The sequence below is a fragment of the Pinus tabuliformis genome, chromosome X (genome assembly GCF_031772625.1).
Source record: "Pinus tabuliformis cultivar Carrire ecotype Pingquan chromosome X, CPIR1, whole genome shotgun sequence".
Lineage (NCBI taxonomy): Eukaryota > Viridiplantae > Streptophyta > Pinopsida > Pinales > Pinaceae > Pinus > Pinus tabuliformis.
The window spans coordinates 464,025,584-464,097,672 of record NC_142308.1 but is presented as its reverse complement, the minus strand read 5'-3'; the positions used below and the strand labels follow the sequence as shown (position 1 = coordinate 464,097,672).

General features: G+C 34.3%; 1 protein-coding gene and 1 pseudogene across 1 annotated transcript; both read right to left on the bottom strand.

Moving 5' to 3' along the window:
* Positions 1-33,287: 33,287 nt before the first annotated feature.
* Positions 33,288-42,256, bottom strand: LOC149140650 (endoglucanase 1-like; annotated as a pseudogene).
* A 995-nt stretch (positions 42,257-43,251) lies between these two features.
* LOC149140649 (pectin acetylesterase 7-like) lies at positions 43,252-45,707 on the bottom strand. The gene is made up of 3 exons (XM_089449356.1): positions 45,385-45,707; positions 43,568-43,650; positions 43,252-43,425 (listed from the first exon to the last, which is right to left on the bottom strand). Exons 1-3 carry the CDS (start codon positions 45,515-45,517, stop codon positions 43,267-43,269), a joined length of 375 nt encoding a protein of 124 aa, XP_089305482.1. The 5' UTR covers positions 45,518-45,707; the 3' UTR covers positions 43,252-43,266.
* Between the last annotated feature and the right edge of the window lie 26,382 nt (positions 45,708-72,089).

Below are 72,089 nucleotides of genomic sequence, written 5' to 3'. Positions count from 1 at the left end.
AGTTGGTGATGAAGAAGAGAGACAATCTTGTCAATAATTTGCAAGAGGATTGATACTACACATTTACTTCATTTAATTTTAGATATCAAAATTTTGACAATTAATAATTCTTAATAGTGTCCCTTTGGTATTACTAAATATATCTATAATAATAGTTTTAATAATTTACTACATCTTGAAATCATTTGTTTCAATGCTAATGTTTGAAATAATTTATTTTCTTCAAAATATTTTGATGATTTTTTTTATCTATAGTTTGTTTTGCAAAAGTCAAGAAATAATGTAATTTTGAATTTTTTTTAATGAGTGGTCAGATTTACAAAATATTTACATTATTTGTTAGTTTTTCCATCTTTTCATATCGATTATATGAAAAGGATAGTTGATATCATAAACCATTCAATTCTTTAACTTGAACTATTGTAGTAAGCATCATACATTGTCCCTCTTCCTCTCCAATATTATTAGGTTGAATTGCTATAATATAAAAATTAATGCATATTGTCAATAATTTTTTGTGCTTACACTAAAATCAATGCACATTGTTAATCCAATCGCTTTAATTTAATGCACCATCATACATTGAGTTACATTAAATTAGAAATCATCATCTACACTGAAATAAATGAATGTAAAGCAAGAAATAAAATAATATTAGAAATAAACATCTACACTAAAGTAAATGCATCTAGTGCAAGATATTAAATAAGATTAGAAATCAACATCTACACTGAAATCAGTGCATGCAATGGAAGAAATCAAATATGATTAGAAATCAACATCTACATTGAAATCAATGCATCTAGTGCAAGCAATCAAATAGGATTAGAAATCAACATCTACACTGAAATCAATGCATCTAGTGCAAGAAATCAAATAGGATTAGAAATCAACATCTACATTGAAATCAATGCATCTAGTGAAAGCAATCAAATAGAATAAGAAATCACCATTTACATTCAAATCAATGCATATAGTGTAAGAAATCAAATAGAATTAGAAATGAACATATATAGTGAAATCAATGTATTTAGTGCAAGAAATCAAATATAATTAAAAAACATCTACACTAAAATCAATGCATCTAGTGCAAGCAATCAAATAGGATTAGAAATCAACATCTATACTGAAATCAATGCATCTAGTGCAAGCAATCAAATATCATTAGAAATCAACATCTACAATGAAATCAAAGAATCTAGTGCAAGCAATCAAATAGAATTAGAAATCACCATCTATCATGAATTCAATGCATTTTGTGCAACAAATATTCTTCCCTGTCTCCCCCCTCCATCTATATCTATATCTCCCTCCATCTCTCATTCTTTGTTTCTCTATCTCACCCCCAAATGTACACACTCTCTCTCCATCTCTTCCTTTTCATCCCTCCCTCTCTCACTCACTCCACTTTTCTCTTTGTATGTCTTTCTTCTTCCCTCCCTTTCTCCCCTTCCAAATCCATCTCTCTCTCTCTCTCTCTCTCTCTCTCTCTCTCTCTCTCTCTCTCTCTCTATATATATATATATATATATATATATATATATATATATCCAACCTTGTCACTATCTCCATCTCTCTCTCCTTCTCTCCCCCATCCATATTTGTGTCTCCCTCTCTATCTCTTACCCTTCTCTCCCACTCTCACTCCTATCCTTATCTCTCTCTTCATTCCTACTCTTCTCTCCCCTTAATATTATCTCCTTCAATGCAAGTAATCAAATAGGATTAGAAATCACCATCTACATTGAAATTAATTTATCTAGTGCAATAATTCTTCTTCCCTCTCGCCGCCCTCCATCTATATCTATATTTCCCTCCATCTATTCTTCTTTGTCTCTCTATCTCATCCCCCCAAACAGACATGCTTTCTCCTTCCATATATATCTATCTATCCCTCTCTCTACCTCCCTTCTTCCCTCTCTTCACTTTCCATCTATATATCAATTTCTCTATGTCTCTATGTCACCCCTAAAACATACACACTCTTTCTCCATATTTATCTATTTATCCCTCCCTCTTCCTCACCCTCTCTCTCTCTCTCCCCCTTCTCTCCATCTCTCACCCCTTCTCTCTTCCCTCCTGCTCTCCTCTCTCCCTCTCTCTGCGTCTCCCTTATCACTCCCTCTCCCTCTCCACCTTTCTATCTCTGTTTATTTCTTCTTACCTGCCTCTTTATCTCCCTTTTCCTCTCCTTATCTCTCTCACATCCTCACTATCTTCCATCTTCACTCTCTTCCTTCCTCTCTCTCCCTTTCCCTCCCACCTCCCTTTGTATCTCCTCCTCATCTCTCTATCTCTATCTCTCTCTCTCTCCGTCATCCAACTTTTTCAATATCTCTCCTTCTCTCCCCCTTTTCTCTTTGTTTATTCTTCTTTATCTCTCCATCTCTCCCTTATCACTCCCCCTACTCTCTCTCTCCTTTTCTCTCTCTATGTGATCCTTCTTCCCTCTCTCTCTTTCATTATAACTCCATTTCTCTATCCCTCTCTCTTCTCTTGTCTCTAAAGTCCTCTCTCTTCCTTCCTCTCCCTCCCTTTCTCTCACTCCCTCTATCTCTCTGCCTGTACCACTCTATCTTTGTTCTTCCCTCCCATATATATCATGATATATTATAATATAACAAATTTAATAATATATTAAATTTAATATTGTATTGATCCTAAGTTATTAAATTTATAATATTAATAATATAATATATTAATATTAATATTGGATTTAACGATATTTTTTACATGGCATGATAACAAAATTTTCAAATATTATAACTTCCATGTAGAAATAGTTATGTCTTTAGAGATTTTAATATATCTATAAGATATGGTTTTCCTTTTAAAGATTGATTTTACAAATATTAATTAAAATAATATTAAAATATTTTTGATTCTTTGTGTTGAATTAACCTTTTTACTTTATTTTACAAGATGATATTGACTTTGGTAAAGAGTAAAGATGTTTAAAGTTTTACCTTATTTGGAATTTTAATATGGTAAATTTTTTTGTTGAAGGTAAATTTATGAGCTTATGTGCTTAATAGCTATTTTATCATATACCTTGAATTTGAATAACTATATAAAACATTTAAATTAATTATTTTTAAAAATATAGTGCACACAAATAAAAATACAACCATTATTCTAATAATAATATTTGAATCGTGAGAAGTTTATAACCGAGAGAAAAATAGTGTATTGGTAAAAACTATAATCTAAGTTACAGGGTTCAGAGTGTATGGAACTTACTTGTAAGTGGAGAGCATTGAGAACACAAAGGCCGTGACTCAAAGCCAAAACAAGTCCATCGAATGCAAATCTAGCGAATGCTAAGAATAATGATTGAACTTTGTTGGGTTAATGGATTTTTAATTGTTTATTTATACAATTATTTAAATTTTTTATGAGCCGACATTAAATTTTTAGATTTTTAAAAAATATTATTTTGATGACAGACAGAGAGGCTTACACATCATACTAGGCTGTAGTATGCGTCTCTCGGCACAATAATCTTAATCTAGGCACATTTCCTTCTGGACTGTTCCATATTATTTTGAGCAAATCGATATTTGATATAGGCCTCATTAATTGCCATTAACATTGGAATATAGTCCACTCTTGACATATGAACGAAACACCACATATAAAGATATGGAGGGGCACTAAAAGTGGAATACAATCCATTACGGAATTTGATTGAACAAAGAGAGATATAGGTAGCATGTTCAATGACTTTCGATTTAATTTGATGGTAGGTTTGGATTAGATACCCTGAACCTACACTGAAATAAGTTTGAAGTGACTGAACAAAGGCTATTTATTTTGTCTTTGACTTTGCTCCATAATCCTTTGTTGGATATTTAAATCATATAATTGAAATAATATTAGTGTTGTGTGAAATCATTCTTTCATCTCTGTATTTTTATCATGCAATTTTAGCCATGATACTCTTTTGTACACAGATTAGATTAATAGAGTGATTGATGTATTGTTTGTGTGAATATTTGATTTATGTGTCAATTGTAAATAGTTGCATGCAAAGGAGAATTGCAAAGATCCAGTATTGTCGTTGTGTGAAATTCCATTGTGGACAAATCTTTATAATACAAGTGGAGATCTTCTTGAGAAGAAGTTGGATCAACATAGATTTGGTTGGATCTAGTGTGGATCTACAATTGAGAGGAATGTCTACATGTTTTAGATGTTGGCTCTCGAATTTATCGGATGATGCAAGATGTACAGCTGCGGTATGCAGATGGAATGTTGGAATTTCTCATTCTAGATCTAAACTAATAAAATATTGTGGTATTGTTTATTCAGAGATCAAGATCCAAACATTGAAGATCTGATGGAAAATAACAATATGAAAAGTTATTATTAGTATATTTGATCTGCTCTGTGTAGATCAATAAAGGGGAGTCATTGATTTTGTCTCTGTACATTTTGGTGGTTGATGTTTGTGTTTTTATTGGTTTTAAAAAGGGTTGGTGGTTCTTAAACTAGAAGCCTCGGTGTTTGAAACATCAATTCTTGTGTGTTTTATTTAATTATAAAAAGGGTTGGAGGTTTTTAAACGGGAAGCCCTGGGGTTCGAAACGTCAATTCTTGTGTGTTAGTAGGGTCAAGTTGTGTAATCAACGTTTTAAAGACATTTAGTATCCAAACCTCCATCCTATCAACTAACGAATTACTAAATTTGAAATATCTAACAGATGGTGGTTGGTCCATAAGATGGTTCATTACTTGACGACTCTTATCACAGAAACCCCGACGAGACAAGGTGTCAATATTTTTTATCTTGCAAAGTTCATCAATGACGATCATAGGCAGTTATCTTTTAAATGGAAGTTAAGTGACAGCTCGAAGATGTGATGGTGAATGATTGGTGTTTGTGAGATTCCACAGTGGATGTGAATGTTGATGAAGACCAATTAGACAAAGATTATCCTTTTTGTTGTAATATGTGTTTTCAATATTTTCCATGTAATCATTAAGGGAGGCTATTGGAAGTAATGCTTCAATGCACTGTCATGAGTTGTCATTTAGAGTTCCCAAGCATCAATCTAGAATTTTTTGTTTCCTAGGTATGAGTTGTAGTTGTGATCTAGATGTGTCAAAGTCAGTGATTTATGTCTTATATATTTGTAACTCTTGTGATCAATAAAGATATCAAAGTGTGATTTGTGTGTGTGCAATATCTCTCTATTGTTATTTTTTGACAAATAAAAATGTATATCCAAAACTACTCTAATCACTTCACCTTAAACCAAGTATCACAATCTAGTTATGATATAAATTTAAATAATTTTTTAATTTTTTCAATCATTAAATATTAAAAATCATATTATTATACATGCCTCAATGCACATTAGCTTTTTCCTTAACTATTAAATATTCTATGTTTTCCCAAAAAGCTTTAAAGCCAATCCATAGTTTAACTTTCTGAATAAATTTTTATTAATATTTAATTACATTCAAATTTATTTTCTAAAATCCTATTTGTTACATTCTATAACATCTTATTTATTCATTTGTTACATTCTATAACATTTTATTTATTCATTGATTTCAATGGCTTCGTCGATGTGGTAGCATGCAAATTTCAATGAAAATTCCATGGTAGCATGCAAATTTATCGTTACTCCATCATTTTGTCAATATGATGTCAATGAAGTGAAATTAATTTTTATTAATGGTCCATCACGGTTTAAGTTTGAGTAGTGAATAAAAGTCGTAAATCCTCTCATTACCTAATTCGCCAACATAAAACATCACACAAGAGTATTCATAGTAATTATTTTCATGCTGATAGAGCTCACTTAAATAGAAAACCAAACTTCAAAACGTATTGAAAGGAGTGGAGATTCCAACATGTAGAGTACCAGGATAACCATGTAATTGGATTGCAATATATTTAGGTGTTGAGTGCACATAAGAGTGTTCGAATTGACAATATCGAAGCTACATTTAAAACAAGCATAGACCATTTGGTTCCATTATTAAACCAAGCATATCCAATTCCATGTCTGCGGTTAGCATTAATAAGTTTTTATTATCTGATAAATTAAAATCACTTCCATATAAATTAGTAAAATATAAAAATATAACATAGTTAATTAAAATATAATGATCCTATAACAATTATAACATAGTTAATTAAAATATAATAATCATAGGATTATTGACCATAATTATAAAATAAAAATAATTAAAGCATATAATTATGAAATTATTAACCACAATTCTCACATTCTCACATAATATTAAATAATGTTAAAGAAATTTAAAACACTTAAAACCATTAAAATCAATTTATTATAGCATAACGATGATGAGATCATTAACCATAATTACTAGGTCACTTTCCATAGTCATAATGAACATTTAAGAAGATTCATGCATATCAAATTACAGTATCTTAAAAGGCTTTCATGAGAGAGTCAAAGTGGAAGCATAAAGATCTAATGAGAGTTGTACTATCATAGTTAAGTTAACATTAGTAAGTTTTATAAAGACTACAAAACTTCAACATAAATATTAGTCAAATATGACAACCATAAAATACTTAATTAAAATATAATAATTCTAACATTATTAACCATAATTATAATATAAAAATAATTAAAACATATAATTATTGGATATTTTAATAGAAGGAAAATTGATGATTCATTTTATACCTATCATAAACTAGATATATAACTCTTTAAAAAGTAACATCCAACCATTAATACACAACATATTTATAAACTAGATATATAACACTTAAAAAAATAACATATAACCATTCGTACATAACGTATTTAACAGAGGGAAGTAAGTTTGAAAAAAAACAAATTCACAATGGTCCTCTATCCAAAATTATTAGGACTACATTTAATGATCGAATGGAAAAAGATAATAAATAATAAATGTATCAAAGAGTACAATATTTTAGGTAATCTTACCTAAATGCAATTATTTTGTTGTTTCATGATGGGATATATTTAATTTTAATTCTTTATTTTTTTTTTACTTCAATTTAATTTAATAGTGTTTAAACTAAGACACTCGCTACTATGTAACAATTGTTTATAAAGTTTTATGTAGCCGTGGTTTTTGAAGCTTTATAAACATTTGAAAACAAAATTGTGACATAATATATCATACATTATTAATATAAAAAAATATAAAATCTAATTAAATTATAGTTTAAATTATTATTAATAAAAATTAAAATAAAAATTAATATAAAAATTAAACATATATATACATTTAAAAACATATCGTATTATTATTGTAAAACATGTGATCACAGGCGTCACGTGTTTCCGAAATTTCGTAGCTCTGCTTCGATATATCACATGCTCTAAGATCCAACGATAGAGATGTTCATTCGAAAAGAGCTCACCGTTAATAAGTGGGCACTACAGAGATGCCGGAAAATGAGAGGCACAGTAGCTAGCTTGACCATACATAGATTGTAAAAACTTAATGCAAAAATAGTTGGTTCATTATTTGATATTATCGTTCGTTTATTATCTGTACCTTTTTAAAGATCAACTGATCCGTTAAAGAGCACTTTAAATAACGCAATACCTATTTAATTAATAATGCTAATTTCTAGCGAATAGATTATTTATTTAGAAAGTAATTAAAAGATTTACATGTTCAACTTTTACAAACAAACCAACTAAATTATAATTTTATTTTAAATTAAAATATATAATTTTATTTTATTTTAAATTGTATATATAAGATTTATGATTATGAAGATTTTCTTTTATTTTAACATAGAAATTTTAAATTTATAAATACATTTTGTTACAATATTATAGATTATTAATATCATATATCCAAAAAATCATAACTATGACTATATGATGTTTTTTTTTAATTAATCAAATTAATTAAAAGAGAAACATAACATAATTAATTTTGAAAAAATGTCAAATTTTATACTATTAAAAATGTTTTAAAATACTTTTTAAATGTTAAATATCTGCCTTCCACCTAATAATTACACTAAACTCTATTCTTATTATATAACAATTATTTAATTTTCAACACCAATACAAAAATTAAAAATATTTATTTATTTTTAATAACCCTCTTAATCAATAAATGAATTTTCTATTACACTTTATATATATATATATATACCAAGTGTAATAGAGAAATCTAGAGAGAGAGATTCAACCCCATTTTATCATGTAGATTGTTAACTTCTAAATACACTATGTTACAATACTATGAGCCAATATCATCCTTTACTAATACCACATATTCAAATAAGTTAAATTTGTATGACAATTTTATTAATTAATCAATTTAATTAAAAGAGCAGGGCATAACTACAGTTGAAACAAATCTCAAATTATGATCTCTATATACTACTAAGAATATTTGGATGTTAAATTCCTACCATCCACCTCATGAATCTTGATAATTAAATTAAAATTCTAGAAGCATTTTTTCAAGATAGAGGTGCCGATCTACATCATTATTTCACTACACTCTATTCTTATTATATAACAATTATTTATTTGTAACCCCAACACAATTAAATGTATATTTATTTTTTATAGCCATATTAATCAATAAATGAATTCTCTATGATATTTGGCATATTCATAAGTATTATAGATTTTGTGTTTACCAATGGCTCAGAGAATATATCATCCATATCCATATTTGTGCTATAATACATCAAATCCTTTTCTGTTTTTCACTGAATTTTTTCTTTGGCAAAATGATGTTGGGTTTGATTGCATGATAACTTAGATTGTTTCCAATTTCATTGAATCTTATCACTACATCTACATATCTTCAATAATGCCCCTTAGTCAAATTGCTTCACCCTACATAATACTTTCTAGTCAACTATAGTGGAGATAATTAAATAGTTGGTTGTTTATTACTACTCCAATGCACAATCTCAAATTCTATACTAAGTACATATTAAATTATTGATTTCTTGTAAATTATAATCTAAATAATCTATTATTTCAATATTGAAATGAGGGTAGGTGTAGGATAATGATGGTCACTCATGACGCTTTAGTGGCAATGCAAACATGGAAAAATAAGAGTACGTTCAATGTTAACTTGGAGGGATGGTTAGAGATAATTATCCAATAAATTTGAAAATGGTGAAGAATATGAAAAATATATAATGCATATGTCTCCCTTGCCGCAACCTTTTAGTACCTAAATGACGGTTTCTTGCTTTGAAAAATTGTAAAATTATAGACATGATATTGTTCATGTGCACAAATATTTTTTCAAAATTATAATAATAATTTAATATTATTTTTAAATTATCAAAGTCATTATTTCATTGAAAATACAATGCATTCACTTAGTAAAACCTAAAAAGGTCTTAACATTATAAACTAATCATTTTTTAAAAGGTTTAGGTCTAAATGTCCTCTAGTGCACCGTATAGTTGTTTTTCAAAAAGTGAAGAACTCCACTATATAATTTACACATATGACTCCGTACGTATCTATAGCTTCATTGAAAACAGATTTATCTAGCCCATAAAAGAATAATGTAAAAAAGAGAAAGGTATATACAATTTCTCAATAATTATTTTTTCCATGTTTTTGCATCCCAAAACACCAAATTTGTGATTATGAACCTGTATCCAAAGAAAAAAATCATCATTCATGTAAGCTTTCCACAAGTTAAACAATAAACTCAAAAACATTGCTTGTACATCCATAACAATAAAAATGCACACACATTTATAACGGTAAAAATGTGTGTGCATCTTATAACTAGGAATGCACATGTGTTATTGCTATTAAGAACATGCACACATTTCTCCATATAGGAGCTTTAGAGCATGGAAAATCGTTGAGGTGCAGTTCATTGGGACAAGAGAGAAGGAGGGATACAAGGGCCAAGGGAGATAAAGAGAGAGGAATAAAGAGAGAGAAGGGGGCGAGTTAGAATATGTGGGTGTTTGAGGATCAAAAAGGAGGAATGGGAAAGAGTGATTGAGAGTCAAAATGTGAGAGAGATATAGGAAAAGTGTTCGGAAGTGAGATACGGTGGAGATGTGGGTGGAGAGAGAGAGAAATTTTCCGAGATATAGGGAGGAAGATAGAGAAAGAGTTGGATGGGGGTTATTATGAAGGAGGTACTAAATGAGGGATTGAGGGAGGGATAGAGAGAGAGGGAGTTGAGAGAGTGTGTGATTGAGTTATGGTGGGGGTAGGGTAGAGAGTGACAAATAAAAAGATGACCAGGTGGAATGCGAAAATAATGCCAGAGGCGGAGGGAGTGATAGAGAGTAAAGAGTAGGATAGTGGGAGGGAGATAGATAAACAATTATAAGGAAGAAAGAATGGGTGAGGGAGACACGGAGAAAAATAGAGATATAAATTGAGGTGGAAGAGATAAGGAGAGGGAGGGGGAAATAATGAGAGAGAGAGAGAGACAGGGAGTGGGGTATAAAGAGAGGGAAGAAGGTAGAGATAGAGAGGGAATATATATATATATATATATATATATATATATATATATATATATATATATATATAGATATATATATATATATATAGATATATATATATATATATATATCCACACACACACACACACACATGCACAGAGGAATGGGGTCGAGATAGAGAAAGAGAGTGATGGATAGAGAGAAGGGGTGAAGAGAGAGATAAGGTTAAAAGGAGGTCATTATAAAGTAGGTATTGAAGGAGCAAAGGGGGTATGGAGAAATAGAGGAAGGTGAATAGAGAGGGAGGGAGTAGTTAAGGAGGGAGGGAGAGAAGGGGAGAGGGAGAGTGATGAATATAAAGCCTGAACAGGGAGAGAGGGAGAGACAAGGGGATGAAGAGAAAGATATAGAATTTTATAGCTATGATCGATCTTCATACTTTATATTTTTATGCCTTCAAATGCATAATGTAATTGTAAGACATGTTATTCATGTCATTCATTTATTAGCCCTTGAAAGAATTATTATAAGATGTGTTCTTTATGTCAGATTAAAAAGATAAAATTTTGAATTTTGAATTTTTGGCTCCAAAGTAGTCAAGTTGGCCCTCCCTCAAGTCATGTCATCCCTAGTGAAGAGACACGCCCACTTAGATAGTAATATCAGTATATAAAGAGAATTTTACCTCCTCCTCAAGGAATCATTCAACGTCACATAAGACAAGATAATTTATGGAAATCAAAGCAAAGAAGAAGTGGGATGAAGAAGGAAAAGAAGGATAAATTCATCTCTAGTATCTATATATTTGTCTATTGACCTCGCATGTGTGAATTTTTGGGAAATTTCTAGGCATCCTATTTGGGAAAGTGGAAATTCTAGACATTGGTTAAAAATTTTGGGGAGGCCCAGTTTATGTGCATATTCTGGGAGGTTGAAATTCAACCTAGGCATATAAGAGAGGGCCAAAGTTTGAAGGGAATAAGTTTGAATTGACTTGAATTAACTAGAATTTTACTTGACTAGGCTTAATCATAGCTTGTTGGTCATTTTGACCTCATAGTTGACTAGGTGCATTAGATCTATCTTTTGTTGAACTCAAGAATTTGTCCACGGAGAAGGTTGTTAGGTTTTTCCCATAGGTGGGTTTTCCTAGGGTAAATAATGTGTTTTCTTTGTTAATTTGTTGGGAACGGTTCCCCTAGGGTCAATTTTGGGGTTAAAAGCCCAAGTTTTGGGGTAGAAATACCAAATTTCATATAAAAAGTGTAAAGTCTTTGCATTTTGTGGTCGCAGAGTGAAAAGATGTAAAGAGTCATAAAGGGTTTCCTCCCTTTGTTTAATCTAAGTCATGTTGGCTTTAGGAGATCTACCCATGGTCAGAGGACCATGGGATTGTATAAAAGGAAGCCTTAGAAGAGTCTTTTAGTACTTCAGTTCAGATATGTTTTTGAAGAGTCGTTGATGCAATGGGTTTGTGAGAGATAAGAGCAACGAGTCTTCGCATAGGAAAGAGGCTCTGCAGCTATGTGCGCAGAGGCCTAGTGTAGAAGTCCGTATCTGAGTGCACAGACCCCTGCAGCTGTGTGCACAGACCCCTGCAGCTGTGTGCACAGACCCCTGCAGCTGTGTGCACAAGGTAGTTAGAGTCTGTAAAGGAGATCTGAACAAAAATATAGAGAATTATTATGGAAATACCTGCGTATGAGCTATTTTACTTCTATTATGAATGCATGCAATTATGTTGTGTTGAATACTGGATTTATGATTTAATGCTATATTAATATGTGAATCTATGAATTTTACTTTATTACATCAATGCAAGTAAGAATATTTGTTTACACAAAGATAATCATAATTCATGTTGAACTTATCCACTACTTAAGATAATCCGGATAAATAGAATAGTAAGATTAATTAGAGAGGTGCGTAAGTGCTTGAATCGACTATTTAGGGTACACAAAAGACAGTCATAGACCTTCATGGAGGTCTAAAGGATGACTAAGGGAAGTATATTGATAAGCCCTAAAAGGATTATCGATCTACACGAAGGAAGGGTTAGGTTATAAAGTGGCATCACTGCCATCTCACGGTGTGAAAGCTTCATCCTTGCATCCCCTCGTACTTCTTCGGGTGAGACTTTAGTCCACGCTTCGCAGATTGATGCCGAAAGGACCAATAGTGTAGGTATTTGCTTGGCTAATTAACGCTGAACCTGGGTTAGGGCCCATCAAGCCAAAAAATGGTTTCGTTGGGATCTACATAAAGAGATATGTGATGTCGCATCACTGGAATCCAATTAAGAAGGAGATTGAAGACTGGTTGGATATAAAGATCCATGAATTTGTGGCACAATAGAACAGGAATCCGTGATTGACAAAAGAACAGTGGTTGGAAAAATATATGTACACAGAGATACACAAGATCTTCTTATGTTCCTTCCTGGTCGAACTATACAAGTGGATCGCGAAATTGGCAGATGGCTAAGGAAGGTGGAGGCTTGATAGTCCAATAGGCTGGACCCTGGAGTTAGTGTGGAGATTAGAAGCCTCTAAAGATAAGATCGCACGTGTTGTCAATCATTGGATCGATCTTATCATAGGAGGGTTTGTGATGGAGTTCGTGGTCAATACCTCGGTCAGTTACAACGAAGCAAAGTACCACTTCTTCAAGGGGCCGTCAAGTAAGTCTTTAAGGTCTTTAAATACCTCGATTAAGATGCTCTTGTGTGAAAAGTGGATTATGAAGATACCTTGATGTTTGGAGCTACACGAAGTGGAAAGAACTTTAGGAACAGAGGGAAAACAGGCCCTGAATATAGTCCGTTAATTGAACCTCCTCTGAGTGACGTCAAGGAAGTAGCATAGGCTTCTCTGAAGAGCGTTGTTTAGTTGATAAAGAAAGGGTTCCCATGAATACCCCATCCACCCACACTACCTCCATCTTCACCTCCACCGCATACACCTTCGCCTACACCATCGCTACCTCCACCACCGTTCAGTATGGCAAAGTCAGTAAAGCTACCTGTGTTCAAGGGCTTGGGAAATGAGGATTTAGACTCATTTTGGTTCATCGTGAAGGTTGTATGGGAAGCTCATGGTATCAAAAATGATCAAATCAAGAAAGAAACATTGGTTAGTGCCTTGCAGGAACACATGCTAATGTGGTACATTAAGTACTTCATTGATAACCCGACATCTACATTAGCAGATATTCAGACTGTGTTGAATAAGGAATTCAATAGACCTAAGTTTGAAGTGAAATCAATTGTGTGATTCAAAGAGATCATGATGAAGCCTGGCAAGACACCATGGGATCTAGATGAGAGATTGAAGTGTATAATCCGTGAAGCTAACATGAATCTGATAGATGGGCAACACCGCAAATGGTTTGTGTCTTTACTCCTACCTCATCTAAGGGTTGCGCTATCACAACAAAATATTGGTACCTAGGCAAAATCTCTAGAAATTTCGAGGAGATTGCATGAGACACTGATGCAAGATGCTAATTTGGGAGTTCAACAGATTCATGCATAGTTGTGGAACCTTCGCCTAGAAATGTAGAGTCTGAAGAATGATAGAACAGTTTGGCCAGAGGTGTGCAAAGAAGTTTGGTGCCTAAAATGCCAAGGGCATGACAAAGATCACTACCCAGTCTTCGCAAATTATGTTGCAGCAGGAGGACCAATGCCTCTGAGGATGGAGGCTCAAGCAAGGCCAAGTGCAGGGCCCGCACTATGGTGTGTTTTCTATTAGGTAGCTGGAAAACACGTGAAAAATAATTTCCATTTACTATAGAAATTCCTACAGACAGTGCAACAAATTTTCTGCAACTTCTTTCAATCGGTGGGTCATGATGAGCACAATTGCCATAGTTATGAGTTAATGATGGATAGAATGCCTGCATATAGGGTGTAGGTAGAAACCCGGCCTTCGGACTAAAGTGTTGAGGGAGGGCGAGGTGAATATCAAGGGCGCGGATGAGGCTGAGGTGTAGGAGGACCTGGTAGAGATCAAGGACTGGTCATTTGTTACAAGTGTGGAGGACCAAGACACTACGCACGAGACTTCCTGAATCCAACGTGTCTATCATGCTGATATTGCACTTAGTTTGACCATGCAAGTGAAGATCTCTAGATATTGCTAGCTAAGATACATGAAAGGGGGGCACAACCTCCATAGCCGACTCAAAACCTACAGATGATGAGGGTTGAGCCTCGTGAAGAGGATCCCAAGGTAAATATTGTGTTGTGAAGTAGGATGATGACTAGGGAAGATAAGGGGAAGTAGCCTGAAGAAAGTGAATGGTCCATAAAGCTCCAAAAAACGAGGTCGAGTTTGATCTGAAGCATGCATGGGAAAAAATTATGGAAGCAAAGAAAAGCTTCATTGAGGCCTCTACCATAGGAGGTTAGGATAAGCCAGCTGAAGAGATGGACCCTTCCATGATTACTATTTTATTGGAGACCTATATGAAGCTGTTGTGTGACAACAAGGCTGTGAAAGGACTACAGGAGCTGATAAATAAGTGTGTCAGGAAAGAAAATTCTCCTGATGGACTGTGCGTAGTCAGGAATATTGGTAAGCATAAGAAAAGAGTGGGGCATGAGATGAGGCTCACTACGCAGATAGGAGAATATGAGATCGATCAAGTAATTCTGGATCTATGGTCGGACGCGAATGTTTTACCTAAACAGACATGGGAAAGGATGGGGAACCTGTGCTACAATGGTCTCTGATTCAGTTAAGTATGGCAAACCAGTAGAAAATTATCCCCATGGGAAGATTGCAGGGAGTGATAGTGGATATTGAGGGCATGAGTGCATTGGTTGACTTCAAAGTGATAGAAATTGTGGATGACAATAATCTCTACCCTGCACTCCTTGGGATCGATTGCGCCACTGACATGAATGGGGTAATCAATTTGAAGAAGCAGAAGATGATATTTGTGAAGAAATTGCTCCATGTAGTAGTGCCCCTCGACCCTACAGAGGGACCATGCTATACTGAACCCGTTCACGAATATGAAAGCGATGATGACTTGGACTATATTTATAAGATAATGGTGTGAGATGAGGATTGGGTGAATCTGGCAACAGATGGACGTAGTGCATGGGACTATGAAATCTCCTACACTTCAGATTCAGATGAGGAGTTGGAATACTGGCAGAACCGACTACATGAAGTATCTACACTGTGTTGTAATATGATGACCAAGTCACTGCACGGTGTACCTTTGGAGGTAAGGAATATGCCTTATTATGATGGTTTAAGTGACGTTGATAAATTTTTGGATACATTTGAGAGGGAAGTGCTAGAGAAGAATCGCTTCCAGGCCTTGGATTGGGCGTTGCACACTATGCCTACAAGATGGTGGGGTATGCACAAAGACAGTTTTGATGATTGGCACGTGTACAGAAAGATGATGAGATTGCAGTTTGGTCACCCACAAGTGCAGCTAACAGAGAAATATGATGGAAGCGATGATCCACGTGATCACCTGGCCAATGGACTAAGGTCTATGGAGTGGATCCTTAGCCTGAATTGGTGCATCTGTTTTGTCATACTTTGGATGTAATATCGATGAACTGGTACTTAGAAACGGAGCTCCGCCATGGCACAGAAGAATGGGACGTTTTGCAACAAGGGTTCTTGATGATGTTTAGTTTTGAGGATGGATTTGAATGTATTGACGAGGCATTGTAGGAAGTCAAGGCAACGATCTTCAGAATACCATAGGATCCCTTGGACTTAATTCAACCAGATTGGACTACCCAACTACGCCACGCGCTAGAGTGCTATAATGTGACTGTTGAGGAAGAGGATGAAGACCTGAGGAACATTAATATCCTAGAGACTGAAGGTCATCGTGAAGTTGAAGGACCTCAAATTGAGAATCCAGATATCACCACGCCGCTGAGAATAAGACAATTGAACATTGGGATAGAAGCGGAGCCAATATTTACAAAAATTGGGGATGACTAGGATGATTCAATAGTAGATAAGGTTGGTGAATTGCTATGTGAATATCAAGATTTGTTCCCTACGAAGTTGTTAGATTTGAAAGAGATAATAGGGGACCTGGAAGTCATGAAAATCACATTGAAACCAGACACGAAGCCGACTAAGAAAAGGCCTTATCGCTTCAACCCCAAGTATAAAGAGAAGGTCTGCTTAGAGTTGGATAAAATGTTTGCCACAGGTATTATTGAATGGTCGAAGAATCTGATTGGGTGATCCCAATAGTGGTTCAAGAAAAGAATCAAAAAGGATGAAATAAGGATATGTGTAGACCTCAGGAAGTTGAATGATACCTATGTACATGATCCCTTTCCGACTTCATTTACCTATGAAGTACTGGATAATGTTGGCAGTCAGGAAGCATATTCATTCATTGATGGGCTCTCTAGGTACCATCAGATCAAGATCGTACCAAAGGATAGAAGTAAGATGACTTTCACAATTGAATGGGGATGCTTTTATTATATTGTGATGCCATTTGGACTGAAGAATGCGCCGATGATCTTTTCAAATGTAGTCATTACGGCATTCAAGGACTTGATTCACAAGTTTTGGGAGGTATACTTCAATGATTGGACAGTGTTTGGGTTGGTAAAGTGCCATGTAGATAGTCTACGCTTGATGTCGGATACATGTTGGAGGTACCAGATCACGCTCAGTTTGAAGAAATTATTCTTTTGTGTCCCTTTTGGGATCTTGTTGTGTCACATGGTATGCATACAAGGCTTGATGGTAGACCTTGCTAATATCGTGGTTATAATTAATTTGGAGGCACCAAGAAGTGTGAAACATTTGTGTGCAACGTTGGGGCATACAAGATACTATAGAAAGTTCATCAAAAGCTATGCCTAGATTACCTTGCAGATGGAGAAGCTACAAAAGAAGGAGCTAGTGATGCGTGTGACAGATTTTTTGTCATTGCAGGGCATTTATATAAAATGGGCTTGGTTGAAATTCTATGACATTATGTACCTGAATTTGAATGAAACAACATCCTTGTTGAAGCTCATGGAGGAGCTGTGCGAGGAAATTATGCAGGAAAATCTATAGCACAGAAGATTTTATGTGTTGGGCTGTGGTGGTCAACACTTCATAAGGATTCCAAGGCTTATTGTAAGGAATGTGATGCATGTCAAAGGATGGACAAGCCATTGCGGGATGAATTGCCTCTGAATCCGTAGATGTCATTACAGCCGTTCAAAAAGTGGGTGATTGACTTTATAGGACCAATTCAGCCTCCAGGAAAGAAGATGGGTGCGCGGTACATCATCACTGTGACTGAATATTTGACCATATGGGTGAAGGTGCAGCCTATGAAGGACTGTAAAGGGGAAACAACAACAAAGTTCATCCTTGAGTATGTACTGACTAGATTTGGTTGCCCGAAGATTTTGATGAGCGATTACGATACGCATTTCCTTAATGAGATGATCAGTGTGCTGGCGGAGGAGTTCCAGGTTTATCATAAGAAGAGTACGCCATATCACCTGTAGGCCAATGGGACGATGGAGGCATTTAATTAGATATTGGAGAACAGATTGACGAAGGTTTACAATGCACAAATGAATGGATAGGATATGTGCATACCTGCGGTACTATGGGCTTACAAAATGATTTGCAAAAAGATGACTCGACAAATGCCTTTCAGGTTGGTTTATGGCATAGAAGCTATGATGCCAATGGAGTACATTGTACCTAGTCTGTGCATAATGACATTCATAGGTATTGCGGATCATGGAGCCCTAGAAGAAAGGATCGTGCAACTGGCAGAGTTGAAAGAGGATAGATTTTAGGCTCGATTCCATGAGCATGTTCAAAAGGAGCGTGAAAAGGCATGGCATGATCGACACATCAATTTGCACACATTTAAGGTAAATGGTTTAGTATTATTATATGATAGAAAGTTTGATAAATTTCTAGGAAAATATTGGATGCATTGGCTAGGGCCCTATGTCATCAAGGAGAATACCGATGATGGAGTAGTTCAGCTGGTGAAGTTGAATGCAGAGCCATTTCTAGGGAAGGTAAATGGCAGACGATTGAAGCCATACATTGGGGATCCAACTAGATGAATATATGATGGAGGAACAGTCTTAGCGCTCCATGCAGCTAGAAGGAAACGCGAGACTATAAACTACACTGCCCTAGTTGTAGGGTTGCGTGATTGGGGGACTGCATGGAAGGGAGGAATGTCACAGTATCAGCAGAAGCGTGAAGGGAGTTGCGCTATAGAAGGAGAAACTGCGCAAGGCACCCAGAAAGTGACCATTATGGTCATTGTTCATGAGTTGACAGTGGGAAAACAGCTAAGTGGAGCGAGGGAGAGACATTTAACTGAGAATTTAAGACCGAGATCTTTGAAAATCTACTGCCAATCTAGAATTTATGAGCAGATTTTTGGGGGAACGGTCGGATTCAAATTTGGATTCACCTATAAATTACAGATGGTCACCCAAGGAAAAACACTTTACATTCTGATAACTGATGTGTTGAGCTATCAGGCATGCATGAACCTTAAGAATTTCGAGGCTTTGGAGGCTAGTTTTGTATTTGACAAGTTGCCTAAAGCAACATGGGAGCTTATTACTAGATTCATGTCGGCGCTCGTGGAAACCGCAAGTGCTGGAGGATTGATGGCATCTGAGGGAGCTGCCCCTGAGATTGCAAGTGTAGAAGTGCCCGCAGAAGTGCCAAAATCGTAGAGGTCACCCAGGCCGAGGCCTACGCCACCCAAAGAGGGTCCCAAGACAAAGAAGGATAAGTAGAAAGCAACACAACCAGTGTACGAGTACCCAAGAAAGCACCAAAAGGAAAAGCCCACTGCGTAAGAGAAAGGAAAGGTAGTAGACTTAGAATCTGAGGAGGGCACTAAAGGTATGGATATGGGCACAGGGGACATTGACATTGAGGGTGTAGACCCTATCTCAGAGCTACCCGAGTACATCCCTCCACGCTAGGGTAAGGTGAAGGTCACAAAGGACCCAGATGAGGGGACATTTATGCTAAATACCCCATTGCTGCCACACCAGATCATGTTTGAAGGGTCGCTCTTGGCATGCATTCTTGCTCTCAAGCTAGAGGATTGGGACTTGGTAGAAAGAGCGATTCCCCCACTTGGTGACAGATTCCTTTATGACCTGTGTGTTTTATAAATATTTTGATGTCACCACGCTAGAGCCATGGAAGTGGATTCAAGGGGTGGACAATGCAGGACTGTTAAACCTACTATGGGTGCTACATTACCACCACACACCCATAACCTTGATGGTGATCAAATAGTTGCTATTCTCCATGTACACTGGATGCATGTGGTTAGGAGAACCGATACCCATCACAGATATGTTGATCCATAGGGTCACATTTTTACCACATTCAGGGTTGGATCCGGCCATGGCATTTCGCAAAAAGAGGGGCGAGCAAGACCTCACAGTGAGAATGAAGGAAAAATTCAAGGTCGCCAAGAAACCATGCGACTACTCAATTTCTAGTATAACCGACCCCACGGTAAAGGTTGCCACCCATATTTTCACTGGGAAAATAATGAGGAAGTGTCGCTCAGATGAAGTACCAACACTAGTTGTGTCATTAGAGGCTCAGTGTGTAGAGGGAGTACAATTTAATTGGGTGCACTATCTCTGTGGTGAGTTCCTTTTGAACTACAAAGAAGCGCAAGACTAAAGTAAAACCTTTCACTACTCTTGGTTACTGTTATCAATTGTGTTAGTTGCATGGGAATTACCAAAGGATAGCTAGTTTCCTCTGGTCGCATCAGATCTACTAGAATCAGCAAAGTTCACTTCGCTGTAGGCCACTAAGGATGCCGTGAGGGTCAAGGACGCTAAAATATTTTGGGTACTGATGAAGGAAAGCATCTACGCCATGATAAACAGCAAGTTGAGGTTATCCCCAACTCTCTTTGAGCAGTTGTCAGGATATGTGGAATTCAAAGTGAACTTCCATTTTTTTTCCATTCAGGCGTGGAAGGACCCCTAGAAAAAATGGTATGATCTTCCATAACTAGCAATGGATGATGCAATCGTAGTGGTCCTAGAGAGTTGGCCATCAGAGTGGCACATGACCTCATACTTGTCAGCTGGGTCTAGTAAGTCCACCGCAAAGCAGAAGAAGGAAGAGGCTCGGTTGAAGATGCAACAGTAGGCCGGTAAAAGGAAAAAGGAGGTCGAAGACAAAGCTGAAGCAGAGTGTGTTGCTAAGAATCAAGTGAAGGATGAAGAAGAAGAGGAAGAGCGTGACTCTGACAGAAGTCAAAAGTCTCCTTCATCTTAGACGGAGGAAGAAGAGCAGCAATCGAGACAGGGAGGCGCAGACCCAGAGACTACTCCATTCTGGGTTAAGTGCACTAGGGAGCAGGACAAAGTAGGGTCGCGAAAGAATTCCAAGGCCAGTAAATCATCACTTGATCCAATCACTTTGACTAAAGATTATTTGAATGATATCAGGGACATAGTGAGGGATGAAACCGAAGAACTGATGCAGCATAAGAAAGCCTTGGTTTCCATTCGTACGGGCCTGTGCGAGCTGTAGATCTAGGCCACTCAATTGCAGAGTAGTGTGGGACAACACTGCGTGACGTTAACTAGCTTGGCACCTTGGACCTCAGAAGCAACGAAGTTGGTCTGTTCCGTGGATCCCCGAGTTCTCATGCTGCCGAACGGAGCATTGGCTATAGAAGTGGAACATGACAAGGCCACCGTCAGTGCTGTCAAGAAGTTTGGGTTGAACTTGGTCATGCTGCTAAGTGAAGCCCTTCAAACCCTACAAGACTGTGTGATCGTGGAACTTCAGGCTAGAGAACAGTGTGAATTGAATGTGATCAATGAGCAGAAGTTCAACAATTACCAGGTGTTTGTAGAAAAGGCTTCCGTGATTAATCTCCTTAAGAAGATCACAAAGAAGAATGAGCACACCACAGCTTTGGTAGTTGAGGCATGTAGAGTTGTTCCAAAGCTGAATATCTCAGAAGATGCACCAGTCAACTCTAGAATTCGGATGCTCGCTATAGGAGTGCGTGATGCAAGGACAAAGCTGGCTAAGTTTTAGTTTGAGTTGAACCTTAATATCACAGAGCTCAAGTTGAGGGCCCACCCTTCGACTCCACCAAAAGTTAGAGGCAGTGCGAGACAACTGTCAAGGATGTAGTTGTTGCAGTGAAGGATTGCACTTCGCTCTTCGAGCAGTCGCTCGAAGTAGTTACCAGCCTGTAGGAAGATCCCAACGTGCAGCGACTAGAAACAAAGAGAAGGGAACTGTAGCAAAAGTATGACGAGGTCAAAGCGATAGCATGCACCGTTGCCATCATGCAGATGTTGGCGAAGCTGGAGGAAGCGAAGGCACTCAAGGAACATTTAGACGCAACACAGTGCAAGGAGGCAATACTGAAGGCCATATTAGGGCCTTGGCCAGATGAAGCCTATGTGTTCATGGCCACCGTTGAAGGAAAACTAGCTAGTCTGCAGGAAACACAGTAGAAAATAGAGGCAGATAGCGTGGGACCAACGACAAAGCAGTTGGTCGAGCAGGTTAAGTAGGCAACTATGCAATGTACCGCCAAGGTTATAGTAGTATAGGTGGAGCTGTGATGTCTTTGTGACAAGATCTCCACACTAGAAGAGTGACTCGATGGTGAGTCACCATATTTGGGTTGGGGGCCTGTTGGGAACGGGTCCCCTAGGGTCAATTTTGGGGTTAAAAGCCCATGTTTTGGGGCAGAAAGCCCAAGTTTTTTATAAGAAGTGTTCTCCACATGTTATGGTCTTGGAGTGCGAAAGTGTAAAGAGTCATAAAGGGTTTCCACTCTTTTCTTAATGTAAGTCATGTCGGCTTAGTAGATCCACCCATGGTCTGCAGACCATAAGATTGTATAAAAAGAAGTCTTAGAAGAGTCTTTTAGTAGTTCAATTCATTTATGTTTTCGAATAGTCATTGATGTAATAGGTCTGTGAGAGCTAAGAGAGAAGAGTCTTAGTGTAGGAAGGAGGCTCTACAGCTATGTGTGTAGAGGCCTAGGGTAAAAGTCCATAGCAGACCCCCGCAGCTGTGTGCACAGGGTATTTAGAGTCTCTAAAAGAGATCTGAGCATCAATAAAGAGAATTATTCTGGTATTACCTGCGTATGAGCTATTTTACTTCTGTTATGAATGCATGCGATTGTGTTATGTTGAATATTGGATTTATGATTTAATGTTGTATTGATGAGAAAATCTATGTGTCCTACTTTGTTATATGAACGCAAGTAAGAATATTTGTTTACACGAAGATAATCATAATGCATGTTGAATTTATCAACTACTTAAGCTAATCTGGATAAATACAACAATAATAGTAATTATAGAGGCGTGTAAGTGTCTGAATTGTCTATTTAGGGTATGCAAAAGATAGTCGTAGACCTTCGTAGAGGTCTAGAGGATGACTAAGGGAAGTATATCGTTAATCCCTAAAAGGCTTATTGATCCACATGAAGGAAGGCTTAGGGTATAAAGCAGAATCACTGCCATCTCAGGGTGTGGAAACTTGGTTCTTGCATCCCCCCATACTGTTTCAGGTGAGACTTCAGTCTGCACTTCGCTTATTGATGTCGAAAGAGACAGTAGTGTAGGGATTTGCTTGGCTAATTAACATTGAAGTTGGGTCAGGGCCCATCAAGCCAACAACATTATGATTTGTATTTTCCTTATGGTGTTGTGGTTGAATTTCTAAAGTGTAATTGCGTAATGATAAACTATAATTATTAAAAGAAGCTCTACATCATTACAATTAATTATTAATATTTCATAAATTTGTCCTTGTATCTATTTCTCTTCAACACTACTATATATTGAGCCAATTTTCTAAGTCTCTTTGTCTCTCTTGTGACAATCATTAGTAGCAATAATGAAAAAAAAGATATTTCATGAAATGTTGAACATTGTATAGTGGTATTTTCAACATCTCCTTGCTATTCAGAAGTTTAACAGAAATCGTCGTCACAATTCATGGCTTTGGAATTTAATTTAAAACTGTTGTCACATCTCATTTAAAGACAACATGTTTTGTGTTGTTGAAATTACGATGCATAGGACTGGAAATTGCAATGATTAGGCATCAAAATTGTGACATTTAGGCATTGAAATTACAACGTTCAAGTATCAAAATTGTAGTGTTTGGGCACAAAAATTGCAATGTCAGAGGGTTCATCAGAATTTTGGTGAACTTGAAGATTTCAAAAAAAATTAACAAGCTATGAGGATGGTCTAGGTCCATCCTTTTTTCATCCATCAATACTTAGAATATTCCTAGCTTTGACTAATTGTAGCTTTTACAACCTTATATATAACAAGTATATTGATTGGTAATGGCTTCATGATATAAAATCCCTAGATTTGTATAGATTTTCCATGTGGTTACTTCTCAATTCTAGCTAATGTCTCTTGTAAGAGAAATTGAAGCACTCGCTATTTCACCCATTCTATGAAATGAAATCAATTAATATCAGAAAAGGAAAAGAATAAAAAAGTATTCAAGAACATGAAATTGCATTGAAAGTAGGTTTTTTAGGCACCGAAAAAATCCCTTTATAGTGAGCATCCAAATGTGAACCTTCCATTAGATTTGAATATGCTAATCTAAAAAATGATGATGACTATGCAATATTTAAACAATAAGTATGACAAAGCATATAAGACTTCAAACCTTGACTAAGTATTGTGTTGTATTTTCATTTTTTCTTGATAGATTTATTGATAATTAGCTACTACTAAGTTGGGAAATCTCATTGGACAATCTTTTAATATACTTTAAAGTTTTGATCATTCAATATTTTGAGCTTTGATCAAATCATATATGATTTTCAATTTCAAACTTCCTTATGAGTTTATGTTGAATACAAATGATAAATGATAAAATATGAGATTGACTTTGATTCATTATTTCATTTAAATATTCATTGTCTATTTACATAAGTTTCATATATTTATAAGTTTATGTATATCCTAACGTCATTCATCCTTTTTTTTGAAAATATATCATCCCCGTCCTTTTCCATATAACCATATACCCTAACCCCACTAGACTAAGTTAAAGGAGATATCATTTCCCCTTATGATCTACCCATTCTTAAAATAAAGAAAATGGGAAATTTGAAAGGGAAAGTTATTACATGTTAACTTTCTTTAATTTAAAATTAAAAATATTTATTTTGTGTTATTCATTTTCTTTCATTCGAGATTATTTTGATCATAGACTTCAATTTTAATATTTTTATGTTTCGAATTTATAGATACTAAATTTAAAATAATTTATCCAACTACAAAGGGGAATGTTTGGAATGTTTAGAGTAAAACTTTAAACCAAGATTTCCACATTTATAGAACTCACATCTTTGTTATTCACTCAACAAATTGGCATGAAAATTCATTAATGCTAACCATTGTTTCTATATTTAAGTGCTAAACAAATACAAAGGCCTATGCAAAATTCTTATAATTTCCATGAACTCGTGATCCTACTATGCTTCGCTATAGAAATAGCTAATCTGAAAATAATGTGCCAAAACTACTTATAGTTCTACTAGCTTTTAGTGATCTAGATAGGTTTCACTGGATGAAGGAAATAAAAATATGTCCAAAGAACTTCTATGGATTAAAAAAGGAAGAAAAAAAAATGTCAAAATAACTTAGGTTGTTCCACCATTGAGAGGGATCTTCAGATCACTTGATTAAGAAAATGCATTTCCAGATCATGAACATGATGTATTTCATCTAATTAACTAATGAGAAGTACAACTCGACATTATACCTCATATTTATAAGCAAAAATATCCCTCACTAGAAGAGATAATGTTTTCCATTATATTCATCAATACTATTGTTGTCTTGTAGATTTTATGTTGGAGATGAGACAAATTTTCAAGCCAGTTCCTTGTAATGTCTTCAGATCTCAAAATATGCAGCTAGTTATAATGGCCCTTTACAAATGACATTATCAGTGATAGAAACATATGATTCCAACTTCACAAAGAATGGTGAATCCACGTAATGTTTACATCAAACAGTAAGAAATAAAGGAAAGGAAAAGCCAATACATTTGGCGTCATCCAACACATGTAGAAATGCAACAAAATCCCAAGGAGTTGGAACACAAAAGAGACATCCAATCTTGTAATTCTCAGCATACCAATAAAGAGTGCCCTAAGATGGAGGTATGAATAAACACCAAATAAAGAAAAAGACATCAAATAACATAAGACAATAATCTAATGAACATTACCATAATGTTACTCACTAATCTATGGAAAAATATATTTTGCATTCGCATCAACTTAAATTTCAGACATATTGAATATATGCATTGATCTGTTCAGGATAATTCAAAATAAAGGTTGGCGGAAAGAATTCCAAAAACAAGAATATGTGAAACCTAGGAATAAGAATATTATCTACATGATGGTATAACCCAATAACCTAATTACTTAAAAATTGGAAAAATATAAAAAAATATAATAAAAGATAGGACTGCAAATTTCTATATGTGTGTGTATCTGTGTGTGAGAGAGTGTGTGAAGAAATAAGGAACATTTTATAACATCGAGTAAATAAATAGATGAAAATTTTATAACATTCTCTCTTTTTGTGGTCATTTTATTCAGCGTCTTAACCTTAACCCACTCTCTGTGGAGATGATCAATTTTCCTATACTCTGATATGATATGTACATCACTCTATTCTTGATAATGAGAATGAACACACTTCTATGGAACTATTATATTTGAAGAGGGGAGAGAATATGGGAGTTGGATTTCTTATACTACATTCATTATATTGCTCGTGAAAGATGAATCAGTACAATTCTTGCAACTACGTAAATAGTTGAACCCAACACAATTAACTAATGTATTGGTTATCTTAACTTTTCTCTTAGCTCTCATTTTAGGGAATCAATAAGCACAACTCCAACAAATACTAATACTGAGTATGGTCCCAACTTTGATGTCTCTCTAAAGGTTTTCACCATCTATTATCTTGCATTGAATTATTCTTCAACCGATGCATAAGCTTTGAAACCACTTATAAGTAGTCTATGACTCCCTAAGTTGGAAAATTAATTGGGACTTGTTCTAAAAGCTCCAATGAGATATTCTCCTCCATTAAGTTGACCCCTCTAAATATCACATAGCTTTTAATATACACTTTCCTCCCTCCATTAAGAGATCATTTTCTGATTCATTAACAGGTTTTATGCACATGCAACATTCATGTGTGGGAAATTTTAAAATTAGCACTTTCCAAATCTATATTTTATTTCTCGTGTTTCAAAATGTTCAAAAATTATTTTTGAGGTTGTACAAGCACCTAATTTGTGAATATGCATCGGTGTGCAAGTCCCCAAGCAAGGGAAAGACCATTTGAAGGATGAATAACTAAAAATGTTTAAGCTCAAGTACATGTATCTATAAAGTGAGAAATTATATTAATGTCCACTTCAAGGAAACTAGATTCATTCCCAAGAAGAGATGCATTATTGTAATGATATACAAGAACAATGAATGGAGAACATGAAATTTTCGATGTTCAAGTAAATTTATCCAAAAATAAAAAAAAATTATACATATGACAAATTGAACATAATGAGAACCATTCCATGAAGAAATGCATTATTTATTTTCCAATAAAAACCTCAAGGGGAACTCTAAATGATGTTTCCCCACATTTGTGGATGGCAACCCTCAAAAACTTGTCAGATAAGGTTAGTTCACATTACACATAAAGATAAGAATAAAACACCTGGTGGAACAAAATAAGCTAAATGCCCAACAAAATTTGCGACAACCACTTGAGATAATCCTTTGGGCTATAAATGCATTATTGTGATGGTATATACTACACTGTTTAATTTTTAAGGCTAGGGTTTTGGCCGTAAAAATATGCACATGATGCCAATATTTACTATGTAGTAGATACTTGAATATACTTTTATCGCTATGTAACTTACCATAATAGGGTATAAAGGAATTTATTTCTAGCCAGGAGAATGAAGCCTGACTTAAAAAAACCTTAAATTTATTTTCTTTTAGAATTCACAAGTAGTGCTCTTGGATGATCGTGAATATGTTCCTTTGACATGAAATTCATCACATTTCTTGACAAATCCATCCTTGGTGAATGAAAGTTGTCATATTACCTAACTTTAACAATAACCTACATCTATTTTGCTTCAAGACTCAGTAGAGTGTTTCCCTTAAGATAATACTGGTTAAGGTCTTCCTTGGAAGATGAAATTCAACACATTACCTCACAAAAACTCTCACAATTTGGCCAAGTATGAACTAGAGAGGAAGAGCACTTACTGATGTTTGTTATAACATTAGTAAATGTAAATGTGAAATCTCTAGTTGCATAACCACAAAATAAGGCAATTTAGAAATCAATTTCTTTTGGCTAAGAAAAGAAATATATAATCCATAATGTTAAGTCAGCTAGCATATTATATAGGAATATTGTAGATTTTCACTTATGGTACAAAAACCTTATAGCTTCCTACTTGAGTATTTGGGCATCAGACAACCATAACTCCTTTCTCATTTAAAACAATCCCCTTTTATGAAGTAACTACAAATATTTGTTGAAGTCCTCCCATTACTCTTATTGTCACATTCTTTCTTGCTAAGCTAATTAGGTGATCTATATCAAGGCACACTACCAAAGGAGGAGGGGGGTTTCCCTTTGAATCTTGAATATGAATAATTTACCAGCACTACCCTGAGCTATTGATGATGAACAATTAGTGACAACATACTCACACTTACAAGGAAATATTCCAGAAAATGCACATATTAAAATATTATAGGGTATGTGGCCTAAAGAATATCAATATGCCACGACATAGAAAAATAGTATACTTCATAGCAGGTTGTAGGCCATCAACTTAATTGTGCATAGCATAGCCAATATTGTATAAGAATAATAGGCACCATTGTCAATCAATAACGACTTAGGTTTTGAACCATGCAAACAAAGGCACTACAAACTTTCTTCTAAGAAAATTAGGAAAATGCCTTTGGCTCAATAACATTTCATAAGGATATAGGACTGAACCATTTTGAAGTTAACATGGGCATATTTGTTAACAATACAAGTACAAAAAATGCATAGTGTTGACTTGCTTGGTATAATGATGTCATGAAAACATATAATCTATGGCTAGAATCTATGTTTCACAAGGTATATGAACACAAAAACTTTTCTATAGATATGAAGTTCCCTTTATCAAATAGTGAAATGTATCAAGGAATCATCATTCATTGGTCTAAATTTTTAGTAGCAATGTTGGAAATGGAAGAGAAACTAGAAAAAATAGTAACAATTAAAAACATGAGGTAATATTGTTGGCATTCTCACATTTCACTTTTGGTATATGTGCAATGGTTGCATGATTTATAGAAGTGTATAAGAAAACTATCTTTGGGCATGGCAGCTGTGGTTAATAGGAAAAATATAGTCTATTGGAATTAATAGAAAAATATTAGAATCATCACTTACTGAAAAAGGTCCACCCATTATCATATAGGTGAGAAAGTATAAAATGACTAGGAATTGTCAAATACATATGAAAACATTATTTGAATAAGAATTATTATTATAAGCTTCATGACTTGAAAAGTTTTGGTTTGAAATATATACACAAAGTGGCTCCTAGTTAACAGCCAGTTCATAGAAGCACAATCACCAAAGCTAATTCAAAGATGTAGTGATTTCCAAATATAATGCAAAAAATAATGAACTCATTCTTCATTACGTACAACAAAGAAAATCGTCAATGAATTCTTTCAAATTTGTACTCAAGTATAAAAATATTACATTCTAGGGAGTTCAGTGGCCCTCCCAACAATTTTAGATAACATACAGATAAATACTTGAACAAGATGGGATGATTTAACTCAACCCTAATTTATAATAATTACTTTGAGGAAACTATACCCCACAAACCAGTAAAGAATTTGATCTAGTGACTACTATATTTCCAAGAATACATTATAACACAAGTTGTGCTTTAACAGAATAAAAACTTCTTCTTCAAGTTTTCCAAACTTATGAGACCCTCACTGACATATGAACTAATTTTGGGGATGTGAACAAGAAAGAAGAAAAATAATCCCATAATGACAGACTTCCTAGAATCTCTTGTTATCACCTAAAAAATGTTCACCTAGCCATTTCAAACTAGCCGGATAGAAATACACCATGTAAGATTAATTTTACCCTAGTAAAATCGCTTTCACCATAGGAAATAATTTAGTAAATCTTTTTTATTAAATTATTTATGTTTAAAATAAAAAGTCCGATGAGAATAATTGAATAAATCATTATTTTTTTTAATTTTCTCTATAAATAATTATTAAATCATTATTTGATAATTGTTTCTTAACACATTTGACTAAATCACCTAGGAATAATTAAATAAATCATTATTTATTTATAATTCCTTAATTTTGTTTTTGTAATAATTTTTAAATCACTATTTAATAATTATTTTGAATTCACACTTTTCTTAATCCTTGAAAAGTGATTAATAAACTATTTTATTTGTTCATTACTTCAACCATTTTCTAAATAAATATATCTGACAATTTTAAATATCTTTTCCCTCTCCAAAAAATATAACAAAGTATTCCTAATGATTAAATCTTGATTTCGTCAATAATATCTTATTATTTTCCAATTTTTAATTTATCCCAATATTTTTTTATAAATAAGAGGGTTTTCCATTCATTCTTCACCATGATCACTATCATCGTCCCCACTAATGTCTTCTCACATTTGAGCTCCCACTTGAGTTCTACCTTGCTTTTGGGTTTTCTGCATTTTGAGAGAGAGAAATAGATCACTGAAGCACAAGGACATCAAAGGACCCATCCCACAGAAGGGGATTTGGAGATCCTTGTTATAAACCTCCTTCACCAGGTGTTTTCTAATAAAATATTATTTATTTAAAGTCTTCTTCAATTGGGTTATTGCATCATTTATTTCTTGTTGTTCTATGCTTTGGATTACATATGATATTTTCGCTGCAGGCTCTTTCTCTCTGATTTTTGCAAATATGAAGCGTAAAAAGTAATATTTTGTAATTAGGGTCATTTGTCACTGGTGACTTAAGTGAAGCATTTTTGGTACACCTTTCTGAAATCTTTACACTAACAAATGGTGACTCCACTCAGTCTTTAGCTTCATAGTCATCAACAAATGATGACTTCACTAGTGTAGTAATTCAAATCATTGGTGACTGTCATGAGCTTGGTTTACACCACCAAGCTAATACTTGAAACACTACACCTTAATAATTCAACATGCATAGATTAACCCCACTTGGGCATGAGGGCCAAACAATCTATGTAGTTATATGTAGGATCGGTGGGATAGGCTTCCAATAATACCCATCGATCGCTTACATTAAGACATAAAATTTGACATATTAGCTACATTGAAATCCTTTACCATCCTATGGTCCAAATCCAGAGTGCGTCAGAAACCTGATTCAGAGGGGGTTAGTCTAGGTTATCGTGTGATCGATTCTCCTTGGGGATACCCAACCCGTGGCAAGGAATCCCATGCAGTGGTTGATCACCAAGAAGCTAAAGATGTGACCATCCCTGTGGGATGAAGGTAACCGTACTGACCAATCATAGGAAATGGATTGGTTGTGGGCAACAGTTAGTTCTCTACCTCACCTTTATCTAGATAACTCTTCTTGCTGGGACCAAGTTCCGTCAACTATGAAGTCTTTTGGAAGGTCATCTGAAACAATAGATTTAGAACTTGGTTGAGGATTTAGATCACCTATAGGCTAGAGGTTATTTTTCTTTGATAGGATCCATTTTCTTGAATTAGAGTAACATATTAATATAGTTAGTTTACACTTGGCACCATTGCACTAGGTGTTTGCTTGTTGTTTGTTGATATTCTTCTCCTATCATCCATTTTAGTCTATTGAGTTATCTTTGTCTTGACATCATTGATCCCCTTAGGAATTTTTCATGGAGACTTCGTGGCATTTGCCCCCAATTTCCTTTAGGACATCTTACTCCTCCCCGTCGAGTTAGAGTTCATTCTCCTAGTCCTCCATTGAGTCCTCATTCTGACACTAGTTCTTCCTATTCTTCGAGTTCTTCTGATTCTTCCAATGTGGGTGTGGAAAACCAAAGTGGTAACCAAGGTAACCCCAGAAGCGGAACCTCTACCTGTAAGGTTTTTAATCATCAATTTCTTCCCTTTATGGTTGGTTTGAGCCTCCTTGATTTTAGCCAGCTCAATAACGATCCTCTTCTCCATGACCCTAGTTGGCCTCCTATGCCTACCAAACTTCCTTCTAACATCCCCAATTTCGAAGGAAATCTTGAAGAAGATCCCACAAATCATGTTCGATATTTTCATATGTGTTGTTCATCTAATTCCATCACTAAAGACGACATTCGTCTTCATCTATTCCAATTCACCTTTACAAGAGATGCTCCAAAGTGGTATGCGGACCAACTGCATGCCACCCATTCCACCTTTGCAGCTCTAGCCAAATATTTTTTGTCATACTTCTAGTTACCCCTATGATATCACACTGGTAATGAACTCATGACCCCTTTCCATCAATCTTCTGCCACATGCCTATCTAACCATGAATGGCGTAGAAGGAGGAGCATATGTAGGGCTCCTGAATTTGGAGATCATGTTTATATGGATTGGTTCTATAGATCACTTTTGGCCCACATATGTAAAGATGTTGCCTCCCACTTTCCCGAGTTTGAGGAAGAAGTGCTCAAGTAGCTTTGAAATGTGATTTGATCTATGCACAATAATGATATGTTTATATTGTCCCTCCAGGTCTGCCTTGGCGTGGTGCTACTAATGCATTGCGGGAATCCCATTCTTGGATCTATGTCACACCTTCAACCTCCACCATATCCTTAGCCTCATATGAGTGATAGTCAACCCAACAAGGACCAGTTCCACTTACACCTATCCCCTTCCTACTCCTTCCCATGGAAACCCTTACCGAGGTTCAAGCATGCCATATGCATATCCCCATCCGCATGAGTCCATGCGAGGGCCGGTTGTAGCTTCACCTAGTTATCCCGGTTATCCCAATGTTGTCACCAATTCCTTCTATCCTTATGCACTCCATGAACTCCAGCCTCTCAGAACCAGTACCCCAACCTCCCATGCCACAAAAACAACCACCTCTTCAAGGTCAATTGTATGCTAAGCCCAATGAAACCCATCCCCCAACCCAAAGCAAAAGAATAAGGGGAAGGGTAATTAACATTGCAAGAAGTAGAAATAACATCCCAAGAAGTTCAAGTTGATTTTATCAAATTTTCACTCTATTATATCCAATGGCTTTGTAGTGAGTGTAATGGCAGTGATGATCCTTCATATGAAGGCAATTTTTTTTTTATCTAAATGATGATGTATGTATATTTAGAAACCCTTTATAAATTCGAAGTTGCTGTAATTACGTGAGTCCTGTTTTGAAATGTACATAGCAAAGGAATTGAAAGAAATAGTGAAATCTCCACCATTTGGATATAATTAAACGTAAGTTCGTAGAAACTTTGCAAATATGACTCCAAATATAAGTGTGAGATGGAATTGAAAGAAATACTGAAATCTCCACCATGTGTATATAATTAAACGTAAGTTCATAGAAACTTTGCAAATATGACTGCAAATATAAGTGTGAGATTACATGAAAGTGACGGGCTGTAAATGGATCCACCGACTTGTAGGTCAAACCATTCTTTACTACAACTAATAGGTGAAGGTAAAGATGGAGATCACCTTCATCCTGCCAGAAGAAAGCAAAGAAAAAACAGATGCAAAGAGCGCAAAATTTTATATGTGCAGAAGCACATAGAGAAATTACGACCTTATAGGAGGATATTGTTACTGAGCAATGGAACAATATGGCAATATGACGGGAGTATAAAATTCTGTAGCTACTAAAACGAAGATCCGAACTGTGCCAAATAGGCGAGGCAACCGACGAATGGAGCATTGATATAAGTGGTGGGTTCAGAGTGCGCATAGTCGTTGCGCTCGTCGGAAAAGCGGTCATTGTTGTCGGGTCCTCCAACTACAGCACCAACAAGAATGTTTGGGTTGGGACCGTTGCTATACAACGACTAGAAGCCATCGTTGCAGGAAATCTTTTGGGGATGGTTGTATATGGAAGACAACGACGAACCCCTGTGATGTATACGTTCTGGAAACTTGGCGCCGTAGCCCACCATGTATGACATTCCCAGAGGGTTGTCTCCCAGTATATAGTCCACCTGTAGAGAAATATAATTTAGAAGATAACGATCACGAGTACGCCTAAAAGCACTGTCTACGCCCCAAAGGCATAAAAAAGCAGTAGTCAGTTTTTGTACCTGTCTTTTCGCAAGAGTACGTATCCGGGTTGGAGTAGCTATGATGTTCCCGCATCTCACCACTTGGTTGGAAATGCTTAAGTATTTTGCATAAGTAAAAAGAAGGAAAGTTGTGGACGTCACATATTGCAAATTACTATCACTCATGTCGAAGAGCAGCCCCCCTGCAACATCTCAAATCAAATAAGTAAGCCTAGACTTTAATCATCGGCCAAACAAAACAAATATAGTACGCTCAACCCCGGCTAGGTAAAACTATAAAATTTATAAAGTCGGTATTGTGGATTCTCATGAAGATTAACCTGGTGTGTACTGCGCCTGAGAGGATGGTGTTCCGGGCAAGAGAGAGAAAATGAAGTTGTCAGCATGGCCCTTGTATTCCTCAAAAGACTTGGAATTTTCTGACAGAACTTCCTGCACACCGAAGGCAACATTTGGGGTGAACAACAAAATTGTTGAAACAGATATAATGATGCGTGCTTAATCCAATATAGTTAGGAGCATGACTGTAGTTTGGTGCATAATTTAACCTTAGCCAAAAGAACTCTGGTTCCTGCATGCTTTTTGTCCCAGCTCAATAAATTGACGTTGTCGTCCGCGCCGAAAGTTTGGCCATTTGATTGGATGTAGGTGAGATATGATGCACTGCCTGACGCTTTTTGCAACCATGCTGCTCCCCACGGTGATTTGCCCTGCAAGCAAAAGATTACGATGTCGTGAGGATCATATTATTATTCTCTATTACTTCATATATATTGTCGATAGATAGAGGGAGCACTCACATGATATCCCGAGTAAGAGCAATAGAATGGGCACACTTCGGACTAGAGGGAGTCACTGTAAGCGCCTCTGTGTTTATCCGCGAAATCAAATACCTTGTCTCAACAAACAACAAAGACGGTGAGGTGAATGAAAAGATGAGAATTTGAGCTCTTTCAATCGTTGTTATTATACTTGCATTGCAGTTTGAAGGAGAAGCTGAGAATAAGTACAGTCCGTTGTGTTGAATACCAATGACGCAGCTGCAAGAGCTGCAGCCGTTTCTGCGGCAACGTCAGAGCCTGGATGTTCAGCATCTATTTTATAGACATTGCGGGGTGTGTCCATGTCTTCGGGCCTCTCCCAGCACTTGTGATCCATATTCGGATCAGCGACCTGTACTTGCACCATTCATCAAGTATCAATATGTGTATATCCATTATTCCATATTACATTCTGCAGTGTCAGTCAATATCTACCTGATTCCATAGTACCTGCTACAGTGTCTGTCAATATATTCCATAGTACATGCTACATGACTCCTCTCTTTGTACCGTAAAAAGAATATATGCATTACCTTGTTGGGGATTTTTCTGATAAAATCCCAAAAACAAAGAAAATAAACTCCACAGAGGCAATGCTCTGTTTCACCTCCATAGGATCTTTTTGCACAGGGAAGCTTAATTTTTTTTTACTGAGGAACTGAGTATTTCACCACCATAAAATGATTGATATTCATTTAAAATAAAAATGCCTAAAACAACATATTTCTTCCTCTTTTACTGAGAGGGATTTACCACAAAAAAAAAACTCTGCCTCTTTTACAAAATGATTTTTACACTGCTGTGTAAAATCTTCATTCACTGTTGTAAAACAAATTTTTTACATACACAGTAAAAATTTCATTACATTCACTTATATAAAAAAAACTCACACCATGCCTCTTTACTTCATACACTGGTCACAATAAAACCTTTCTGAAAACTTATGCGCTCCTCCCTCTATCTTTATGCACTGCTGTGCCATATTCGCCTTCACATTATACAATACTTGTCTCCATTTTTTTCATTCACGTATTGCACTGCTGTGCAAACGTCAAGTCTCATTACAAAAAGTCAACCAACAAAAATAATATACGAGCTCCCTTTTTTTGAATATTACATTGCGTAAAAAAAAACAAACTTACCATGCCTTTCTTTAAATGCACCATACCTTCGACATAAAAAAAACTTACGTGCTGTATATAAAAACTTCAATATTCACCTACTTTCATTAAATGTCTTCATTGAAAAAAGTCTGCAGTCAACCAAGCTTTTATTTTACTCCACGCAACATTTACTGCAGGCTCGTATGCATCTTCGGACAATCGACGGTGGAGAGCGATGGAAACAATCGAACGGTGGAGGAGAATATCGGGAGGCCTCACTTGACTGAACGATAGCACCCGAGAATGTCAGACTTGCTTATGTATGGGGAGAGCCACGCGTCTGCACCATATTGTATCGGGCTCAAATATACGGAAACCACTTTCATGCAAAAGCGGTCCGATATGCATAAAGGTGGTTTGTGGTTTCGTTCTGGCGGTTTTGGGCGTTGTACGTCTGCCCAGTTGAAATTAGATTTCAACACTCCCCTTTAATTTCAACTGCTGGGCATTCGGTCATACCGAGACACTTCCTCAAAAATTCAAAGCTTTTCTGATCCAAAGGCTTTGTCAAAATGTCTGCAACCTGTTCTTGAGTCCTGCAATGTTCTAGGACAATTTCTCCATTGTTCACCAATTCTCTGATGTAGTGAAACCTTGTATCAATGTGTTTCGTTCTCTTATGAAACACTGAATTCTTTGACAATGCAATAGCTGAGCTGTTGTCACAAAAAATCACTGTCGCTTTTGCCTGCTCTTGGCCTAAGCTCCTCAACATTCTTCTCATCCAAACTGCTTGACATGCTGCTGCTGTAGCTGCCACATATTCAGCCTCTGCTGTAGACAATGCTACAATGGACTGCTTCTTAGAAGCCCATGAAATGGCTCCTGAACCCATATGAAAAACATAACCAGAAGTGTTTTTCCGATCATCTACACTTCCAGCCCAATCACTATCAGTGTATCCAACCAAATCTGAATTTTCTGAGACATTATATAAAATTCCAAACCTTTTGGTACCTTTGACATACCTCAAAATTCTTTTTGCTGCCTGCCAATGTGCCTCCTTTGGCCTCTCCATGAATCTGGAAATTAAACTAACAGCAAACATAATGTCAGGCCTAGTAGCTGTTAAATACATAAGGCTGCCAACAATACTCTTGTACAAACTAGGATCAAAATCCTTGCTGCTGTCCTCTCTGTTGAGTTTTAATCCCATTACTGTGGGAGTGAATGCTGCTTTGCATTATTGCATGTTAAATCTGCTCAATACTTGATTTACATATCTTGCTTGTGAGATAAAAATTCCTTTTTCATTTTGATCTACTTCTATGCCTAAGAAGTATCTCAAGAAACCCATGTCAGTCATTTCAAATTCCTCTTTCATGACTGATTTAAAATTCTCAATGAGCAGATCATCATTACCTATGAAAATAACATCATCAACATATAAAACAACAATTAAAATTTTACCATCCTTTTCTTTGATGTAGACGGTGGGTTCTCCTTCACACTTGTCAAATTCATTATCCAATAGATAGGAATCTATCCTGCTGTACCATGCTCTTGGCGCTTGCTTCAGCCCATAAAGAGCTTTCTTCAATTTGCACACTTTGTGCTCTTCACCTTTCTTCTCATAGCCTAGAGGCTGTTCAATGTAAACCTCTTCCTTTAACACTCCGTTTAGGAATGCTGACTTCACGTCCATTTGGTAGACTTTCCATTTGTTTTGAGCTGCTATGGACAACACTGCTCTCACGGTTTCCATTCTTGCAACCAGGGCGAAAGTCTCCTCATAATCTCTCCCATACTGCTGCTTGTACCCTTTGACAACCAGCCTTGCCTTGTGCCTTTCTATCTTACCTTCAACATTGCTTTTGGTCTTGTAAACCCATTTCACTCCAATGACTTCTTTGCCTTTTGGTAGCTCAACCAAATCCCATGTTTTGTTTCTCTCTATGGCATTCATCTCCTCATCCATAGCTTCTACCCATTTCTTATCTTTAATTGCATCTTCGAAATGAATAGGATCATCAACATGACAATACAAGGCAAATAAGGAATTCATTCCTTCATCATAAATATCACTTAGATTTCTAAATTTCTTACCTCTTTCATTTGGTGTGCAAGTGCTTGAAGACGCACTTGAATTTCCTCCTTGTGGTGTGCTTGGAGAAGCACTCTCATTTATCCTCAATGGTGTCCCTTGTTGTCCTTGTGTTGGCGCTGCTGTTTGGGGATGCATTTCAGCCACTTCCTCATCATCTTCATCATGAGACAAACAGTTCTTGACATTCACTGTTTTCTCTATGCTTCCATCCCAAGCTTCCTCTTCAATGAATTGAACATCTCTGCTGACAAAAAACTTCTTGGTGCATGGGATATACAACCTGTAGGCTTTGGATTCCTCACTGTATCCAATGAAAAGATATTTCTCCCCTTTGCTGTCCAACTTCCTCCTTAGCTGATTTGGTATGTGTGCATAGGCCACACATCCAAAAACTCTCATGTGGGTGACTCCTTGCTTTCTCCCACTCCATGATTCTTCCGGCACTTTGTTCAAAATGTAAACTGCACAATTTACAGCTTCAGCCCAATAATCATTTGGCAAATGCTTTGCCTTCAACATGCTCCTCGCCATATCCATGATGGTCCTGTTCTTCCTTTCAACAACTCCATTTTGCTGTGGGGTGTACCTTGCTGTAAACTGTTTATGAATTCCATTTTCTCTACAAAACCTTAGGAATTCCTTGGAGATATACTCACCTCCTCTATCAGTTCTCAAAACTTTAATATGCAGCCCGCTTTGGTTTTCCACAAGTGCCTTGAAATTTCGGAATTTCTCAAACACTTCACTTTTGTTTTTAAGGAAATATACCCAAGTTTTTCTTGTAAAGTCATCAATGAATGTTAGGAAATATTGGCTGCCTGCTAATGATGGAGCTTGCATTGGTCCACATAAATCTGAGTGGATGATCTCTAAGGGTGCCTTTGCCCTTATGCTCTTCCCTGATGGAAAACTTTCTCTGTGTTGTTTTCCCAAAATGCAACCTTCACATAGGCTGTCCGGTTTCTCTATCAATGGTAATCCTCTTACCATTCCTTTTCTGCTTAACAAGTTTAGACCTCCAAAATTGAGATGTCCAAATCTCAAGTGCCACAACCAATTTTCATCCTTTGGCACGCTTTGGAAAGCCTCTTGGGTGACTGCAGCAATTTCATTTTTGTTTTTCAAATCTACCCTGATCCTGAGAGGGAACATCCTGTTCCTTGTCATTTTTACTTCAGCAATGCATCTTTTGCTGGGTGCTATATCCATGATGGTGCATACATCATTTTTAAAGAAAACATTGTACCCCTTATGGACAAGCTGTCCAATACTCAAGAGATTACATCTCATTCCAGGGACATAGTAGACATCTGCTATGGTTTTCCTTTCTCCTTGCTTTGTAAATATTTTTACCTCTCATTTTCCCATGACAGAAATTTTGCTATCAGTTCCTAGTGTGACTTCTGATTTCACATTTTTATCTAGGGCAGAAAAGAAGGCTATGTTTCCTGTCATATGGTTGCTGCAACCTGAGTCTAAAAACCATATGTCCTCACTGTTTGTTTCAACCATGTTACAAGCTAACAACACATTATTTTGGCTGATGTTTTCTCTAGTAACATTTGCATTTTGTCTATTATTTATATCATGCTCCTTCTTCCTACATTCACTGGCATAGTGCCCATATTTTTTACAATAATAGCATTGGACATTAGATTTTTCATACCTTTGTCCTTGAGCATGATGTTGTCCTCTTTGTTGGCTGCTGCCTTGGCCTTGGTTCTGATTTGGATTGCTGCCTCTTCCTTGAGCATTTGCTGGGCTGTTCCTTCCACCTCTGTTTTGACTTCTACCTCTTCCTCTCTTGTTTCCTCTGCCTTGACCTCTTCCTCTTCCAAAGGACATCTGGGTCTTGAAGGCTTGCTCTAGAGATGAGTTTTCATTTCTACTCAATCTCTGCTCATGTGTTATCAGTGATGCATGAAGCTCATCAACTGAAAAGTTTGAGAGATCTTTTGTCTCTTCAATGGTGGTGACAATTGCATCAAACTTTGAGGGTAAGACCCTCAATATTTTCTCCACAATCCTCCTTTCTTCAATGGTTTCTCCATGAGTCCTCATCTGTGTGACCAAACCAATCACATGTGTGAAGAATGAGTCAATATTATCTGACTCCTTCATGCTCAGATTCTCAAAATCTTTTCTCAGCAATTGTAGTTTTGCTGTCTTCACTCTCTCCATGCCTTGATAGGCTGTCTTGAGGGTTTGCCATGCTTCATTTGCTGTCTTAGCTGCTGCTAACCTTGGAAACACACTCTGGTCTACTGCTAGATACAACAACATACGGGCTTTTGAATCCTTCTTCCTATTGCTCTTCAGGAGATCTCTCTCTCCCTGAGTTAATGCATTGAACTCATCTTCATCTGCTGGTTCTTCAAAACCATCTTCAACTATTTCCCATAAATCTTGAGAGGAAAACAGGGCTCTCATAGTTATTGACCAGTAGTCATAGTTCTTCCCATTAAACTGTGAGAGCCGGGTATTAAACATACCCATACCAGTGCTTGTGCTGGCCATTCCTTGCATTCTTAGTTATGCTTCAATTTCTTGACTGTGTATTTTAAAACACTGACTGCTTCACAGTAACAAAAAGAAAACTTTGAGAAATACCTGAGTATTTTCTTGTCTGAGCCTTCACTTTGCTGGAGAAGATCTACTGCTGCAACAAAAGACTCCTCCTTTCAGCTTCTTTGTCACCTTCAAAGAGCCCAAGCCTGCTCTGATACCACTGTTGGGGATTTTTCTGATAAAATCCCAGAAACAAAGAAAATAAACTCCACAGAGGCAATGCTCTGTTTCACCTCCACAGGATCTTTTTGCACAGGGAAGCTTAAAAGAAATTTACTGAGGAACAGAGTATTTCACCACCATAAAATGATTGATATTCATTTAAAATAAAAATGCCTGAAACAACATATTTCTTCCTCTTTTACTGAGAGGGATTTACTACAAAAAAAACTCTGCCTCTTTTACAAAATGATTTTTACACTGCTGTGTAAAATCTTCATTCACTGCTGTAAAACAAATTTTTTACATACACAGTAAAAATTTCATTACATTCACTTATATAAAAAAAACTCACACCATGCCTCTTTACTTCATACACTGGTCACAATAAAACCTTTCTGAAAACTTATGCGCCCCTCCCTCTGTCTTTATGCACTGCTGTGCCATATTCGCCTTCGCATTATACAATACTTGTCTCCATTTTTTTCATTCACGTATTGCACTACTGTGCAAACCTCAAGTCTCATTACAAAAAGTCAACCAACAAAAATAATATACGAGCTCCCTTTTTTTGAATATTACATTGCGTAAAAAAAAACAAACTTACCATGCCTTTCTTTAAATGCACCATACCTTCGACATAAAAAAAACTTACGTGCTGTATATAAAAACTTCAATATTCACCTACTTTCATTAAATGTCTTCATTGAAAAAAGTCTGCAGTCAACCAAGCTTTTATTTTACTCCACACAACATTTACTGCAGGCTCGTATGCATCTTCGGACAATCGACGGTGGAGAGCGATGGAAACAATCGAACGGTGGAGGAGAATATCGAGAAGCCTCACTTGACTGAACGATAGCACCCGAGAATGTCAGACTTGCTTACGTATGGGGAGAGCCACGCGTCTGCACCATATTGTATCGGGCTCAAATATATGGAAACCACTTTCACGCAAAAGCGGTCCGATATGCATAAAGGTGGTTTGTGGTTTCGTTCTGGCTGTTTTGGGCGTTGTACGTCTGCCCAGTTGAAATTAGATTTCAACATACCTACACGTAAAGAACACCGGGATGTGCAGCGACTTTAAGTAGGTAATCTGCGGCCCAACGGATGGCAATTTTTGCATGGTCGAGGTCATCTCCCATGTACTCTCCGAATTCCAAAACGCTCCATGACAGCATGGTAGTCGTGAAAGCCATTGGCAAACCGAACTTCACATTGTCTCCTGCGTCGTAATATCCTCCCATCAAATCCACCTGCAATGCAATTTAATATGAAATCAAATGTGAAACGAGGAAACCATCAATACAGCTCATCCAGATGCCAATATTGAATCCAGATTAGAAAACTGTTTAATGCGTGCAGGTGAAGGGATGACTGAATATACGTTTACCGCAGATCCATCCGAACGGGCGGAATCTCCTCGCCATCTCATCCGCTGGTTGGGAGGAAGCTTGCCAGATCTCTGACCTTCGAAGAAAAGAATGGATTTGGTGAGAGCATCTTTATAGTTCTGAGACATAGAGGATGCACGTCCCCCATAATATGTATAATGTGCGGCGGCTTCTACTGGTGTCGCCATTGCCATCCATAGTAAACCTAAAATGAATGCTAGCAAAGAAGATGCGCAAGCTTCACTCGCCAGCTCCATTTCTCAAGTAACTACAACAGCCACAATGTCAAATGGGTTGCTCCTTTGCTACACATCGGCAGTTATGTAGCGGGAAGGAGGAGAAAGATGAATTTATAGAAATTTGAATCAATAAAGTTCAAGGATTGACGATAAAGTCACTCCGCATATCAAGGAGAAGCGGGAATGTAAATAGGGCCACCCAGGGGTTAAATTTGACGTGTGACCCTACCCGTCAAGGAATTTTTTTATGACGTTTTTATTTTTAAATTGCCCATCATATGACTTTTAAAATTTATTTGTACAAGTTTCCATAATTGTTTTTGTATATCAACACAATCAATATATGCATATGGAATTGCTACAAATCTTAATTCATGCTTGTAAACAAGCCCTTCCTTATCACAAATTTTTAAAAAACCAAATTTAGAGGCATCTATAAATTTAGATAAATAACATGTGCGTATACGGGTATACGGGGGTAATCGGTACATGATTCTACTGCTTTCTACTCAAGGTTATAATCTTTAAAAATCACTATATATTATCATAAGAATATACCAGTCGAAGGTTGTGGATTAGTCCTGGAAGTTTTGGGAAGACAATTATATTGGATAAATTATCCAACATCATGTACATGTCATATTATCAAAATGAAGTGGACAGAATGAAAAGATAAATTCATTGTTTCTGAGTTTACTTTACCAATCACAGCCAACGGCTAAGTGAATAACAATCAAAGGCTCTGGATCAGTGCTGAAAGTTTTGGGCCGATAATTATACGGGATAGGTTATCAAACATCATATACATATCATATTATCCAAATGAGGTGAATAGAATACAAAAGATAATTTCTTGGTTTCTGAATTTACTTTACAGGTCACAGCCAATCGGCCTGAAGAACTTACTGTAGAAAATATCACTCCTTGAGATATAGGAAACAGCCATTCAATAATAATTGATAATGAGGAAGTGTTTCAATAGATAACTCTTCTTTGCATTGATAAAGGGTTTCTAATAAGAATTTGAGTTAAAAACACAGGAATGAAGAATAAATACCTGGATTTTTTGCTTTGCTGTTACCTAAGAGGCCCGAGAACTGTACTTGTTTACTCATGTATTTAGATGAACCCAGGCGAGTTTTCGTCCGTGCAGAACATGTTGTAATGTTGTTGCACCATGATCCCCCCTGAATCCAAATAAAACATCATGCTCATATAATGTTACCTCCTTTTTTTCCCTTTCGAATAAAGCAAAATTACTGGCTATAAATAAACAGAAACATGATCAAATGCAGGGCATGCATATTAGTCACTGATGTAAAATCTTGCCTCAAAGTGAACAAGCCAGTTATTTACTCCAGATCCAAATCCCTTGCTCAAATGGTAGCCTGGTGGGCTTCCATCTAAACAAACTGCATGAAAAATATGGAACTTGAATAAGTTTATATATCTCATTTATAAGAAGATGCTCAGAAATTATGTAAAAAAAAACAGTTACAAACTTACAAGCTAAACCCATTTCTTTTACGATTCCATTGATTCACAATCACTGCGACATTCACAGATTAAAAATGTAGACACTAGTTCTATCACTCCCTAACTCAAATACACAAAAATTTTGAACATTGCAACAACAAAAGGAAAATTAAGGACATGCAAGTGCCTAGGAAAAGAAAATCTAATCTCATTTGCTCTTTTGTCTGAACTTTGAGGGGATTAAACTACAAATGTTTGGGTATAAGAAATTCAAACTAAGTTATAAATGAAGAATATAGTTTAGTAGAGTGAGGCGTGTCTGCTTGACGATGGATAATTGTAAGATGCAAGAATCCTGCCATATTGTGAAGAGATAGTGGTTACTGTGAGCCCTACTCTATATACTATCGAGTAATTGCTAATGAAAAAAGTGTACTGTCCCATGAAGAATGCATATAAAATCAATTTGCACATTAACAGCTCTGGACTAACCTATACCTTAAGGCTTGCATGAACTTGTATGAGTGCTTAACCTGTCAAGAGGGGGCACTTCATGGCAACGAGGTTAGTTCATGGCAAAGATAAGGGATGTGAGAGTACGCTCAAGCAAACGAAGGTCAAAATCATAGGGCTAATAGACTCGAGAATGCTTTAAGAAAAACATACTGGTTCCTTGCTTCTGTCAGATAAACAAAACATCGAATCGACCGGGAACTATCACTATGTAAACACTTATACAATTCAGAAACTATCAGTATGCAAACACTTGAAAAATCCTGATTAGAAGCTCAGTCTCTTCATATGATGTTTGGGGATTTGCTATCAAACGCAAAGCTTATCCACTAAAATGCAAAACAGAGTGCCTTTAAAAGGTTTCAACAACTCTTAACTTAACTGGAAAGAATAAGCAAAAACTCACATATATGATTACAGACAATGAGGGCATCAAGTAGTGAAGAATGAGATTAAACGATGTCTGATATCATCAGCTCCAATATGTCGATTCCTTTGAGGCCTAGTCTCATGATCATATAAGTGTCAGGGCAGGTACAGACATACAACATTGGCCATCAATGGCCTCCACAGATGCCTAAAGTCCACTACAATGTACTGCTGCTCAACTATATACAATGTTAGCCAAAGGAAGCAAACCTTTTAGGCTGTTTCTGATTTCTTTTACACTTGTTCATGCTGTTTGAATTAGAGAGTAGAGTCTGTCATTTCTTCAGATACACAACCACGGATTAAGAAGTTTTTGTTATAACTTTTTTGGATCTTTTTGAAGAAGGTGAGTGGAGATCGCAACTGTACAGATCATAATGATTGAAATTCATCTGTAACCGCTAGGAACTTTCAATGCCACATTAAAATTGTAGGTACTTATGCCACCATAAAATTGTCTGTACTCAATAGCATGAAGTTACTTTTGAACACTGAACTTTGCCAACCAGAATCAAAATTAGACTATTGCAGAGCCCTTTTTATGATGCTTGAACCCAAAAAAAATTGACACTTTCAATTTCAAAATGTGTGCCTCTTACAAAAATTTTCTAAGCTCGGAAATTTACTGAACCACTTTTCATGAAACCAAAACAAACACTGGCAGTGAAACAGGGGCTTAAATTTAAAATAAAAATATATACCCATAAACAAGAGAAAATGGTACTTACCAGCTCCTTTGGCCACGGCATCTTCCACCAAAGTCAGATCCACCAAAAATGCATTCGTTGACACAACCATCAGAACCAGTACTCCCATAGCAAACCAACAGTCGGCGAAATCTGACATGTTTTTGTCCACCATTTTGCCAATCTAAACAGAACCCAAGTTAGGACCAACAACAATCGTAGCCAAGCCCAGTTGGCATAAAGCCAAGAGGATACTTCTGGACGAAACCCAAATGGGAAAAATCCCCAAAGAAGCAGCAGTTATGACACCAAATCTATCACAGAGCGAAACTAGCAACTTAAAGCGCGAAACCGAATTCAGAACATGAATCACTTTAAGTTTTAACTTACGGGTGCCAGGTGGATTGGTTAAATATATATATATATATATATATATATATATAAATTTATAAAAAAAAAAATTTAAAACTTTTAATTTTTAAACCTGCCCGTCATATTGACGTTTTTAAAAATTAATGGCATGTTGCACATGACGTGGAGATTTGAAATTAAAACGTATTTTACGGATAAAAAGGCTAAATACGGGTATACGGGCGTCAAATTTAACCCCTGGGGCCACCCATTGACAAACAATTCCACCGTACGGTCTTTTTCTTTCGAAACGGCGGCGCGGGAACGTGAAAACAAAGAGTGTACGGTACACCACACTCGCGGAAAAAGCCGTAGCTGAGGAAATATAACCGTTTGGGACAATTGCACTAAGGCGAAGAACGTAGATTGTTCTTTGTTCTTTGGGAGCGGTCAAAGGAATTGAAGGTCAGATGATAAGCAGTAATTACGAAATTATAGCGTGAAAGTGGGAGACACCAATGACGTTTGTATCGCCCGTGCACATGGCTATATTGTTTCTTTGTCAAGCTCATGTTGTGATTTCTATACATAGCTAAATATCAGCTATATGCGGAGTAGGACGGCGCCATGCTTGTCTGGCGCACACATGAAACATGATGGATGCGGTGACGCACAAAGGATGAAAAATGAATTGAAGGCCAGATGATAAGCACCGGTTTAAAGGACACTTGAGCAGTAATTTAGGAAATTATAGCGTGAGAGTGGGAGACAGTAATGAAGATAATCAGAGAATTTTAGGGCAAAAGAAAGGATGGAGACATAAAAAAAAAAACTGAGACGTTCGTAGTTTGTATCGCCCCTGCATATGGCTATCAATTATATGCCAAGTAGGACTGCACCATGCTTGTCTTGTCTTTAGAGCTGGAATGGCGCACACAGATTTCCATACATGACAGGATCGTGATAGGTTCAAAGCATTTTCGCAAATCCAAAAGCAAAGATTTAATCAAACTTAATGAGAGGATATTGTAAAAACTTCGCAATAGATAGATTGTAAAAATTAATGCAAAAATAGTTGGTTCATTATTTGAAATTATTGTTGAAATAGCATTATAGATGTATCTTTACCTTTTTAAAGATCAACTGATCCGTTAAAGAGCAGTTTGGAATGACGGAATACTTATTTAATTAATAATGTTAATTTGAACCAAATAGATTAGTTGTTAGATATTTTTTTTTTTTTTGGGATTCAACTGCTTTAAGTAAGTCATCTATCTATGACCATTTCCATGAGAGATAGTCATAAGTGACTAATTTCTCATGATTTTTGAATAATCCACTTAGCACTCATTTGCATCGAGTGATGCTCACAGGGTGAAGAAGTGGGATTGAAACTAGTGAAATAAATCACATACCGTCAATCATCACTTTTGGGGCTTGCATTTCTCATCATTTTTCCAGTTAGCACTCATTTGCATCCGGTGATGCTCACATGGTGAGAAGTGGGATTGAAACTAGTGAAATAAATCACATAGGTCAATCATCACATGGTGAAGAAGTGGGATTGAAACTAGTGAAATAAATCACATAGGTCAATCATCACTTCTGGGGCTTGCACCCAATAACCAGGACTTCCCGGGAGGTCACCCATCCCAGATCCCCTCTGGCTCAAGCGCACTTAACTGTGGAGTTTTCCCCACAATCAAGCCCACTTAGCTTGCTACCCCATTTGCAAAACCTTAGCAAGTATTGTGCCTCATGGACGATTCAAGTAGAGTTCCCTTCACTCTTTTTGAATTAAAACACTTATATGGTCAACATTTAAAAGAAAAGAAACTAAAATATAATTAAATTATGATTTATTTTAAACTATAATATTTAATATATATGTATATTTTAAGATTTTTCACCATAAAGATTTTCCTCCATTTTATTATAGAATTTTTAAATAGACTTTGTTATAATACTATGGATAGATATTACTATAGATCAATATTATGGTTTACTAATATCATATATCCAAAAAATCATAACCCATATTTATATGATGTTTTTTTTAATTAATTTATTTAACTAAAGGAGAAGACATAACACAAATAATTTTAAAATATCTCAAATTTTATTTATGACTACTACTAAGAATGTTTTAAAATACATTTTGAAGATTAAATTTCTACCATCCACCTAATAATTATTGATAATTAAACTAAAATTATAAAATCCATATTTCAAAATATAAACACCCATCCACTTAATTATTACACCAAGCTCTATTCTTATTATATAAAAATTATTTATTTGTCAACCCCAATACAACAATTAAAAATATTTATCTATTTTTAATCCCCTTGTAATCAATAAATGATTTTTCTATTAGACTTGTTATATATATATATATAATCATGGACATTCACCCCCACTTTCTCATGTACATTGTTAACTTATAAATATGCTATGCTACAATACTATGCGTCAAATTGATTGAGTTAGAATGGGTGGGTGTCTGAGGAGAAAAGAGGAGGAATGAGAAAGAGTGATTGAGAGAGATTCAGAAGAGGGTTCAGAAGCGAGAGAGGGTGGAGATGGGGTTAGAGGTGGGTTAAAGAGAGAGAGAGAGAGAGTTGTGCGAGATATAGGGAGGAAGGTAGAGAAAGAGCTCGATGGGGGATATTGTGGAGGAGGTATTAAATAAGGGATGGAGGGAGGGATAGAGATAAAGGGAGTGGAGAGAGTGAGTGATTTAGTTGTTGTGGGGGTGGGAGAGAGAACGAGAGAGAGAGAGAGGAAGAGTGAGAGTTAAATAGGTGACAAGGTGGGATGCGAAAACAATGACAGAGGGATAGGGAGTGAGGGAGAGTAGAGAGTAGGATAGAGGGAGGGAGACAGAGATACAATTAGAAGGAAGAAATAATGGGTGAGGGAGACAGGGTGTAGGGGAGAAACAAAGGGATGAAAGGATATATATATATATATATATATATATATATATATATAGAGAGAGAGAGAGAGAGAGAGAGAGAGAGAGAGAGAGGGATGGAGAGAGATAAGGGGGGGAGAGAGACAAGGTTAAAAGAGGGTCATTATGAAGTAGGGATTGAAGGAGCAAAGGGGGTACAGAGAAAGAGAGGAAGGGAAATAGACAAGAAGGTGGTAGAGAAGGAGGGAGGTATAGAAGGAGAGAGGGTGAGTGATGGATACAAAGCTTGAGTAGGGAGAGAGGGGGAGATAGAGGGAGGAAGATAGAGATGTTGAATTTTATAGCTATGATCGATCTTCATAATTTATATTTTTATGCCTTGAAATGTATAATGTAATTGTAAGACTATTCTTCATGTCATTTTATTGATTAGCCCTTGAAACAATTATTATAAGATATGTTCCTCATGTCAAATTCAAAAGATAAAATTTTGTAATTTGAATTTTGAATTTTTTGTTCCAAACTAGTCAAGTTGGCCCTCCATGAAGTCATGTCAGAACTAGTGAAGAGACACACCCATTTAGATAGGCAGATCACTATATAAAGATAATTTTACGTCCTCCTCAATGAATCATTCGACCCCTCACAAGACAAGATAATTATTGTGAATACAAGAGAAGAAGAAGTAGGATAAAGAAGGAAAAGAAGGACAAATTCATCTCTAGTATCTATCTATTTCTTTATTGACCTCACCGGTGTCAATTTGTAGGAAATTTCTGGGAATCTTATTTGGGCACGTGAAAATTGTAGATAGGTCAAAATTTTTGGGAGGCCGAGTTTATGCGCATATTTTAAAAGGCTGAAATTCAACCTACGTAGATTAGTGAGGGCTGAAGTTTTAAGGGAATAATTTTGACTTGACTTGACTTGACTAGATTGTTGCTTGATTATGTTTGATCATAGCTTCTTGGTCAATTTAACCTAATAGTTGACTACGTGCATTAGATGTATCTTTTGTTGAACTGAAGAATTTCTCCAAGGAAACGGTTGTTTGGTTTTTCCCTCAAGTGGGTTTTCCCAGGGTAAATCGTGTGTTCTCTTTGTGCCTCTTTGTGCAATGTGATCTCTATTGTCCTTATGACTTTATGGTTGAATTTATTATGTGTAATTGCTTAATGATAACCTATAATTATTAAAATAAGCTCTACATCATTAAAAGTACTTATTAATATTTCAAAAAAATTTCCTTGTATCTATTGCAATTTAACACTACTAAATATTGAACCAATTTTTGAAGGCTCTTTGTCTCGCAACAATCATTCAGATCAATAACAACAAAAAAGAGATTTCGCGAAACTTCAAACATTTTACAGTCATATTTTCTACATCTCCTTGATATTCAGAAGTTTGACGGAAATCATCATCACAATTTGTGGCATTAGAATTTCAATGGAAACCATCATTTTGTCTCATTTAAAGACAACAATTTTTGTTTCATAGAAATCGTGATGCTTAGGAGTGGAAATTGTGATTGTTAGGCATGGAAATTGTGATGGTTGGGCATGAAAATTGTGACATTCATGCGTTGAAATTGCGACATTGAAGAATCGAAATTGTGGTGTTTGGGCATGGAAATTGTGATGCCAGAAGGCTTGCCAAAATTTGGACGAATGTGTGGATTTAAAAAAAATTAATAGTCTATGATGATGGTTTAGGTCCATCCTTTTTTCATCCATCAGTACCTAAAATATTCCTAGTTTTGACTAACTATAACTTTTAAAACCTTACATATAACAAGTATATTGATTGCTAATTGCTTCATCATATAAATTTGCTATAGTTCTATAGATTTTCCATGTGGTTACTTATCATTGGTAGCCAATGCCTCTTGTAAGAGAAGTTGAAGCACTTGTTATTTCATCCATTCTATGAAATGAAACCAATTAATATCATAAAAGGAAAAGAATAAAAACTTATTCAAGAACAAGAAATCCCATTGAAAGTAGGTCTTTTAGACACCAAGAAAAACCCTTTATAGTGAGCATATAAAGGTGAAGCTTCCATTAGATTTTAATATGTTATTCTAAACAATGATGATGACCATGTAATATTTAAATAATAATGATGATGATGCAGATAAGAATTCAAACATTGACTAGGTATTATGTTATATTTTCATTTTTTTTGATAGACTTATTGATAATTGGTTTCTACTATGTTGGGAAATATCATTGAACAATTTTTAATATACTTCAAAAATTTGATCATTAAATATTTTGACCTTTGAAACTTTGATCAAATCATATATAATTTTCAATTTCAAAATTCCTTATGATTTTATGTTGATCTCAAATGAAATGATCAAATATGAGATTGAGTTTGATTCATGATTTCAGTTAAATATTCAATGTTTATTTACATAATTTTTTTCTTGTAATATTTCATATACTTACAAGTTTATCATAATGTCATTCATCCTCTCCTTTGAAAATATATCATTCCCATCATTTTCCCTATAACCATGTACCAATAACCTAATAGAATAAGTGAAAAGAGATATCATTTACCCTTTTGCTCTGGCCATTCTTAAAATAAAGACAATGGACAATTTCAAATGGAAAGTTATTACATGTCAACTTTCTTTAATTTAAACTTCAAAATATTTATTGTATTTTATTCATTTTCTTTCATTCGAGATTATTTTGATCGTAGACTTGAATTTTAATATTTTTATGTTCTAAATTTATAGATACTAAATTTCAAATAATCTAGCCAACTACAAAGGGGAATGTGTAGAGAAAAAAGTTAAACCAAGTTTTCCACATTTATAGAACTCACATCTTTGCCATTCACTCAACAAATTTGCATGAAAAATGCTTAATGCTAACCATTGTTTCTTGTATTTAAGTTCTAAGAAAATACAAAGGCCCATGTAAACTTCTTATATTTTCCATGAACTTGTGATCCTACTATGCTTCCCTATAGAAATAGCTATTTTATAAATAATGTTCCAAAAAAACTTATAGTTCTACTACATTTTTGTGATCTAGATAGGTTTCATTGGATGAAGGAAATAAAAATATATCAAAAGAGATTCTATGGATTAAGAAAACAAAAAAAAAAATATTAAAAGAGATTAGGTTCTTCTACCATTGAGAGATATCTTACGGTCACTTGATTAAGAAAATGAATTTCCAAATCATGAAAATAATGTCTAACATCTCATTACCTAATGACAAGTACAACTCAAAATTATATCTCAAATTTATAAACACAAAAATCCCTCACCACAAGGGAACATGTTTTCCATTATATTCATCAATATTAATACTGCTAATGTCTTGTAGACTGTATTTTGGATATGCGAAATTTTTTCAAGCTCGTTCCTTGTAATGTCTTAAGATCTCAAAATATGTAGCGAGTTGGAATGTCCCTTTACAAATGACATTATCAGTTATAGAAACATCTGATTTGAACTTTAGAAAGAATGGTGAATCCACATTATGTTTAAATCAAAAAATATGAAATAAACAAAAGGCAAGGATAATACATTTGGGATCATCAAACCCATGTAGAAAGACAACAACATCCTAAGGAGATGGAACACAATAGAGACATCCAATCTTGTAATTCTCATCATACCAATAAAGAGTCCCCTAATATGGAGTTTTGAATAGCCACCAAATAAATCAAAATATTTAAAAGAACATAAGATAAGAATATAATGAACATTAGCATATTGTTACTCACTATTCTAAGGAAAAATAAGTTTTTCTTTCGCATCAACTTAAATTTTGGACATGTTGAATACATGTATTGATCTGTTCAAGAGAATTCAAAATAAAGGCGGGTGGAAAGAATGCCAAAAACAAAAATATGTGAAACCTAGGAATAATAATATTATCTACATGATGGTATAACTCAACATCTCAATTGCTTAAAAATTGGAAAAACATAAAAAAATTAATAAAATACAGGAGTGCAAATAATGAACAAATAAATAGTGAATAAATAATGAACATTTTATAACATTCTCCCTTTTTATGGTCAATCTTTAGTGTATTAACCTTAACCCACTCACTATGGAGATGATATATTTTTCTATATGCTGATATGATATGTACATCACTCTATTCTTAAGAATCAGGATGCATACATTGTTGTGGAACTATTGTATTTGAAGAGGGAAGAGAATATGGGAGTTGGCTTGCCTAGAATACATTCATTATATGGCTTATGAAACATGAATCAATGCAATTCTTTGAAACTGCCTGAATAGTTGAACCCAACTCAATTAACTAAGGTACAATTTATATTAAATTTTCTCTTCGATCTAGTTTTAGGGCATCAATAAGCACAACTCTAACAAATACAAATATTGAGGTTGAGCCTGACTTTCATGTCTCCCTACAAGGTTTCACCACCTATTATCTTGCATTGAGCTATTATTCAGCTGGTGCATAAGTTTTGAAACCACTTAGAGGTAATATGTGACTCCCTAAGTTGGCATATTAATTAGGAATTGTGCTAAAATCTCTAATGAGATATTCTCCTCCATCAAATTGAACCCTCTAGAAGTCACATAGCTTTGAATCCACACTTTCGTCCATCCATTTTAGGATAAAAATTTGTAGGAGATAATTTTCAGATTCATTAAGAGGATTTGTGCACATACAACATCCATGTCTCACTCCTGGATGATCATGAATATATAAAATCCTTTTTTTATATTCTTTTAAAATTCACAAGTGGTGCTCCTGGATGATTGTGAAAATGTTACTTTGACATGAAAGTCATCATATTGCTTGAAAAATCCATCCATGGGGAATGAAATTTTTCATATTACTTGAGTTTAACAATATCTTGCATTATTTTGCTTCAAAAATTAGTAGAGAATTTCTCTTAAGAGATTACTTGTTAATATCTTCCTTGGAAGATGAAAGTCAACACATTACCTTAGAAAACCTTTCACAATTTAGACAATTATGAACTAGAGAGGTAGACCACTTACTGATGTCTGATATAACATTAGTAAATTTAAATATGAAATCTCTAGCTGCATAACCACAAAATAAGGAAATTTAGAAATAAAGTTCTTTTTGATAAGCAAAGAAATATGTAATCCATAATGTTAAGTCTACTAACATATCATATAGGAATATTTTAGATTTTAACTTATGGTACAAAAGCCTTATAGCTTCTCACTTGATTATATTGGCATCAGGCAATGATAACTCCTTTCTCATTTAAAACGATCTTCTTTCATCTGAATGCAGCCATCAGAAGAATATTTTCCACAACATCAGTTATCTCAAACACATCTTTGATGAAGTCAATACAAATATTTTTTGAAGTCTTCCCATCTCTATTAATGACACATCCTTTCTTGCTAAGTTGATTAGGTGATCTATATCAAGGCACGCTGCATAAGGAGGAGGGAGGTTTCCCTTTGAAGGTTGAATATGAAGAATTTACTAGCACTACCCAAACCTAATGACAATGAACAATTAGTAACAACTTACTCACACTTGTAAGGAAATGTTCCAGAAAATGCAAATATTAAAATATTAGAGAATATGTGGCCTAAATAATATAAATATATTAAGGCATAACAAAATAGGCTATTTCATAGCAATTTGTAGGCCATAAACCTAATTGTGCATAGGATGGTCCATATTGTGTTTGAAAAATAGGTACTATTGTCAATTCATCGAGACATAGGTTTTGAACCATGCAAACAACGACACTATAAAATTTCTTCCAAGAAAATAAGAAAAATGCCTTTGGCTCAATAACATCGCATAAGGATATAGGACTATATCATTTTGACATTAACTTGGGCATCTCTCTTAACAATACAAGTATAAAAAGTGTAGAGTGTTGAATTACTTGACACAATAATGTCATGAAAACATATAATCTCTTGCGAGAATCCATGTTTCACAAAGTGTATGAACACAAAGAATTCTTTTCTAGAATCTAGATATGAAGTTGCCTTTATCAAATAGTGAAATGTTTCAATGAATCATCATTGATGGGTCTAAATTTTTAGTAGCAACATTGGAAATCGAAGCGAAACTCTAAGAAACATTAACACTTAAAGACAAGAGGTAATATTGTTGGTATTCTCACATTCCACTTTTGGTCTATGTGCAATGACTCCATGACTTATAGAAGTGTACAATAAAATTGTCCTTGGACATGGAAAGTGTGGTTGATAGGATAAAATATAGTCTACTGGAATTAATAGAAAAATATTAGAATCACCACTTACTGAAAAAGGTCTACATATTATCATATAGGTGAGAAAGGATAAAGTGACTAGGCATTGTGAGATACATATGAATACATTATTTGACTAAAAATTATTATTATAAGCTTCATGAATTGAAAAGTTTAGGTTTTAAATATATACACAAAATGGATCCTAGTTAACAGCAAGTTCATAGAATCATAATCACCAAAGTTAATTCAAAGTTGGAGTCATTTCCATATATAATGCAAAAAGTAATGAACTCATTCTTCATTATGTACATCAAAGAAAAGCGTCAATGCCTTATTTCAAATTTGTACTCAAGTATAGAAATATTACAATCTAGGGAGTCTAGTGGCCCCTCCCAACAATTTGAGATAACATACACATATATACTTGAATAACATACAATTCTCTAACTCAACCCTAATTTATAATAATTCCTTTGAGGAAAGTATAACCCACAAACTAGTAAATAATTTGATCTAGTGAATACTATATTTCCAAGAATACATTACAACATAATATATACCTTAGCAGAAACAAAACTTTTTCTTCAAGTTTGCCAAACTTATGAGACCCTCACTGAGATATGAACTAATTTTGGGGATGTGATCAAGACAGAAGAAAAATAATCCCATATATGAGACTTCTTAGAATGTTCCCACATAGAACACATAAAATAATGCATTCAGGGGAAAACTATTGTCAAAATGAAAATAATAAACCTAAGGAGAAATGAATCATATTTTCTTGAGAGAAAACAAAAAATTGGTTGTAACTACAAACTATCCATGGGTAGATTTAATGTATACTTTTTGAGCCAAAAGAACAACAAAAAATATACAAAAACAACCAATAGATGTACTTCAATGCAAAAGAATTTGATGACAATAATTTGAAAGGTAAAGGAATAATGATGCTAAGGAATATTGGAAGTTTTCCTCTAAAAAAATGTTATTCCACACTCATTAATAAGGCTTGAAAGTTGAATTCCAACGAATGAGAGGAGGTTCAATTTCTAAAAAATCAATCTAGATCATGGACTTCAATATATCATTGATAGAAAAAAGAATATTGCATCAAGAAAAATCACATTATGCGGTTAGGAAATAATATAAAAAGAGAAATTTCTATCCCATTCTAAGAATATTTGATTCATTTACAAAGTCTAATATTATTTGGTGGTTTGGGAGAAATTGAGTACAATGATACTTGTGTTGTTACTGGAGTCATCATCCAATAAGAAGGAAATGCTCAAAGCATTGTTAGAGTCTTCTATCATCAAGACTCTCATACTAGCGAGCATTAAATTATTTAAAACACATATTTACATGAAGGCAAGGATAGCTTGAATCAAAATTATATTCAAGAAAATAACCCTCTATGTATGAAAACTTATGACTTACATCTAGAGCCATGCTATGTCTGCCATATTTATTATCCCAATACATGTTGTTGATATGGTATAGCTGTTGTATACTCAAAACCTTAAAACAAAAAAACTAGATTATGAATATTTAGTTAATGAAGAAACTTGAAGAAAAGTTCCCTCACATATTGGAGTATATTATTATTAACATATATGATATATCACTCACCAGCACAAATTGTGTGTAATTTCAAACAAAGAATTCTTTGGATTTTGATGTATGACCTGCTCCATAAAAAAGAATGAGCTAGGATTAACATTTGATCCAGAAAGAGTTAGGATTAATATTTTTAGTTCTTGGAATTCTAAATAATTGATCTACCTTCAGAGTTTGAATGGGTCACTTTCACTTTCACCGAGGGTGTACTTCCATATTGATGTTGTACCTTAAATTTTTCTATACCAAATTTTATTTGAATATGTATTCAAATTTAAATCTTTCTACTATGTATAAAACACTAGTTGGTCTTCTCCAGACTAAGAAAAATAAGCCATGTGAGGATTTTTATTTTCTAGAACAAGGTAGAAGCCTTATTATGTATTTGAACTATTAGAGAATAAATACCAGTATGCGAACATAGAAGTGCACTCACTTTAGCCAAACATACAAAAAAAATTCTAAAGAAACCACTGATGTTTGCATACTATTTGGAGAAACCATTGGTGTTTGCATATTATTCAAAACCCCAAACTATGACGGATATGTGCATAATAAGACACTCTTCCTTAATACAAAGAAACAAGGTTGGACGATGAGCATTTCTTGTTTCCAACAAAAGAATATAGTAAACCCTTTCATTTTAACCAGTTGCAAATTCTGAATGACCAAAACCTAGTTTTCCTTTCTTTGGAAGGAAGCTTGTCCATAAGGACAAGAATAAACTAGAAGAGGGAGAAAAGGATGCAATAAGAACTTATTTTGATTTAAGCATCAACTTCATAAGAGGGTAAAAGCTTGGAGTGACCATTCTGTAGCCGTGCCCCTTTGTTAAAGAATATGCACTTGTGACATAACATGTAGATACAACAAGAAATCATTATGGTATTTCAACGAAGTTTCCAAAGTCATTGAGAAACATGCAACTTACTTTGTGTGTTTCTAAACGAATGTAACCAACGTGGTTACATAAAATTATTCCAATATTTTTGTGTTGAGCACCATGTGAACTTGATATCTATTCTTGGCACAAAGACGTTGAGTGAATGGATAGGATTTTGCGATATTGACTCAGAGGACAATGCATAAACGTTGATGGATGCTCTTGTGTTGATTGAGAAGGACTATGGCAAACAAATAGAGGCCAATGTCAGGGCATTAAACAGTCAAAATCACTCTTGGCATGTGTTTACTAATTCATGATTTTTATGAGAAGTTGTAGAGATGAATTTGATGTATGATGTTCATCACTCAGATAGGAAAGATGTATTACAAATAAATATTCTATTTGGTGATAATTTTAAACCCTTTTATTATTGACGGTTAACCAAAAGTATTGCAAGGTGAAACATCCCAATTTATCATTTTCTAGAAAGGATATGGATAAAATTTGATTGGAAATAAAATTGTTGTCATCCTTGTTTATTGTTGGCGAATAAAATCCATTTTTTAAGGTACTTTTGAGCAGAAGATAAACATGATAGAGCATATATAGGCGGAGGACTAGAGAAAAGGATCACTTTGAACACATCTGATAATCAATTGATATTTTACTTCATGTTTCGAGGAAACATTTAAGAATTTAAAGGATCATCACATCTGATAATCAATTGATATTTTACTTCATGTTTCGAGGAAACATTTAAGAATTTAAAGGATCATCTCCATAATTTCAATGATTCATAAACACCTTTGAGGTAGTATTTGGTATTAAAGGAAACATATAGCTCAGAGAAATTTCCAATCTAATATTTTTGGTAAAAAATAAGAAAGCTGCACAATTCAAGGTAGATGTTGAATATTTTTAGGCAAAATAATCAGTTGGGAAAATCTTGTTTCCAGAACATATGTCAACCAATCCTTAGTCCAATATTGAAGGGATTCAGGCCTAACAATCTCAATCCTTTTGCAATCAAACATATATGTTATAATTTGTAAGGAAAGAAGGAGGAAGTCTATGGAAAATGGTGACGTTAAGGATTCATATTTCAAAGGATATTTGACCAACAACCTTAACAACTCACATTTTTCAATCTGATCCATATTTGGTTTGTTTTTAGAATATTAATTAGTTTTAATTCCTAGAAGTTAGTTTTATGTTGCTAGAAGATGGTAAAAACTTGAGCATGTAATTTGTATTTAAGAAATTATTTGTAATTTGAAGAGGGTTCATAATTTGAGAGAAAAAACCATTTGTATGTATAGGAGATATTTTTAATATTGATTAGATTTTCTGAGGCAGAAGTACATGGAAAAATTTCTCAATGATTCCTGTGTTGGTGTTCTATAGTTTGTTTCTAAGTGAATGAATTTCCCTCTCTATAATTCGTGAACTGATTATTCTTCATATTTGAATGAAAGTAGATGAAATTATTCTTCATATTTGAATGAAAGTAGATGAAAATAGAACTCATATTTGATGCTCTATTTTGTTGCATACAAATATAATCACCCCATATTTCTAATGTTAAAGAAAAATTCATTCTTTCTTAATGCTCTTTTGTAATGGACTGTACTTCTTGATTCACCCACCATACTACAACTAATTAATGTCTAATATAAGGTTGTCTAACTTGCTTTTGAGAGTTATTTGTTCATAAACTATTTCTTAAAAGTCCTTTGATTGATACCGTATTATTTTGAATCCATGCCCAATGCATTTTCTCTCTATCCAACACTCTATAAAACCTTTACCCTACCAAAGATATGGCCACTGTGTTGATTATATCTCCATCTGTTGAAGTGACATTAAATAACTTATTCATAGAGAGATACCTCTCTCGATTGGAGGGCCCAATTCTTATCTCCAACACTGGTTCAATGTTACCTCAAAATTTTCCTTTCACAACTAGGGAAATTACAAAGTGATAAGATTTAGATGCCATTTTTGGGGAGGTGAAGGCTTTAAGTAAATTACTCCAGAGAACGACAATGTTTCATATCTGATCATTAATGGTGAATAAGGATCATGCATAATTAGGCTTTGCACCATTCACCTTTTCACTCCAATCAAGCTTCAAATCAAATTCAAAGACACCACTCAAGGATGAACCTTGTTGACAAAGACATTAAAGGACACGGGAAAAATTATTATCAAAGCTTTAGTTTTATCCGAGATGTAATATTTTTTTATCAATTAATTGGTTTCCTTTCGTGAACATATCAAAATAATAATTGCTTTCTCCATCTAAATAATGTTTGTAGATCTGCACTTCTATATCCTTCTTAAAATTTGTAGAAATACCCTCTTCTCGTATGACTGATCTTGACCAAGATTCTTCATTTGAGCCATATGATTTCCATGACCAGTCTAGTGAGCCTCATGTAATCAAGATTGATATTATACCTCATGTACATTATCTTATTCCCTTCAATATTCAAGAGAGATATAGACCCTTAATATTTCCAAATACCTTCCATGATTTACCTCTCACACATTAAAAATGCTTCCCTATCTTTGATGGATATAATCTTACAACTGAAAAACTTATTCAAGCCTTTGAGAATTTCATAGAACATTTTGAAGTTAAGCACGATGATGTTTACATGACAGAATTTTCTCGTTTGTTGCAAGGGGATACTAAGGAATGATTCAAAAATTTAGAGACTAAATCAGTTGGTCGATGGCAGGAATTGAGTGATCTGTTTCTAAAATTTTGAGGCGAGAGGAAATCTAGGAATGAACATATTTCACAGTTTCATGTCATAAAGGAACAAAGGGATGAAGCTGCCTCTATGTTCAATAGGAATTTTTTGAGTTTTTATCACAAGATGCCTAAACAAATAACCGAACGAATGCGAATAAAAAATCAGTAAACGTCTTATATCCTTTCTTAATATTATGTAAAAATGCATATTCTATATTGATAGTGTCAGATGAGCCACCTTATCAAGATGATGCTCTAATTCTAAAGGGGAAATATTTATAACACGTTAAGATTCCAAAAATAATGCATGCCATATATCAGATAAGGACATATGTAGAGATGTTAGGAAACCAACTCACAAAAAGATAGAAAAGATAGATCAACACCTTAGAATTCGGCCTCTTCAAGGGGGAAACCTCCTTTACATTACACAAATGAACAATTCTTGGATGATACAAATGACAAGATCTCCCTTCTATATATAGGAGTCTAAGGGGTCATAATATAATGAGAGCCGACATAACAATAATAATGTAAGGGAACAATAATAACAATAGTGGGATTCTATGGGGCACAATAATAAAATTATGGGGACTACATGGGCACAAAAATATAATAAGGGGGTTGTATGAATAACAATAAGGGGTTACACTAATAGTATAGGGACCTAACATGCCCCTCTCCTTCAAAAACTGTTTCCTCAACGCTTGAGCAGTTCTTGATGCTTTTGTATAAAATTCTTGTCCTCCCATGTGGAATATTCAGCGGGTAAGTTCTTCCACTTGATGAGATACTCTAAAATTGATCGATTTCGTAGGTGTCAAGTTCTTGTTTCTATGACTGCTCCAGGTTCCAATATGATTTTCCTTCCTCGTTAAGTTCTAGCAATATTGTTTGAACTGGGATCTTTCGCAACTTTTGAATGAGTGGTCACACTTCTTCGTCCTTCTTCCATTCATCCCTTACTTTGTCTAGCCAATCTAGTTGGATAATAGAAATATCACATAACAATGCTTCCACATCCTCATCCTTTCTTTAGAGTGCATCTGCAACAACATTTTGGTTCCCTTTTTTGTAGATGATTTCAAATTCATAACCCAACATATTTGTGACCCATTTTTTTTGTTCTTCTAAAGATAATCTTTGTTCTAAAAAGTATTTAAGACTGTCATGATCCATTTTTACCTTGAAGTGTCTTCGCATTAGGTAAGGTTGAAATTTATTAAATGCATGTAGTATTGCCAACATTTCCTTCTCATAAATAGCTTGCTTGAGATGTAGCCGTAAAAATACCCAATCCCCTATGTCAAAACTTATTTCACTTTGATGTTGATTTTCTTGTTGTTTCATTCGATTTTGCACCAAAGTGGTGTTATCCTTTAAAAGTTGGAGAAATTGTTGTTGATGCTCGATGCGATCTTTCACTGCTTGAATATTTTTCTTCTTGATATGTCCTTTTATCTTGAGAGTTTGAGGAGTGGCAATTTCTTCCAATGCATTACAAGATATGTTTAGATTCATTTCTTGATGCTCAATGTGATCTTTCACTTCTTGAACATTTTTCTTCTTGATATGTCCTTCTATCTTGATAGTTTGAGTGGTAATTCCTGCCAATGCATTACAATATATGGTTGGATTCATTTCTTCTTTCTCGATGTGATCCTTCACTTCTTGAACCTTTTCCTTCTTGATATGTCCTTCTACCTTGAGAGTTTGAGGAGTGGTAATGCTTGCCAATGCTTTACAAGATATGGTCGAATTCATTTCTTCTTTCTATGGGGTTGTTTCCTAGTGTATATCCTCTTCTTTTGATGTTTCTTGATCCTTTTCTTCATCCTCTTGATAATCTATGTAAAGTAATTTCTTCTCAACACACTTATGACCTTTAGTGTATTTTCTATCACAACTGTAACAAAGCCCTTTTACTCTTTTTTCTCCCAATTGTTGTGGTGTCAACCTTGTAGCTTGTGGAAGGCTAGGAGAAACAACACTTCCATCTTTATAGTTATGAGGGGTAAACTTCCTTGTTGCCATAATTTTGCTTTCCACTTTTCTTGCCAACCCGAATGCCTTATCCAATGAATTAGGTTCCCAAAGACGAACCTCATGTTGAATATTATCCTTTAAAGTCCCTATGGAGACATCAATCCTCTAATTCTCTCGATTATCATTTCCCCTTATATTCAATTTTTGAAAGACCTTAATAGGATCTGCCATTGAACACTTTTTTTTTTTAGATTTATCAATTGGCTAAGGAAGGTGTTTCTCTTTGTATCCTCATAATGTGCTATCATTTCCTCCATGAAAATTGACCTCGTAACAAGTGGTTTATGAGAACAAAGGCCTTTATACCATAAAAATTGATCTGGTTCCAAATATGAAGATGCAATACATACCTTTTGTAACAATTGCACCTCATGAAGATCAAAATATTTCTCCATCTGTAGTATCCAATTTACCAGATCCTTGCCATCAAACTTCCTCATATCACCTTTTCTTGATTTTAGGAGCTCGATCTTGAAATGATTGTAACTCTGTAATTTCATATCTCCAAGTTCCAAAATTGTGTCCTGTAGTAGCCCTTTGAGTCCTCTTTCTAAGTCCGCACATCTAATCAATATTGGATTCGGTAGGGAAGAGTTATGCCAAATCACCCACTATGACCTAATTATAGAATGGTTAAGTAGAGCGAACTTGTACGAAGTACCACGTGTCAGGGTTTCAACCCTAGTACCTGAAACCGATACACAGAAAACTACAGTCCGTCCTCTTTCTGAAACTTCTTACTAAATTTCAATTTGATGCTCAGAGAGAAAGTTATGATGAGTTTCCCAAGATCACATGTTTTGGATGTAATTCGGGAGCCTGTAGAAACCCTAAATGTCTTGGACTTTATCTCTGAAAATATACCGAACCAAGATTTGAAATTCAGGCCCGAGCTTCACCAAAATTGTGGCTCAAATGGGTTTTAATTTTAGAGTGTGAAACTTCTAAGAAAAACAAGTATAGTGAAAATTCCACGATGACCTGTTTGAGATGGAATTCTGGAGTTTTCAAAAACCCTAACTTCCTCAAATCATATCTCAGAAAATATAGTGAAATAAGATCTGAAAATCGGATGCGAGGTTCAAAATGATTTCAGGTCAAATGGGTTTTTGTTTTAGCTCCTGAAACTTCGTAGAGAAAAATTTATAACGAGAATTCCACGATGACATGTTTGGAGCAATGAAACCTTATAATCCAAAGCTCTGATAACAAATGCTATGAAACCAGCTCACAAAAAGATAGAAAAGATAGATCAACACCTTAGAAATAACCCTCTTTGAGGGGGAAACCTCCTTTACATTACACAAATGAACAATTCTTGGATGATCAAATGAAAAGACCTCCCTTCTATATATAGGAGTCTAATGGGTCATAGTATAATGAGAGCTGACATAACAATAAGAATGTAAGGGCACAATACTAACAATAGTGGGATTCTATGGGGCACAATAATAACAATATGGGTACTACATGGGCACAACAATATAATAAGGGGGTTGTACTAATAACACTAAGGGGTTACACTAATAGTATAAGGAACTAAAAAGAGAAGTAATTTGTGTTGAAGCCTTTTCCACATATATTTCCAAGTCGCCAAGTACAACACCTACGTTGCAGAAACATAATAATGTTGTCTTGTTTTAGAAAGTGAATAATAAAATTTGTAAAAAGTGAAAAACTGAAATATATCTTATGTCATAAACTTAATCTTTGTTCTATCTCAATTCTTGTGTGTTTCCATGAATATTTAAAATTTCCACCTGCAAAAATCCAAACTCTTTTGATAAATTTATTCTAACCTAATATATTTTTCAACAAACAAAAATACTTGAGAATCAATTAAGGATCATCATTTTTCACTAATTAAACTATTTATGAACATTCAATAAAGGGAAATGGCGTTTTCCAAGATAGAAGCAAATGCAACCCAAACATTCAAATTTTCCTTCTTGATCATGGGTTAAGTTCTCCCTTGTTGTAATAACATCCCAATCCATGATCAATATTCACATGCATATTTTAAATGTTAAGTTTTGGAGAGAAGCACTCATAAAACCTTACCTTCACTTTAATAATGGAAGCAGCATAGGGTGCATGAGTAGACTCTAATGATAATAAATTAGGCATACTTGAGTGAAAGGTATGATGCTCCGGGAATCTAGGTTCAAATCTGTAATAAAGAAATGTTTTTTCGACCATTCTATTAATGGAACCCCAAATTAGGGAACAACCACTATTTCTCTCTAAGTTAAGAGAATTACAAGAATAAAGACCTCGACAAGGGAGAAATATATTACGTTTTGCTACCAAATACCCTGAGTTACATAGTACAAGACTCTGTGCCAGAATGAAACCATAAAGAGACCTAATTGAGCCCTTTTTTGTTTGAAGTGAGTGTTGGAATCAATGCATCAAGGTTTCTATTGGCTTGGGAGACCTCAAATAGGCTCAAAATGATCATAATAGAAAGAAAAAAATCAGGTGAAAGGAAGACAATTTAAACCCAATGTACAGTGAACATAGGGTAATAAGACATAGAGTAAGAGGATTTAAATAAACTAATTCATGTTAGATGGGTTATAGGGGGAAAAAATGGAGTGGCCATGCTCCAAAAATTTTGAAGAGTCCTAACTTGCATCGGATGATGTCGTTGCAGAAACAGCTTACATCATCATCCTACTGGTAAGGAAAATTTGGGAGACTTGGGTAATCAATATATGAATAACCATAAGAGTAAACATCAACTACAACCAATTAGTAGGGTTCACAATGATATGAAATTTAAATACCAAGAAAGGAAAGAAAAATCAGGGGATCATGTTCTACCTCTCAGCCACAACCAGAGAATGTTGAACAACATCGCATTCTCTACCAAGATAAACACCCTCATCAATTTTGAACTAACCCTAGTTGAAAGATGCAAAATTTCTAGACTTTCAAGGAAGAATAGCTAAAAATGACAGCTCGTAAGGGTATTCATTTCATGGACGGCTCTAGGATGCCATAGTTCTTAATCGTTCAGTGCGAACAATGCCAATATTGTAGGTTCACTATTGGATTTTTGGGTGATGGGACAATAGCGGAGTTGTAGACTGTATGACTAGCGTAAATTAATGAGTTAGTTAGTTAAGGTTGCATAAATGAATGGGTTGAGTAACAGTTAACAGGTGGTGGATCCAATGGTGGAAGACATTTGAATTGTATAAAATCATATCATATGAGCATATGGAAGACAATGAAGATGAGAGGGGAGTTCATCCGAAAGGAATGCCTTATGGTGTAGTTACAAACGCTTGCGATTTATATTATAAATTTAGTGGATTAATAAACCCAATGAATTATTAATATTAAAACTCTAAGGATTAATATTGTAAACCTAACACATAAATGTGCTTGGCTATGATAGGGCTTGTAATATTTATACATTAATACATGTTAATTATGGTTGACTATTATTGACATGGTCAACTATTGTCAACATGGGCATCATACCAACAATAGTCAATGTGACTACCATGGTGAACCATACTTACCTCGGGTATCATAGTTTATCTAAAAGTGACCTATAATGAACCATAGTAGATGGCCATGGTTGACCATGGAGACTTATTTTGGATGTTTATGGTTAATAATATTAATCTTGGGGTTTATAATATTAATATGGGGGTTTATAAACTTATGGTTTAATATATTAAACTTATGGTTTATAATCTTAGGGTTTATTATGTTGGGTTTTATAATGTTAGGGTTTTGTATTAGGTTTTAATATTGTGACATAAGAATGGTAGAAAAATCTATCCAACATCACATTGTGACAAACATTGTCTCAATGTAACAATCATTCTAATAATCGTTGTAGCATTGTTACATTACATTGCAATTTATTAGACATCGCATTGTGACATTACAAAATTGTGGTTTAATATTAGGATTTATAATATTTGGGTCCTTAATATTTGGTTTATAACATTAGGGTTTAGTATTGGATTTATAATTTATAATAGTGAGATTTAATATTAGGGTTTATAATATTAAGCTTACGGGTTATTGTATTGGGTTTATATTCTTAGGGTTTAATATTAATTCCTTGGGTTTATTAATCTCTTAGGCCTATAATATTAATGTTAGGGTTTATAATCTAAAGGTTTATAATAATAGGGTTTATAATAATAATCCTAGGGTTTATAATCCATTGGGTTTTATAATGTTAGAGTTTTATACTGGGGGTTTAATATTGCGACATTGGATGCAAAAAAATATATCCATCGTTGCACTCATACAATCAGTGTCTCAAGCTGACAATCATTGTTGAAATGTTACATTACATTGCAATTTATTCAATGTTGAATGGAAACATTACAAAATTTGGGCTTAATATTAGGGTTTATAATATTCATGTTTTTAAAAATAGGTTTATAATATTAGGATTTAATATTGGGTTTGTAATTTATAATAGTGAGGTTTAATAATATGATTTATAATATTAATATTAAGGTTTATTTTATTCTGTTTATATTCCTAGGTTTTAATATTAATCCTATGGTTTATAAACCCTTGGAATTATAACATTAATCCTAGGGTTTAATATTAATCCTACGGTTTATAATATTAATAATCCATTAGGTTTTTAATCTTTACAATCCCTTGAGTTTATGAATCCCTTAGGTTTATAATATTAGTCCCTTTAGTTTTTAATATTAATCCCTTGGTTTTATAATAGGTTTTATTAATCCAGTGGGTTTATAATAATAATTCCTTGGGTGTTTTAATCCGTTGGATTTATAATATTAATAATCCATTAGGTTTATTAATCCCTTGGGTTAGGGTTTAAAATATTTATATTACAATGTTACGTCACATTGCAATTTATTCAACGTCGCATTATGACATTGCAAAATTGTAGTTTAATATTAGGGTTTATAATATCAAGTTTTTAATATTGGATTTATAATATTAAGGTTTAATATTGGTTTTATAATTTATAATAGTGAGACTTAATAAGAAGATTTATAATATTAATCTTAGGGATTATTATATTAGGTTTATATTCCCATGGTTTAATATTAATCCCTTATGTTTATAATCTCTTTGGTTTATTAATTCTTTGGGTTTATAATATTAATATTAGGGTTTAATAATATTCCCCTCAGTTCAGAATCCCTTAGGTCTATAATATCAATAATACTTGGAGTTTATAATATTATTGATCGCTTGGGTTTACTAATCCCTTGGGTTTCTAATATGAATAATCCCTTGTGATTATAATAGTAATCCCTAATACATATAATAATATTTTATGATTTGTATTCTTAATGTTTATAATATCAATATTAATTTTCATATATTAATCATAGGGTTTATAATATTAATCTTTTAGGTTTAATAGTCAGCCCTTTGTCTTATAATTTGCTTGGATTATAATATTAATAATCACTTGGGTTTATAATAGTAACAATCCCTTAGGTTTTTAATATTAATCCATTATTTTTATAATAGGATTTATAATATTAATCCCCTGTGTTTATAATATTAATCCTTTGTGTTTTTCATATAAATTCCTTGGGTTTATAAGATTTTTAATATTAATCCTTTAGGTTTGTAGTATTAATCTCTTGGTTTTATAGTATTAATTCCTTAGGTTTATCAATCCCTTAGGTTTATAATATTAATCCATTGGGTTTTTAATATTGATTTCTTAGGCTTATCAATTAGTTTTTCTTATAATATTAATTCTTTGGATCTAGAATATTAATTATCCTTTAGCTTTATTAATCACTTGCATTTATAATATCATTAATCTCTTGTGTTTATCTTATTATTTATAATAAGAATAATATTAGCATATTATTATAAATTATTATAATAATATTAATAATAATAGGGTTTAAGTGTTTGGGCTTTAGTATAGAGTTAAAATGTTAAGATTTAGTAGAGGCTTAAAATATTAAGTTTAATATTAGGGTTTATAATATTAAGGTTTAATATTAGATTTTATAATATTGGGATTTAACATTAGGGTTTATAATATCAGGTTTTAATAGTAGTGTTTATAATATTAGATTTATTAAATTTACTGTTAATAAATAATATTAATAATATTTATTTTTTAGGTTTATTTTGTAATATGAAGTTTAAAATACTAGGTTTTAATTTTAGAGATTATAATATTAGGGTTTAATATGGGTTTTAGTATAGGTTTAAAATATTAAAATTCAATTATTGGTTTTAGAATATGATTTTAATATTTGGTTTTAATATCAAGTTTAATATTAATAATACGTTTAACATTAATATAAATTATATCAATAACATTTAAAACCTAATTTTAAAATCCAATATTAAATTCTAATATTTTAAATCTAATTATCACTTATATAATTATTATAACTACACGGATAGGCTTCCCCCTGATTAGAATTGGCCACTTTAATCCTTTTGCTAATTTTTTTTTTTTTTATGAGATGGTCAAAATTGAAAGATGTCACTATATTCTCGTCATTGCCACTACATCATGAATAGAATTAAAAGTGATAAATTTCTTGCATGTCTAAATCATATGTTTAAACCATACTTAAATTATTTTTTTACTAAACATGATTAAAAATTTACTGTGCATATTGTTGATAACCACATATAATAATTAGTTAGATATGAATTGAAAAATTAAAATGTGCATTTATTTTGAAACATGTACCTTTTTGTATTGTGAAACATATGCTTATTGAACCGTTTTCCAAGTGTTTTTTCAATTAATGTAACAGTTACCTGGGTAGTTTCTTATGGATTGTGAATTCCCTCTTATACCTTTTCATATTCTCAAACATATGCATGTTCAACCATTTTCCAAGTGTTTTGTCGACACCTATAAAGATTACGTGCATGGTTGCCTATGTGTTATGAATGCCCTCGTCATTTGAATTTTGTTGCATTATTAATTCAGCAATTTATTTTGTTACTGGTTTTATATGACATCTAACAGATCACTAAATCTTGGTGCATCATCAAATCTAGTCATCCTTGGCTCACTGGATAGCTGAAACCTGTGCAAGAAAAATCTGTGAATTATAACTTTCTTGAGTGCTCCTTAAGATTAAGAAGTTGCTTATTTCATATTACAAGATCATTTTTTTTTTAATTTTTCTAAAAACCTGCAATACTAACTGTTTTCTTTCACATTATGATAGATCGAGATTCACATAATCATTTTACATAAAAACCTGATTGTTAAATGAAATAATTACTACTAAGAATATTTTAAAATACATTTTGAACATTAAATCTCTACCATCCAACTAATAATTATTGATAATTAAACTAAAATTCTAAAATCCATATTTCAAAATATAAACACCTCTCCACTTAACTATTACACTAAACTCTATTCTCACTATATAAAAATTATTTATTTGTCAACCCCAATACAACAATTAAAAATATTTATTTATTTTTAATTCCCTCGTAATCAATAAATGATTTCTCTATTACACTATATATATATATATATATATATATATATATATATATATATATATATATATATATATATATATATATATATATATATATATATATATATATAATATATATAATATATATATATATATATATATATATATATATATATATATATATATATACAAGATTTTTAATCATGGACACTCACCCCAACTTTATCATGTAGATTGTTAACTTATAAATACGCTATGTTCTAATACTATGGGTCAATATCATATTTTACTAATACCACATATCCAAAAAACCATAACTTCTATGTGCATGACATTTTTATTAATTAATCAATTTAATTTAAAAGGCACGACATAACTACTTTTGAAATAAATCTCAAATTTTGATCTATGAATACTACTAAAAATATTTTAAAATATTATTTGGAGGTTAATTTTATACCATCCACCTAATGAATATTCATAATTAAATTAAAATTCTACAAGCATTTTTTCAAAATAGAGGTGCCTATCCACATAACTATTTCACTACACTCTATTCTTACTATATAACAATATTTTATTTGTCAACCCCAACAAAACAATTAAATGTATTTATTTATTTTTTATAACCCTATTAATCAATAAATGAACTCTCTATCATACTTAACAAATTCATAAGTATTATAGATTTTGTGTTTACCAATGACTTGGAGAATATATCATCCACATTCATATTTGTGTTAGAATACATAAAATCTATTTTTTTTTCTTGAATATTTTCTTTGAGAAATGATGTTGGGGTTTGATGCATGATAACTTGGATTGTTTCCAATTTCATTGAATCTTATCACTACATCTACATATATTCATGAATGCCCCATAGTCAAATTGCGTCACCTTACATAATACTTTGTAGTCAACTATAGTAGAGAAATTGAATAGTTGATTGTTGATTATTGCTCCAATGCACAATCTCAAATCCTATACTAAGTACTTATTAAATTATTGGTTTCTTGTCAATTATAAACTAAATAATCTATTAATTCAATATTCAAATGAGTTTAGGTGCAAGATAACGATGGTCACTCATGACACTTTAGTGGAAATGAAAATATGGAAAAAACAACAGTATGCTCAATGTTAACTTGGAGGGATGGTTAGATATAATTATCTAATAAATTTGAAAATGTTGCAAAAATGTGAAATCTAGGAAAATGAAATAGTTTTCTAAATATATAACTTTTATTTATAGGAATTGTTTCTAACTATGTGAAATTTTAGTTTTCCCAAAACTCATATGTTATTTTTCATCCAAAATATAATGCATATATCTACCTTATCGTAACCTTTCAGTACCTAAATAATGGAATCTTGCTATGAACAATTGTGAAATTAGAGATATGATATTCCTCATGTGCACGAATATTTTTTCAAAATTATAATATTAATTTTATATTACTTTTAAATTATCAAAGTCATTATAATATTGAAATTACAAGGCATTCAGATAGTGAAACCTAAAAAGGTCGTGATATTATCAATTAATCATTTTTTAAAAGTTTTAGGATGCAAAGTCCTCTACTGCACCATATAGTTTTTCTTTTTCAAAAAGTGACGAACTCTACCATATGATTTACATAGATGACTCCATACGTATCTATAGATTGATGGAAAACATATTTATCTAGCCTATAAAAAAATTATGTCATAAAGAGAAAGATATATAAAATTTCTCCATAATTATTTCTTCTGTGTTTTTGCATCCCAAAACACAAAATTTATTATTATGAACTTGTATAAAAGGAAAAGAAATCATCATTCATGTAATATTTCTGCAAGTTAAACAATAAATTAAAAAAATGCTTGTGCATCCATAACACTGAAAATGCACACATATTTATAGCAGTAAAATTGTGTGTGTATATTTATAGCTATGAATACACATGCGTTATTAATATTTAGAACTTACACACATTTTTGCATCTAGGAACCTTAGCACATCGAAAATGGTTGAGTTGAAATTTAGTTGGACAAGAGAGGGAGGGAAATAGGGGCCAAGGGAGATAAAGGGAGAGGAATAAAGAGAGAGAAGGGGGTGAGTTAGAATGGGTGTGTGTTTGAGGAGCAAAGAGGAGGAATGAGAAAGGGTGATTGAGAGTCAAAATGTGAGAGAGATCCAAGAAGAGTGTTAAGAAGTGAGAGAGGGTGGAGATGGGGTTAAGGAGAGAGAGAGTTGTGGGAGATATATGGAGGAAGGTAGAGAAAGAGTTGGACGGGGCCTATTGTGCAGGAGGTATTAAATGAGGGGTGGAGGGAGGGATATAGAGAAAGAGAGTGGAGAGAGTGTTTGATTGAGTTATTTTGGGGGTGGGAGAGAGAATGAGAGAGACAAGAAGAGTGAGAGATAAAGAGATGACAAGGTGGGATGCGGAAACAATGACAAAGGTGGAGGGAGTGAGGGAGAGTAATGAGTCTGATCGAGGGAAAGAGATAGAG

Excerpts from the sequence above, each read along its gene's own strand:
- LOC149140649 (XM_089449356.1), bottom strand. The coding sequence starts at position 45,517 with ATGGTGGACAAAAACATGTCAGATTTCGCCGACTGTTGGTTTGCTATG. Across the intron at positions 43,651-45,384 it reads TGCCGTGGCCAAAGGAGCTG|TTTGTTTAGATGGAAGCCCA; the intron begins GTAAGTACCATT and ends TTTTTCATGCAG. Across the intron at positions 43,426-43,567 it reads ACTGGCTTGTTCACTTTGAG|GGGGGATCATGGTGCAACAA; the intron begins GCAAGATTTTAC and ends ATTTGGATTCAG.